The following is a 72089-nucleotide window of genomic DNA, read 5'->3' on the forward strand; positions in this document are numbered from 1 at the left end:
TCTTCCTGAATGTACACATCTGCAAATAGCTTGCCGCACAATACATACAATCATTGGTTTTCATCTGCTAAACTCATTAATGCAATTGACATCTATCTGTCATTTTGTCATGTACATCAACAGAGTAAGTAAGCTCAAACTAGATGTGTGTTATATCATGCCTGCACCAATCCAATCACCTGACTTGACATACCAACTTTTTAATGCCTTAATTAGATCATGTCACTCCAAGTATCTATTAAACTGTTATTGTTTAAGCCTAATACCACAAATTTTGCAATGATGAGGGAAATCATCCAATAATGCCAAGGCCCTTCTCTTTCTCTCAATTACTACCTTGTTTTATTTAGTTTATCTACCAGACCCGATTTCTGGAAGACATCGTAAACAATGCAGCCAATGAAAAACCCTAAATGATTCTTTAAACCACCCATCCCTACTGTTTCAATCACCTCCTTAGTCCTTATCCTCACATGCCTCCAGTGAAACTCCACTCTGCCTATTCTTCTACAATGAATCCCAAAAAGACCCACTAAGTTCTCTAACTTTCTTGCTCTCCAACATCAGGTTCTGAATGTAAAGGGTTTCTGTTAACAAACTAAGAGTAACAAGCCCTAACTCCAAGAATAATATTTCATTATTGTTGACACTACTTTTCCCCTTCAAACATTATATGTACGGAAGACACACTGCCTGACCCAAAAACAACCCAGGACAATAATATAAGACCAACAAAATTCATGGCCTAAGACAAAAAGCAAGAATCAGTTTGGCATTCCTTTTCAGATAAACTTCGGCAGACGTACTTACACCATAAGAAAAACATGAGATAAATTTCCCATAAATTAAAAATAACCTGTGTGTGAGTTAATTTGTAAAAGTTCATTCATGTCAGCTTTTCCAAAAGCTTATTGTTATAAAGCTAACTTTAAAACTTTTTCCCATAAATATTTGGGAAAAAAACTAACAAATAACCTAATAATTTTGGAATACATGGATACATACCACAGCAAAACGAAGTCCGCTGGTTCTGGTAACAGAACCTGCCAGATTCCGCACAGCATCTGTCCGCGTCAAAGATGACCCACCCTTGCTCTGAACAGCAACGCGTGGCTTAATTTCTGAAGCTAAACAAAGAAAGCAGAGAATTAAACAAAACCAGGAAAATCAGATTCTTCGTTGACCACGAATATGAGCAACAACCAAAATGATAGAAAGGATTAGGAATGCAACCTCGCAGAGAGAACGAAAAGGAGAGAGGGCATAGGGTTTTAGGAGCATTATGAAGATGTAAAATGCTGGTTGTAGCACAGGAACCCTCTTGGCCACGCACAAATCGAATGGGGAGGATACATTCAGTAGAAACAAATGAAGCCATTGCTTTGCTCTGAAAATGAGAGCTTCTGCAGAGAACGGAGGGCGATGACGGCGGTGACGACGGCGCAGAGCAAGATGCAAAACAAGTGTGTACTTGGTTTTGTTTTCAGCGGATTTTGACGTTACAGTGAAATAAGATTTATTGTAACCATTAAGATGTAAAAATTCTTACATACATTATAAAATCATAATCTATATGATACACCTCTTTCCAAGTGCTTTTGGTAATAAAATAACCTCACTCTTAAAATAGTTTTATCATATAAAAAAAATTAAAGATATATAAAAAGTAACCTCTAATTCTCATCTTATTTTGTAAATTTATTTATTTTTAAATTATATTATTTTAATTAATTCATAAATACAAAGAAGGAGGATTTATTAAAATGGTACAATTTTAGTTTGAATTTATACAAATAGACAGATTTTAAAAAAATAACATAAGCATATTATGATTAGAAATACAACTTTAAAATAAAAAATTGTTTTTCAGAATACGAATTTGGTTTTGGAATATTTTTATTCCTTTTAAAGTTGTCCTATAAAGTTTCATGGTTTTATTAAGTCGTGCTTCCTAGCATGTTTCATTTTTTTTATAAAATTTTGCTTACTAATATGTTTGTATTTTTTTAAAATAATTGTGTTTATTAGCATCTTTTTTGTTTTTTGTTTTTTTTTTATAAAATCATGTTCGTTAGGATGTTAGAATTATTTTTAGAAAACTTACACTTTTGGCCACGATTTTAGGAACTTAAGGATTTTTTATTTTTGCAATTTCGGAATAGTTATAAGTGGATCAAGCATAACATTAATGTTCATTTTGTGATATTTTATTATAATTAGGATTAATTTTTGAATTTTTAAAAATATTTGAATATAATGTTGTAATTAATATTTTTATAATTTTAAATAATTTAATTAATTAATCATACATATTAGTTATGTTAATAGAATGTAATTTGGGAAATTTTAAAATAATAGATTTAAAATATGTAACAACTAAGCAAATCCACTTAACTTGACTTTCTCTCTCTCCAATCCTCTCCCTTTCCTTCACATTTATCACTTTATACATCATCTATTTTAGAATCTGATCACACTTAAGTAAGATCTCTACGATCAGATTTTTAAACAAAGTAAGTTGCTCTAAAAATCTTTTATTTTCTATTTTTTTAAGATTTAGTTATCAATCTTGGTGGGATCAGTTGAGAAGAGTAATTTTCTCTACTTATTGAATTTTTGTTCTATTTGGATAACTTGCATTCCCTTAAATCTTGAAGCTTATCTACACTAAGGAGGATAAAATTCTAGAAGTTACTTGGAAAGCAAACAATTAAGGTAAGGAAAGTTAACTTTAATTTTTAATAATACCATAGACTAGAAGATCTGGATATGGAGAGGACGTGGTTTCAATATTTAATTTATTTTGCAGGGATGTTGTTTATTTATATATTGTGTTGTTTGTTTATATCTTGTTTAAACTTATAAAAATATTAGATTTTGATGGTTTAACATTTAAGTGTTATTTTTTTATGTTAAATAAGATTTTAAATATTGTGGATTGTGTTTTGAATGATATTGTATGATGAAAATTGTATGAAATTGAATTCATACATTTGGGATAATGTATGGACAGATATTTATTTGTGTATTGAGTATTGATGTCTATGTGGTAACAAGATCTTCGAGCTTCACTAATGATCTAAGTCACATAGACTAAGATATCATGTGGTGACAAGCTGATAGGAGAGTTCATGCACACCGTGACATATGAGATGCACGACTTGGATTGTATTGAACTTACCCTGATCCTTTTTGCTGAATTCGCTGATAATTTTTGGATCGGGTGTTAGTCTCTGGTAGAACTTACTTAATACGGGGTGTTGGATGTTCTGGAAGACGTTATTTGTAATTATGTTTGTTGAATATTATGGATGTGTAGATCCATGTGAGATATATGTGATCGTTTTATATTTGTTTTGAAGAAGATTAAATAATTGAGAAATTAATTAGTTTTATCTTTTGATTGAAATGTGTATATTATAAAAAAATATTTTCACTAGCTTACTCTTACTTTTCTTGTTGTGTTATAAACTGTACTATGTACATAAGCAAATAATCATACAAGTTTTGGAGATTTTGTCGCTTTAGAATTTCTTTTTGAATCTTATATTATAAATATTTGTATTTTTATAAGTCATAATCTTGTAATAAAAATATTTTGAAATACTCCAATTTTGTATAGAAACCAATACATGTATTAGAACATGTATGGTGTAACAGCGTGTTGTTTAAAAAAAAACAACAGAACCTGCACACCTTCTCTTCCTTATTTCCATTTCTCTCTCTCTCCAATTCTCTTCTCTCCCTCTCTCTTAATTTTCTCTCCCAATCTTCATCTATTTTAGAATATGATCGTACCACGTTGTAGTTGGCGAGTTAAGGAACATTTCTACCCGATCAGATTTTCAAACAGAGTAAGTTCATTTTTACTCTAAATATCCTATGTTCTCTGTTTTTCCCTAGGATTTAGTCATCAATCTTGGTGGGGTCAGTTGAGAAGTTTAATCCTCTCAACTTATTCTATTATATACTGAAATTTTGTTTTGTTTGAATAATTTGCATTAGGCCCGTAAATCTTGAAGCTTATCCAAACGGTGGGGAATAAAATTCTAAAAGTTGCTTGGAAAGCAAGCAATTGAGGTAAGGGAAGCTAAATTTAATTTTTAATAGCACCCTAGGATAGAAGATCTGAATGCGGAAGGGACGTGGTCCCAATATTCAATTTTTCTTGCAGGGATGTTGTGTGTTATATATATTGGGTTGCTTGTTTATATATTATTTAAATTTGTAAAAATATTATATTTTGATGGTTTAATATTTAAGTGTTGTTTTTTTTATTTTAATTACGTTTTTTAATGTTGTGGATCGTTTTTGGAATGATATTATATGACGGAATGGTATGGAATTGAATTCATACATTTGGGATAATGTATGGACTGATGTTTGCTGTGTATTAAGTATTGATGTCTATGTGGTAACAGAGATCTCCGAGCTTCACATAGACTAAGATATCAGGTGGTGAGAAGCTGATGGGGGAGTTCATGCACACCGTGACATATGAGATGCACGGCTTGGGTGTTAGAATATATGGCCTTAAACGAGAGGAGGGTGAATTGTTTAAGAAGGATTTTTGAAAACTTTTAAGCTTAGAATGAAAATACTTCAAAAGAATCTTGATTAAGGATTCAGTTTTTCCAAAACAATCAGCAAAAGCACAAAGCTGGAAAAACAATCGGTTGTTTTAACGAAACAATCGGTTGTTTATACCAGTTCCAAAATATCAAACTGAATTAAAGAGATAGGGATAGAGAAATTGTACACAGTTGTTTATACTGGTTCACTCCAAACAAGAGCTACGTCCAGTCTTCTCAGAAACCCTGAGGATATCCACTAAGCAATCACCACTTGATCACTTACACCACAACCAAGAGAATGACCTTGAACACCTCACACTCTCCTTGGCCAACACTAAGATTGCTGATCTTGAACACCTCAAGAACACACAGCCAATCTCAGCAACACACACAAAGATTACACTTGTTACAGATGGAAATCTGAAATCAATACAAGTAGAATCCCTATTTAGCACCTTGATCAATCTCTCAACTCTTTAGCAATCTCAGAATACTTTTAAAAACTCTTCTATAAAAACTTTGTTTCAAGATTCTTAATATATCAAAACTGTTTTTCAGAATATATCTAAGAATATAGTTTGTTATCAAATCTTAACAAACTCTTAATTGCATTTAAAATAGATTGGTCAAGACATTTAATGACTGGAGCGTATTCAGTTAAAGCATTTAAAGCTCAGTCAAAGAAAACAGTTTTTCTGTTATGGTTTTAAAACAAACAATCGATTGTTTCCTCGAATCAATTGGTTGTTTTGTTACTTAACAAAATACACCATTCAAAAACAGTTTTCAAACTTTCTCAAAACATCTAAGTGTAAACAATCGGTTGTTTCGACAAAACAATCGGTTATTTCAACTTAGTTTGAAAATCATTTTGCTTTGTTAAAATTGAGATGCTAATTGCTTTGAGATTTAATCTAAGTGTTGATTACAACATTGAACTACCCCAGAACAAGGCTGAAGCCAGCACAGCAGCAACAAGCAAAGCAGAGGCTTCATCATCCTTCAAAGGATTTGGATTCTTCAAAACATTGAACTCCACTTGGTTCAACATTGGGTTGTATTGAACTTACCTTGATTCTTTCTGTTGGATTCGCTGGTAATCTTTGGATCAGGTATTAGTCTCTGGTAGGACTTACTTAATACGGGTCTTCCGGAAGATGTTGTTTGTTGAATATTCTGGATGTGTAGATCCATGTGAGATTTATGTGATTGTTTTATTGTTGAGATTTGAAGAAGATTGAATAATTTGAGAAATTGATCATGTAACTTGGTTTTCTCTTTTGATTTAATTGTGTATATTATAAAATTATATTTTCACTAGCTTACCCTTGCTTTTCTTGTTGTGTTTGAACTGCGATGACTCTACTACGTACACGAGCAGATGATCTTACATGTGTCTGAGGATCAGAAGAGTTTTAGGGTGTTGATTATGAAACTTATATTGTAAATATTTGTATTTCTATATGTCTTAATCATATAGGAATGTTTTGAAAAACTTTATGCTTGTATAGAAATATGTAGAATAGTTAGATGTATTTTCCGGAGTGTTACATATGGTAATAATTAAATATTATTTGATCGGGTGTTACTATATTATCTCACACCTTTAATAAACTTCTTTTTATAAAACACCTTCAACGACTTAATTAACTACTTAACCTTAATTGTAACTATAATTTTATTTTGACACGCATTAGGAGGAAAAACTTAATTTAAAAAATTTGCTAAACTTAGCTAAAGTATCTAAACAATTTTAGAGAGAGGTTTGTTTTTGTTTTGTTTAAAGTATTGATTAAACAATGGAATTTGTGACTGTTGTTAAAGAAGAATCAGGTTTTGTGGAGACGTGGAATAAAGCTATCACACAAAACCCATTTGCTTCGCTTCTAAGTAACTTCCAATTCAAATATTTATTCCAACAATACACTTTAATTCATTTTAATTTCCGATTAACGTCCGTTTCATAATTAGATATTTAGTATTAATTATATAATTTATCATAGATAATATTGTAGAAATCGAAGGTACATGCATACTGTATTTTTTATTATGTTATTGATACAAAATATTCAATAGTTTTATTTTAATATTTTATTTAAAATTTTACCGATTAATTTTAATAAAATATGTTTAATTATAAATTTTAATTTAAGAAAATCGAATTCAGGATTAATCTAATTAAGGCGATGCCGTAAAAGGAAAATTGTTTTAACACATGTTATCTATTAAGATATTTTGTTAAGAACTCAGAATATTCTCCAACTAAAAGATTTTTTTTTCCAATGAATAAAGATCATTAAAGTGGGTTTATTTATTTATTTCATTTATGTGGTTAATTAATAATGGAACTCTATTTAATGTCTATTTTGAAAATATTAATCAATGAAAAATGAAATGGTTAAAGTGTATTGTTTTTATTTTTAATTATTTTTGAAAATATAAATTTAGTAAAAATGGAAACGATACAAATAAATAAATAAATGTGGAATTGTTTTCTTATTTTCGGATATAAATTTTTCTGAATGGTATTCCAATGAAATATATTAGTAAAAGTCGATTACATCAATTTTTATGACTTAATATTTTATCTCGTTCTCATAAAAACACGAAATATTTATCTCTCTTAAAAAGCATGCATATCCTAATTAGGCAAACATTTTGTTTAATTAGGCAAATCCTAAATCCTAAATTAAATAATAAAATATAATGTAATAAAAGTTATTGGGATTAAACTTCACCAATTCAATTCTTGAGATACTCTCCTGATAAAAGTCATTAATTTTGATTTTTCAACAATTAAATACTAACCAATCTTATAAATTATAATTTCTTAAAATATTTTAACAAAGAGTTATTTCGTTAAGAAAAGCAATATAAAATAATTCATTACTAAAACCTTATTCTTAAAGATAAAATCACTAAAAAGAATAAAGAAGATGAAATATATTTAGATTAGGAAAAGATAAACATAAAATTTGAGTGGATACAATCAATCCCAATAAAAAAATTTAGTTACACAATATTAAACAATAATACAAACTATTATGAAAGGTGTGAAGATTGAGTCTCCTAAAACTTTGGTGAATCCACATTTTTGTCCTTAGTCTTTAATTAACTCTCTCTCCAAAGGTTCTAAAAAAGAAAAACTAATCTTTCTAACTTATAGTATTTTTGAAAAAAAAAAACATTTGCCTCATTTCAAAGTCAATTTACATCTATTTACAATAGAAGCATAAGTTTGCGATCCTTTTCGTTTGATGAATTTAGTTCAAAACTTATGTTTTTGTCAAGTAGTTATTGTTTAAGCTAAAGTTTTGAACACAACAACTATATGCAATAATGTGTGTTGTTTCTATTGTTGGCAAAGCTACACAAGCTTGTTTCTTGTTATGCCAAGATACTAGACTCTTGTCCAACATGTGACATGTTTCACTTGTGTTCTTCTTATCAAGCTTACACCCTACAAAATCCCTGAAAATTTAACTATTGTTAAAGGAGCATCACTTGGATACCACAACCCAACATTGATTGTTTCTTTTAGGTACTTTAGGATTCTTTTAACACCACTATAGTGAGATTTCTTTAGATTAGACTGATCTTTAGCACATATACAAACATTGACATGATGTTAGGTTTACTTGTTGTTAGATAACACAATGATCCAATTAGACCTTTGTACTTGGTGGAGTTAACATCTACTCTTTTATCATCACAATCCAAGTAGCATTTTGTGAACATTGGTGTTGCATATTCCTTACACTTTTCAATCTCAAATTTCTTTAGTAAGTTCATGCAATATTTAGATTCATCTTCTTAACTCAAGCCCTAGAAAGTATGTCAAGTCTCCATCATAAATATATCAAACTCCATATGTATAGCTTGTGACTTTTATCACATAGTTGGCTAATGCTTAGTAAAGTGTATTTTAAATCTTCAACAAATAGTACATTTTGTATGAAAATGGAAGAACCATTGTCAATGTCACCACTTTCTAATGTTCTTCCTTTATTATTATCACCATATGTGACAAATCCATTTGTTTTGAGAACAAAATCAACAAAATTTTCTCTATCTTTAATCATGTGCCTTGAACAACCATTATTCAAATACTAAAGTAATTTTTTTAGCTTCAAGTGCACCTACAAAATTAGATTATGCAAAATAATAGGGTACCATTATTAATTTAGGTTCAACAATGTTCAGTTTATCTTTACTACATTCTAGTTTCTACTCTAACTTACCATTTGGCACATCGAATTTCATAATATTACAATTTTTATAAGTATGACCTTTCCTCATACAATAGAAATAAGTGATGAATGGAGATAATTGGATTTTTTTTGTATGAAAAGAAGTTTTTATGTGCTTTATTTTATTTTAAAAGTTAGAATTATAACCAATTCCATATGTATAAAAATCACATTTTTGAGAATTTAAGAGTGTTTCAAGTTTCTCTCTTCCCATTGTGAAATTTGCAAGAGTTTTAATAAAATAACATATTTTATTTTGCGAAGACTGACAATTTTTACATTATTTAATAAGTGGAAAAGTTGTTTCTCAACTCATAGATCCAAGTTCAATAGATATTATGTTTGATTTTGATCATGTGCTTAAATAACTAAGTGTAAAACTCAACTTTATGTATGCCATATCATGTTAGATGCAAAGTGTCCAATTTAACCCAAGAGACAAAAGTTGAGCGACTAGAAAATTACAAGTGTTTTTTAATATTTTCTTTGTCTGACAAACGTATGTTCTTTTCTTGATAAGCTTTTGCTTGAGCAAATGTAAATAAGTATACTTTGTTTAATAAGTTTTTGTTCGGACAATGAGTATACTTGTTTGGCAGACGCAAGCCTTAAGCATTTCATGACACACGCCAAACTAATAAATGATTATTTTATGCTTGCATAGAATGTACGCTCCTTTATTTTTTCAAAAGGATCTCACAACATTTTTTCAATATCAAGAACTTTTGAAGAACGTGCTTACAAATGTTCCTTGCAAGCAACTTTTTTCTAGAAAAGGTAGGATATCACTAATGTAAAGTTAGCTAGTTGTATCAAGTCCTTTATTTTGCTCAAAAGGTGGAAGGGAGCTACTGCTTAAGCATATGAAGCTTTGTCATGTCTAAAGGTGTTGTCAAAGAAGTCACACACATTTAGTGCTAAGTCAAGAGCATCTAATGAGTTCAAAGCATGCCTTGATGCCCAAAGAAGAAGTAGCAAAAGAAGACTCTCACAAAGGCTAGAAAGGTTTTTCAACGACTCTTTTCTTTTCAAGCTTTATATAAAGAATATCTTTGTGAAGAAGGAAAACTGACAAAACTTTTGCAACAACATGCATAAGCTCTAATTTTCTTAAGCAGTCCTTAGCCTTGTAGTTGTGAGCATGAACATTGTTTGTCTTTATAATTGTCTATAAAAGTGAGTTTTATCTTGTATCCAACATAAGACTTTAGCCTCTTTCTAGTGGACAAATCTTGTGATCTTTTATATCACTTTCTTTTTAAATCTTTCGATTTTAGTCAATATAAGTTTTTGTCCAAATAATACTCAGGTTTGGTCAGGCGTGGTTATCTTCCAAATAATACTTAATGGTTTAGTTAAGAGTGGTTGAGTTCCAAACAATACTCGGTGTTTGGCTAAGTTCCAAATAACACTAGTGTTTAGCCAATAGTGGTTGAGGTCCAAAGAACACTTAGTTGTATCTTGCAACATTAGTCTGCTTAGTGGAACTTGATTGTGTTGATAAAAAAACTAGACACAATCTTAGTTTAGACGAATCAATATTAAAATAGATTGTGTAAATCTCTCTTAACTCTTATCTTTTCATATTATATGTTATTAACTTGCAACTAACCACATAAGTAGAGTTTTTCGAAAAACAAGTTTTGAGAAACATTTTTGGCAGTGCGTCTGTCAAACTTGAAGTTGCGCCATACATTTTTTTATCATACACTACTCTTAAGAATACTTAACAAATCATGGGTCAAGTATAAACTTTGTCAATTAGCGCCTTTATGATGAAGCTTTCAATAAGTATTAAAAACAAATCGTAACGTCCTTATTTTTAAGTGTTAGAAAAATTATGCTTATATTCGTAATATTTTATTTTTTTTGTTAAATAGAGTTTGAACATTAGAAAATGGATCAATTTTTTAAAAAATATATAAAAATCATTTTAAGAAATTCAAAAATATTTTTTTTAAAATGATTAATTAAAAACATATAAAAATATTAGAAAAAGAGATAAGAAGGCTTAAAAAAATTAAAAAGGAGAAGAAGAAAAAGACATATAAATCCCCCATGTCTCTTCATTTCTTCAACACCTTTTTTCTCACTCTTCTTATCTCTATTTACATCTCTCTCTTTCCATATCTTTCTCTTCATTTTCTCTCTACATTCTTTTTTTACCATCTCTCATTCTCTACCATTTTTTCTTCATCTCCTTCTTTCTCATTTTACGCTACAACGTATATCATTTTCTTAGGAGTTTGACCACAAAAAGATAAGGGAGGAATGAGGTCAAACTTTTTTATATCAATCATAATAAATATGTTTTAGTAATCTTTTATTTTTTGGAGCTATATATTGTTTTACTTTCTTTATTTTTTATACTTCTATTATTTAATTTATTTCTATTCATATATTTACTATGCTTATTAATTTATAATTATGACATTTAATAACTAAAGGTTCATTTTAATTTGTTAAAATCACTTACAAATTATTTTAAGTTAAGTGATTTTAATCGATTAATTTTTTTATTCAATCGATTTAAACATGAAGATTCAAAGGAAAAATGAAACATTAAACATTAAGTTATTTTAATTGATTAACCACTCAATTTAATTTATTAAATAATATGATCAAAATAAATATTCATCATTAAATGATTTTAATTGATTAAAAGATTAATTTAATCGATTAAAATTAGTAAATCATGACTACTCAATATTTTAAGTGATTTTAATCAATTAATTTGTTACTTTAATTGATTAAAATGTTTCTTGTAACCTTATTGTTAGGGGAAAGTCCAACACTCATGATTTTGATTAAATGTTGAAGACAACAAGCATAAAACATGGTCATACTTCGTCTATAAGACACAAGTTTTGTTCAAGCAACAAATATTAAAAGAAATAAGTTTTTCGTCTATTAGATGATATAAAACTATGCAATCTTGCTTTTACATGTGTTAAACATTTATATGCTCGTACAATACATACATAGTCTTACGTTAACATCTTACTTCATAAATATCTATATGTTTATTTTGTATTGCAAGGAATGTTTGCTCCTTACATCTAACCAAGATGATCCACTTAACGTTCTTGTCTCATCAATGATCTCTTGAAACTCGAGCTAAAGTTGTTTTACCTCACCAACTCCTTAGTGCTTGATTTGTTAATTTTGGAAATGACTATTTACTTTGTATGGATCTGCACTTTACTTTGTTTCAAGTAAAGGCTCTTTGATCAAGATATGATAAATCCAACTAGTTATCAAGATGTTGTTTGAAGAGGATAAGTGCATTTAATGCATGCATGAAACATATTTAATGCATCTTCTACGTCAAAGCTCCTTATACATTAAGAAGATGTTCAAGTGAGTCTAAAGTTGGCTCAACGAACAAAAAAGGATTTGTAGCACTCCTTTTATTTCGCACCTATATAAAGTCATCCATTAAGAAGAAAAGTATATGAGTTTAATTTGCAAAGGTGCCAAAACGCTCCCAATATCTTTTTGTGCATTAAATAGCTTTGTAAGAATATTGTTGTCTTCATCTTACGAACCAATATAGATTTTTTAACCTTGTAAACATTGAAAGATGCAATTTCTCTCTAGTAAGCAACCTTTGTGATGTTTGTGATCACACCCTAAACATTTTATTTGTCTTAAGCTAATAGTGACTTTTTTTTAAAGAATACTCGTGCTAACGAAGGGTGACTTGTTGTGAAAGAATAATCGTACTAGCCAAAAGTGGCTACAAGAAAGAATATTAGTGTTTCTTGCAATGTTAGTTGCTAATAGAACTTAAATAGTTGTTTGAGGACTAGACGTAATTTTCTCTATCAAACAAACTAATGTAAAAATATCTTAAGTAATTTATTCCCCCTCTTATAATGTAATATTACATGTTATATTTGTTTCACTAACCTAAAGTAGGAGAAACATTTCAAACTCAGTTTGTGAAAACCTTTGTCAGTTTGTCAACACATCTTTAAACGATACTTGCGAAAAACTACTAAAAGTTTTTAAAATATAATTTAACCTTTATTTCTTGTGTTTTTCTTTATTTTTCACACTTACGAAGCTAACCAATATCATTTAATCGATTAAGATGATTTGAGGAAGAGCTCTAAATGTAATACTAGATCAAATCAATGTGCAAAAAACTTACAACAGTCATTTATACATTACATTACACATTATAAAAAAAACGCTTTACATCTTCACAAATCATAATAATTCTTAAAGTGTATTCGAGATATCTTCAATTATTTTTTATCATACATATAAAATGGTTGCATTCATCAAATAATGTGAATATAAATTCAACACTTTGTAAAGGAGTATTAAGACATTGGACATTGGAGAAAGAAAAAACCCTTACCGTAAGAAAAATAGTAAAGGTTTTGAAGTTGGAAGTCAGAAGAGAAAAAAAAAGAAGAGTTTGTGTTGAGGAAACGAAAATGAAATATTTGTAAAAAAGAAGAATAAACACTATGAGATTTAAGGAAAACCATTACATGTGTTTGTTTCTTCTACATATACCATATTTTTATAAGTTCACTTACCTCCATTACCTTTTTTTTTTCTTTCATTAGAATTGTTCCATTATCAAACAGCCCAAATAACAAGTCTAACCCTACTTACTACCTATACCCCTCTTACAATTACTCTCACTTTCTAATCAAGTCTACCATTACTCAAAATATATTCATATTTATAATACACACTTAAGTGAAGTGAATTAAAGTAGAGTATATACAATTTTTACTTATTATTACACACACAAGATGATAATTTCAACCCTAAATCACTTGATTAAACACAAAGTTCATTATCCTTTGTGTTAACCATTGTTGGTGTTTTGGCTCTAATTTATTAAAAAAAAAATATTTTAAATTTTATTATATGAAAATAAATTACTTATTTTTAAACAATAAAAAAATTATCTTCTCTTTTCAAAATCTCCCAAACAATTGTTTCAAACAAACACATCCTAATACCTTTTTCTTCTTCCTTTCTTCACCATGATTGGAATCTAAAGTTTACCTGACATGCACGCTGCAAATTAGCATATGCAAAACTTATGAGTAGATAAATAATAACTTAAAACATTAAGTGATTATGTTGATATGCTTTTCAAAAATTTTAAATAGTTGGAATTATTTTTCTTACAAAAACTTGTCATATGAGAAAACTGGCTTTTTAATTAAAGTTTTTTTACTGATTTTAGTAAAAGAGTTGAACACAACTTTGCTTCCATTAAAGGATGCCATAACTTTCCAAAAATAATTCGATTACTACTTTTTGCATTTCTTGTGTTATACGCATGCTTTATATTGCCAAAAACAATATTGAAAAATATTTTCAACGAATGCATAGGCTTATAAAAAACACGAATGCATAAAAGAAATTGTATTAACTATGTTGGTGAAAACACATACACGAAAAGCATATATATTCATATTTTTATTAAATTAAAAAATATGTTATTATTATTTTATAAGTAATAATTACAAATTTTGAAAATAATATAATTTAATTTATATATAATTTTACAGAAATAATATTAAAAAATTTACATAATCATTCAAATAAAAAAAATATTTAATTATTTATTTTATTAAATAAATAAATAAATTTTTATTATAAGATAAATTAAAAAATTAACGTAAAAGCACTTCTCTTTTCATAGAGAATTTAGAATGTTTTAAATCCGATATTAACTATTTATGTCTTGTACAAGGCATACAACTTCAAGTGAATGAAATTTCAAAAATTACTGAAAATTTGTTTCTTAAGTTAGTTTTGCATTAGTGAAAAATGTAATATCATGTTTTTTTAAAGTTTCTTTTGTCTCTCTATGCTCCTTTTCTTTTATTTTCTTTTCTGTCTACATTCTTTCTAAGTTTTTGAAAACTAGTGCTCATATTTTTTACAATCAAATCACACATTTGCATAGATGACAAATAATAAAGTCTTATAGACTGAACAAAAATTTTCGTTGAGCAAAATTTTGTATTTCCTCAAATATTTGGCTTTCTTTCTTTTAGCATTTTACTTGAATAGAATTGGGAATGCATGTAAAATCTAAACATAATAGATATATTTTGGTTAGTTTAGGTCTACAATGATGTGTTGCATTCTCTTTGTTTGTGAATAAGATTTCTTAGAGAGTAAGTTGGAACTTTTCTATTTTTTTTTAAGTTTGAACAAATCTTTGAAGAGCACGAGAATTAAGGTAATGAGGCTATTTTGAATTAGATTATAATTTATGAAGTAAATTATATTGATATGATAGATGTTATACTTTTAGATGTTTGATGTTTGTTGAGAACATGATAAGGGTTTGAAATTTTGAGACTTTATCATTGTATGTTTGATTTAAATGGGTGGAAATTGTACTTGGTTTTTGTTCTTGCCAATAAATCTGGGTCGAATTTTGGAGGTGGATTCTGGGTCAACTTTTCAAGAGTACCACTTTGAGATGCTTGAAATAATGAGAGAAACTTCACTGGTTGATAAGACTCTGACAATCAAGTTAGTGAGAGCATTAAAATATATGATGTGAGTGTAGTGTATATTGCATTGAATCATGTTTACCTTTTGTTTGGGGTCTCAAGGCCCTTTTATAACACTCCTTCAAGGATTAGTAATCACATAATAAATTGTTAATATATCCCCTTTACTTGGACTGAGCTTTGTCTATTGAGTCTGAGCTAAGTGGGTTGAATAAATGTGTTTTAAGTGACCGAGTCAAAGCTCGATCACGATCGAACAGTACACTTTTTAATATAATTTTAGCTGAGATAATTGAATTGAATCTACTAGTTTTAGTTTGCAAGCTATGTTTAAGATGGACTGAGATTACCCTTGAAATGTTTGAAAAGAATTGGTTGTTTATATGCTTTATTATGTTTTTTAATCTAGATATTGAAATTTTGAGTGAACAATTTGAGTGTTGAATTGTTATATTTTATTAGTATATATATATATATGTTTGATTTGTTATATATTTTTTAATATATATATTTGATTGGAAACACAATTATATATTTGATGTTTAAAAGTGTATAAAGGGTCATTTTAGATTTTAGATTAATTAGTTTTGTGAAATATGTTAAATTTCAAATTTTGAAATTTCTGCTAAAGTGAACATTTTTAGCTTAAGAAAAAAATATGTTAAGGTTATTATGTTCCTTTTAAGTTATTTTTCTGCTCAAGTGATGAGACAAATCTTAAAAAAAAAATCACTCAAGAAGAGATTTTCGCCCTAAAAAAAAAATGTTCTTATTGATTTGTGTAATATATATTTTATATACATCCTTTTAAAATGTTTTTGTTTTATAAACTATATGTTAGATATATTATATGTATATAGTTATTTATTTTTACTAGTGAAATAATACGAGATACGTGGATAAATATAGTATTTGGGATGTTTAAGAAAAAAAATATACTATTTTTAAAAGCATGTTTAATTTAATTTTAATTATTTGATAATATAGAAAAATTGACATCAATATCGTATCAAAGTTTAACTTCACATTAAGAATTTGATTGGTAGGATTTTCACTTTTAAAATTGTACCTTCTAGAAGTGTTTTTTTTTTTAAATTAAGTTTTGGATTTACCAAAACATGTTTTAAACCTAGAAGAGTCTTATAAAATATATTGACTTGTAATTGTTAATGGTCAACGTCTACGAGGCTTTGGATTACTTTTCTTAGGTAAACATGCTTATATTTTTACATTCCAATTCAATAGATTTTGTAAAAAAACTTTGGAAAAGAGTATACAACTCATAAATTTTACTCCTTTATGACTAGAAATCCTAAACTTTAATTTTATCCTATTTACAAATGTACCCCTTAAAGTTTAATTTTGTTTAAATTCATTTTTTTAAAATAAACACCTACAATTGTTATTTTGTTACAATTATTTCTTAAGACTTATTAATTTGTTATAAATAACTTTTTATAGCTTTAAGTTAAATAATAATAATAATAACGTTAAAATTTATTTGATGATTGATTATTATTTGCTATAGATTTGAATTCATAGATAATTAGGATTCATATATAGATATTTTATGTATATATTATTATATTATTATATGTAAGTAAAATTGAGTTATCTATGACTTTATTTGTACATAACAATGAAGTAGTTTAGCGACAATATATAATTCGCAGATAAAGTTTGTACATAATTTTTTGCACTTGAGACATAAAAAATTATAAAGGATAATATTCATAGGTAATGGGATCAATAGGTAAATAAAGTCATATGTTACCTACTGATTTTACATACTGATTATAATAAAATATATTATCCTTATATATCTTCCCAATACCTACTATTTGTCCTTTTTGGATTCCTCAGAAATTAATGCTTCTACCTTATCTTTTCTTTAGGTATATGAAAATATACTTTTTCATCCATCATATGTTGCAAACACCCATTGTCCAATTACCATGACATGAATTTTTTTCCTCCTACTAATCATGCATGCAACATGAGTTATATATTTTTTAGGTATTCAAATGTACTTGAATCCTCTATTCTAGTTTTGAAATGCTTAGACATATTTCCTGCAATATGATTGTGCAATACATGAGATTTATTATTTTCCTCCTCAAATTCTAATCTTCTTTTGTTAGAAGATTTTCAAGAATATCCTATTAATAGGTTTAATATTTTATTTATTTTTTCATTGGAGGATATGACTTCCTAAGAGTCTTTTTATCAAATAATAAGTCATGCATTATTTGAGGGTGGTTTTCTTCAAACAATCTTTTTTCAAGAGATTTTATTTTGGAAATGAGAGATATATTTTCCTTTTCTTTTTCATCAATGTCTCAGTGAACCCTTTAATATGTCCCATTTAATCTATTAAGATCATTGTCTAGGTTTTTATTTGTACATGCAAGATTGGTTTGCGAAAAATATATTTTAAGATAGTAGACTTAAGTTTTAGACATTCAACTATCTTTGACAAAAAAAAATGTCTCTCTTTTTAATGTTTTTTAAACCTTGAGAGATACGAGAAGAGAAAGGAAAAAGCTCATGGTATGATTTAATAATAGAGTGAAGGTTAAATAATTCTAGATCTTCTTCACCATCATTTGATGAGATGTCATATGATGTGCCAACCATTAGATATAGGTTGGTCGTTTCTTCTATTTTCTCTTCTTCACTTTTTGAGTCATCTTGATCTTCCTAGGTTCCTATAAAAAAACTTCTTGACATCTTTCTTGACTTTTCTTGGCTTTTGTTAACCTGAAGGCATTTTCATGTGAAATGCCTTAGCTTTTTGCACTCACAACATACCATTTGACTTTTTTTCTCTTTAGGTTCCCACCCCTGTTAGGATTGGATTCTTTTTCCTCTAAAGCCTATTTTCTTCTTTCATACTTCGTAGATTTTTTTTGGAAATGAAGAATCTTTCGTCCTCAACTTTAAAGCTTTCTTTATTTAAAGGTCATTCTTTAGGTTCCTCCACCTGAGCTTTGGTGGTTGTGTACTTGAAATTACATGCTTTGAGTGCCACTGATTTTTCTTTCTTGAGTGTTCCATCTTATTGTAACCATGCACCTTCAATATTTTAATAAGCTCATCTATGGACATTTAGTTTGTATGTTTAAAGAAAATGATTTTCAATCGAAAATATAATTCCAAAATGATTTCAAAGAATAAAATAACTCAAACAAAACATCTTCTAACATAGTTTCATATTTGTTGTTAACCATTTTAAGAATTCAATCAATTTTCTAATGTAATTTGTAGAAGGGAAATTATAAAGGAACATAAAACGTAGAGACTAAAAGAGAAATAATGAGAGAAAAGAAAGAACTTTAATAGACAAAAGTGAAAATTGAAAACAAAGTACAAACGAAAACTATAAAAACTGAAATGTAAAGATGAGTTATCTAACTACTAAAACTACTCATAAGGTATGTTTCTATTTGTCTATTCCCTATTCATAGAGATCTCAATTATTATAAATGGATGAGTCTTAGTTAAAACAAAATTTGGGTTTGTCGAAAATTTAATTGAACATTATGATGTCTTTAACTCTTACACCGTCTAATGCTTCTATCAGGAGATTCAACACAAGCTCAACTCTTTCTGGTCTTCATGATCCAAATATCTTCATCAAAGTTCCACTTATTTGAAAAATATTTCTACAAAAATCATAACTAATGATTTAGAGAGTATATGCAATTTTTTGTTGTTGAAAAATACACGTTTTTATAGTAGATTTATTACAACTCTAATTTTATAAAAAAATGAAAATCTATGTTAAAAAAAAATGAGAATAAAATAAACCTTTAAGAGATACAATTAGTCTATAAAAACATGTTGGATAAGGATAAACGAGAATGAAGGGGAAAACAAAACGAAAACCTAAATACAGTGTTGGAAGATTGCGAAACAAAGGTGAGATTAAAGTTGTGCGTGAAGGTTGTGGATGATCGAAATTTACAATCAACTTGCCGATTGGATGTCTCACAAATAAGCCTCTTATTGGATATCCTTCACTACCACGCACAACTCCAACTCCTCCACGTTTGTTTTGCTTTTTAAGCCCATACTTTTTCATAGTCTCGTGAAACTGTATTTAGGTTTTTGTTTATATTTACCCTCATCCAATAATAAAATCAGATATTATGTCAACAAAAAAACTATGTTATTTAATATTAACATAAAATAACATGTAGAGACAACTAAATAAGATGACAAGACAAAAAACAACCCCGTCGCTCACTTAATATAAAATTAAATAACATAAATTCAATTGAAAATATCCGTATTTATTAAGATTTTTATTTGTTTTAGAATTGAACAAAACTAGCTACTTTCTATGTCATATTAGAAATGTCTTATTTGAAGGACATAATTCAGAAATTGATTCCATTAAACATCAATGGTTATTATTGATGCAAAATTTAAATTCTAATGGAAGAGCAATACAAGTAATACGTACGTCACTACATAAAGTTTTGTTCTAAAATTGCAAATTTTGAAATACTATCATAAAATGTTATTTTGTTGTTTTTTTAGTTGACATAACACATGTTAGAACTAACCAATGTTACCATTTTCTTTCTACCATTACTTTGTGTCTTACTTCATTATTCGACCTTACAAATCAAATATGTTATTTTTTCTCTTCATTTTCTTATTCTTCCTAAGTTTGTTATATATATATATATATTTTATTTATTTATTTTTGTTCTAAAATTGCAAATTTTGGAATACTATCATATAATGTTATTTTTTTAGTTGACATAACACAGGTTATAACTAACCAATGTTACCATTCTCTTTCTACCATTAGTTTGTGTCTTACTTCATTATTCGACCTTCCAAATCAAATATATTATTTTTTGTCTTCATTTTCTATTCTTCCTAAGTTTAAGTTTGTTATATATATATATATATATATATATTTGGATTGTTCATGAACTTTATAACAGTTTTCAAACAATTATAATATTGACATTTTTTACCACAATTAGTACTAATCAGAATGAATGAAGTTTTGAAAGAAAAAGAAGAAGAGAAAAGACTAATGTAAATGTGAAGATAGAAAATATATTATTATTTGAATATATCATTTTGTAATATTTTTAAAGCCTTTTTTAAGTTGGTTATTTTGTTTTTAGTTTAAGAAAATATGTCACTTGATAACATCACATCAATATGATGTTATCACTATCAACATTTTGTAAGAGAAATTAATACTATGCCTAAAATCAATATTTTAAAATGTAAGAAAAAATAATTTTTAGAACAAAAAAAAAACACTAATATCACAAAACATATATTTAACCCTACGAATACACAGAAAATTTATGCATCTCAAATGAAAGAAGTAATCTTTATAATTTTTGTTAACAAATTTAAAAGACTTCACTATTTAATATTTCACTTAATAAAATAATACAGTAAAGGTTTATAATAAACCGTGTTTTTTATATTTTGAATTTCACAAGTTCATAGTTTTTTGATATTTTTTGATTCTATTAACATGACCCATCAAATTGCTTACAATATTTATTCAGAAAAAGATTTCACAATGAAAAGTATTTATAAAAACCGAAAAGTCAGTGTTTCACCATGAAAAGCTCTGCAAATGCCAAATAATATTGCTGATTTTTGTTCTGGTTTGCAACATAGCTGAAAACTTGGAATCTTAAAAATCAAATTCACGATTTGATAGGAAAAATTAAAAAATAAAATAGCCAAATAAAAGGATAACCAACACTTTGATAATTGAAATTTATAATATTGCTTTTACATAAGAAAAAAAAAACCTTATGCAGTTCTGTTTTTTCTTCAAGGATATATTCCATTTCTGGAAGATTAAAAAAAGTACAATTTTTTAATATCCAGAGTGTTCAAGATATTAAAGAAGAAAGGAGAAAGGAATCCACCAAAAAAGAAAAAAAAAATTAGTGATGGAACATATTTTTAACAAAATTATTTAATCAGCAAATGTGTGCCCTTTTTGCCTTTTTAGTGTTCATCTAATAATAATAATATGTAGTAATATAATAATTGTTAATTTTTGATTTATAATAATAAGGTGGTGCTATTTATTATATTTAATTAAATTTATGATAGTTTTTTTGTTGTGAATATATAGAAGGGTATTGGAATTGAAAACCACGTTATTGTGTGCAGCTTCTTCTCTCAGTTGGGTTTCTCGCTTCCTCTAATCTTCTCCTTCTCTCTCTCTCTCCTCACTTTCACTTCAATTTTCTCATTCCTTTCCAGAATTGGGATCAATTCTCGATTGTTGGTCGGGGATTGATCAACTCGCAAAATCTTATTTTATTTTCTTCCCTTCGATGCTCTTAGTTCCAAGATGAAGTTGAAGAGGAAAAGGGCACTTGAAGTGGTTAGTTTTTGGTTTCCTTTTTATTTTCCTTTCTTTTCTGATTCTTCATTTATACGCCGATTCTTCTGTTTAATCATCAATTTTACGATTATTCGTTTCTTCTCCTTAATTCAGTCTTTTTGTTGTTGGGGTTTATGGTGTTTTTTTAATTAATTAATTTATTTTTCTGGGTTGTCCTTTTTAATTTCTGGGTTGCAACTTTTTTTTATATTATTTCCATTTTCCCCTTTTCAGTTTTTGATGAGTTTTCACTGATTCGTGTGCAAATTGTTATATGCGATTTTGTTCGGTTTATTGACGAGGGACTTTTGATGCTTACTGTTGGTGTTGGCAAGCTGGGATTTTTTTAGATGAATTTTACCCTTTTTAAGTTCCGTTGTCTGTCGTATTGTTGAGTAGTTATTGGAACCTTAATGACTTTTGCTTTAACGTTATGTATGATCTAGCTTTAGTTGATCAAGTTTTGCGGAAGATTTTTTCTTCTCATAGAAGAGATACTATGATTTTTATTCTTGAAATTCTTAAATGCAGGAAAAGAGTGATTGATACTGTTACAATGCAAATATGGTGACGCTTTCTTTTGTCTGAATTGCATGTTTCGTATTTTGCATGGATTCATTAAAAATTTGCTATTGTTGTATTTTGCATTGAAATTAAAGGGACAATTGACTTGAAAATTAGGGAATAGTATAGCATGAAATATGTTTGTTGTCATTTGCATATTAGCTATCCTCGTTAAAATGCAACCTTTCATCTTTAGTTGTTTTTTAATATGTACTATGCTGTGTCAGCTGATGGCTTTAACGTAAGCTAAGGTTATGGTTGTAACAATTGATGAACCAACAAAGGGACCAATCAGTGTTAGAATGTTGCATTTGTAACATGCACTACGATTTGCAAAGATTAATAAATGTTTTAGTTTCTGATTTTGACTTGGTTGTAGTTTGATTAATTCCTGATTCTAATGTCCTAATATGGGATGTGTATTTTCTTATCTTTTGCTTCTTCCATATATATCAAGTCCCTGTTTCACAATTCTAAAGCATCACACTTTTTGATTTCCTTATTGCAACTTTTATACATAGCACAACATGTAAACCTTTTAATAGATTGATACTTTATTTTTTCTTAACAAAAACCCGTATAATGTGTTATACACATTTTTTTCTCTGAATATTAAACCAAAATGTCTTCGGAAGGAAAGTAACCCTGTTATGCTGGAAACAAGCTATATATAGATGTATTGTTCTCCATACTTCTATGGACATGGAAATCCTAATTTGCTTAAATTGGATTGGAGATGGCAATTTTGAAGATGCAAGATGTGATGTTATTACTTTTAAAACTTCTGATTATATTTTCTCAACTTGATAGATGCCAATGCCTTTGTTCAATTGATTCAGCTACCCATACTAATGGGTTATTAGTTGTTATTTATGTGTTTTATTTTAGTTCATTTTGCCTAAATCATATTGTCAATGCAATACTAGTGAATTCTGTCTAATATTTTGAGTAGAGGTTTGCTTTAAGAACTAGAATATTGCCTTCCACAAGTTTTCTTTTAGTAACTTTGCATTTTTCGCAATTGGTAAAGTATTTTGTATGTTGTGTCTTGTTGCAATTTCTATTTATCAGCTGGAAATCAGTTTCTGTGTTTAATATATAAAGTTACGTGTTTAATTAATTGGCCTACTCTTTGATCTTTTACATGGTTATGACTTTAGTTATGTAGTGTGCTCTTTTATTATCTTAGTTATATATTTTTTGTAGTTGATTATTTTAATTTCAGTGTGAGATGAACATGTTGATAGATCAATTAAAATATTGTATGAATTACCTTTTTGTTGACTGGTTGCAGCCTCCCAAAATTCGATGTTTTATTGATCGTGTTACTTCAGTTCCACTTGAGAAGATAGAAGAACCTTTGAAGGGTTTTGTTTGGGAGTTTGATAAGGTAACTTTATGGCCTTGTCTTAGATACAAACACACATTTGTTTTGATGTGCTTGATTCATTGCTATTTTTATTTTCTTGTACAGGGAGATTTTCATCACTGGGTTGATCTCTTTAACCATTTTGATTCATACTTTGAGAAGTACATAAAACCAAGGAAGGATCTGCTGATTGATGATGATTTTCTTGATTTGGACCCTCCATTCCCTAGAATAGCCATTCTTCAAATTCTTCGTGTCATTAGAACAATTTTGGATAATTGCACAAATAAGCATTTCTACAGTTCATATGAGGTATGTCATCTTCCCTTAAGTAATGCTTTTCCACCTTAGTTTTCATAATAAGGAGAGCTAAGATAAGTTTATTGCTTTTTGTGTGTTCCCTTTTTTATTGGTGACCTGTTTTATGTATTTTATTTTTAAATATGTTACACTTTCATACCTCTAGCATTGATGCTGCATGTGTTTCTGTGTGTCTGCAGCAGCATCTCTCTGCATTGCTTGCTTCTACTGATCCAGATGTGGTTGAGGCTAGCTTAGACACCTTGGCTACCTTTTTGAAGAAAACAGTTGGAAAGTACTCCATAAGAGATACTTCGTTGAATTCAAAATTGTATGCTCTTGCCCAAGGATGGGGTGGAAAGGAGGAAGGACTTGGACTGATTGCATCTTGCGTACCTGATGGTTGTGATCGTATTGCTTGTGAATTGGGTTGTACGCTTCATTTCGAATTTTATGCTTTAAATGAGTCAGAAAGGGACATAAAAGTGGCTGAACCCTTGGTCCAAGGCTTGCAAATTATACACTTATGTGATATTGACAAACGTGTGGAAACTGATCTCGAGCTTTTGCACAAGTTAGTTACAGAATATAAGGTGCCTGCCAGTTTAAGATTTTCTTTATTGTCTAGACTACGGTATGCTAGGGCTTTTGGTTCTTTGGCTTCTAGACAGCAATATACATGCATTCGTTTGTATGCCTTCATAGTATTAATTCAGGCTTGTGCTGATGCCGATGACCTGGTTTCGTTCTTCAATGCTGAGCCTGGATTTATCAATGAATTAGTGTCCTTACTAAGTTATGAAGATGCAGTTCTGGAAAGAATTCGGATTTTATGTTTGCATGCATTAGCTGCTCTTTGCCAAGATCGTTCCCGTCAACAGTCAGTACAAACTGCAGTTACATCTGGTGGGCACCGTGGCATCTTATCTAGCCTGATGCAAAAAGCCATTGACTCTGTTATTAGTGATACCTCAAAATGGTCAGTTTATTTTGCAGAAGCTCTTTTGTCTCTTGTCAGTGTGTTGGTTTCGACATCATCAGGATGCTCTGCCATGCGTGAAGCAGGATTTATTCCTACTCTGCTACCCCTCCTTAAAGATACAAATCCACAGCATTTGCATTTGGTTGAAAAGTCTGTGCGCATTTTAGAGGCTTTTATGGATTACAGTAATCCGGCTGCTGCTCTGTTCAGAGATTTGGGAGGTTTGGATGATACCATCTCTCGCCTAAAGATTGAAGTGTCCCATGTAGAAAATGGGGGAAAACAGCCAGATGAAAAATCTGAGTTTAGTTCAAGAAGTGTCAATATGGTTAGAAGTTCTTCAAGATTGGATGATGTGCAACAACCATTGTATTCTGAACCATTAATTTCATATCACCGTCGGTTGCTAATGAAAGCTTTATTGCGTGCTATATCCCTGGGAACTTATGCCCCTGGAAATACTGCTCGTATCTATGGATCTGAAGAGAATGTTCTACCTCATTGCTTATGCATAATTTTTAGAAGAGCGAAAGATTTTGGTGGTGGAGTTTTTTCTCTTGCAGCTACTGTCATGAGTGACTTAATACAAAAGGATCCTACATGTTTTCCTGTTTTGGATGCAGCTGGTCTTCCGTCTGCCTTCTTGGATGCTATAATGGATGATGTTCTCAACTCTTCAGAAGCCATTACATGCATCCCCCAGTGTTTGGATGCCTTGTGCTTAAATAGTAATGGCCTGCAGGCTGTAAAAGATAGGAACTCTTTGAGGTGTTTTGTGAAAGTGTTTACTTCTAAAACATATTTGCGTGCTCTGGCAGGGGACACACCTGCATCTTTGTCTAGTGGATTGGATGAATTAATGCGCCATGCTGCTTCATTGCGTGGTCCTGGAGTGGAAATGTTAGTCGAGATTTTGGAAAGTATCTCAAAAATTGGTTCTGCAGTGGAATCCTCATCCTTGAGTTCTGATCCAAGCTCTTCAACATCGGTTCCAATGGAAATGGATGGTGAGGAAAAGAATTTGATCTTGCCTAATAATGAGTCTTCTAAGGCTGATGATGCAGGGCATATTTCTGAGCCATCTCCGGATATGTCAATAATGAATGTTGAGTCGTTTCTACCAGATTGTGTTAACAATATTGCTCGTCTACTTGAGACAATTCTTCAGAATGCTGATACATGTCGTATATTTGTTGAGAAAAAGGGAATTGAAGCTATTCTCCAGTTAGTTACATTACCTTTGATGCCAGCTTCTGTTTCTGTTGGGCACAGCATATCTGTTGCCTTCAAGAATTTCTCACCACAACACTATGTTTCTCTTGCTCGGGCTGTATGCTCGTTCTTAAGGGAGCATCTAAGATCTACTAATGAGCTTTTAGATTTGGTGGGAGGGACCCAACTTGCTCTAGTGGAATCTGCAAAGCAGACAAAGGTGTTGAAATATCTTTCTAGTCTTGAAGCTGTCTTAACTCTTTCTGTATTTTTGTTGAAGGGAACAAGCACTGTTGTCTCTGAACTAAGCACTTCAGATGCTGATGTGTTGAAAGATCTTGGGAAAACTTACAAGGAAATAATTTGGCAAATATCATTGTGCAATGATTCTAAGGCCGAGGAAAAGAAGAATGCTGATCAAGAGCCTGAGGTTTCACAGGTACCTCCATCTACTGCTGTTGAAAGAGAGAGTGATGATGATTCAAATATTCAAACAGTAAGATACACAAACCCAGTTTTTGGTAGGAATGGTTCACATTCCCTGTGGAGTGGGGAACGAGAATTCCTTTCTGTAGTTCGTGCTGGAGAAAGTTTGCATCGTCGAAGTCGGCATGGAATATCTCGCATACGAGGTGGCAGGACTGGTCGTCACTTGGAAGCTTTAAACATTGATTCAGAAGCACCTCCTAGTGGCCTGGAAGCACCTTCATCCCAAGATATGAAAAAGAAAAGCCCCGATGTTCTTGTTTCAGAGATTCTTAACAAATTGGCCTCAACTTTGCGCTCTTTCTTCACAGCCCTTGTGAAGGGATTCACTTCGCCAAATCGTCGCAGAGCTGATTCTGGGTCACTCAGTTCAGCTTCAAAGACTCTTGGAGCTGTTTTAGCTACAAATTTTCTTGAAGCCCTTAGTTTCTCTGGGCATTCTACTTATGCTTCTGGACTTGAACTGTCACTTTCTGTAAAATGTAGATATCTTGGGAAGGTTGTGGATGATATGGCTGCTCTCACATTTGACAGTAGGCGTCGGAGTTGTTATACTGCAATGGTTAATAATTTTTATGTCCATGGGACATTTAAAGAGCTCCTCACAACATTTGAAGCTACTAGTCAGTTGCTATGGACCCTTCCGTGTTCTCTTCCATCACCTGACAATGATGTTGGTAAAAAAGGGGAAGGAGGTAAACTGTCCCATAATACATGGCTACTTGATACATTGCAAAGCTACTGTCGTTTGCTTGAGTATTTTGTAAATTCTTCTCATCTTTTGTCCCCAACCTCGGCATCTCAGGCAGAGCTTCTTGTTCAGCCAGTTGCAGTTGGTCTCTCAATTGGACTCTTTCCAGTTCCTAGAGACCCTGAAGTTTTTGTCCGTATGTTACAATCTCAGGTTTTGGATGTAATCCTACCAGTCTGGAATCATCCCATGTTTAGTAGTTGTAGTCCTGGTTTCATTGCATCTATTATTTCACTTGTTACACATGTATATTCTGGTGTCGGAGATGTCAAGCGAAGTCGTAGTAACATTGTGGGAAGCACAAACCAACGATTCATGCCCCCTCCACCTGATGAGACAACCATTGCCACTATTGTTGAGATGGGTTTTTCAAGGGCAAGGGCTGAGGAAGCATTGAGAAGAGTTGAAACAAATAGTGTTGAAATGGCCATGGAGTGGCTGTTTAGTCATACTGACGATCCTGTCCAGGAGGATGATGAACTTGCTCGGGCACTTGCTTTATCCCTAGGAAGCAGTTCTGAATCTACTAAAGCTGAGACTGCCGAGAAGACTATAGATGTGCTAACTGAAGAGGGACATGTAAAGAAACCTCCTGTTGATGATATACTTGCTGCATCTGTGAAGTTGTTTCAGACTAGTGATTCAGTGTCATTTCAGTTGACAGATTTGCTTGTGACACTTTGCAGTCAGAGCAAAGGTGATGATCGTCCAAAGGTAATATCTTATCTTCTGCAGCAGCTAAAACTTTGTCCATTGGATTTTTCCCAGGATAATTGTGCATTGAGTGTGTTAGCACATATCTTAGCACTTCTTCTTTTTGAGGATGTAAGCACACGGGAAATTGCTGCTCAGAATGGCATTATATCTTCCATTATAGATATCTTGACAAACTTCAAAGGCAGACAGGAGCTGGGGAAAGAACTACCTGTTCCTAAATGCATTAGTGCTTTGCTACTTACATTGGATCAAATGGTGCAGTCAAGACCAAAAGTTGAAAATGTGGAAGGAACTCAAACTGGTTCCCTGCCTGATTCTTCAGGGGAGCATGGTTCCTTGCAAATTTCTGATACAGTTGTACCAAAGGAAAAAAATTCAAATGGGAACGAGAAAGAGCCTGCAGTGGCTTTTGAGAGTATACTGGGGAAATCTACGGGATTTGCAACTGTTGAAGAGAGTCATAAATTGCTGGATGTTGCTTGTGATTTGATAAAACAACATGTTCCTGCGGTAGTCATGCAGGCAGTTTTGCAATTATGTGCTAGGTTAACAAAAACACATGCTCTAGCTTTGCAGTTCCTTGAAAATGGAGGTCTGGCTGCTCTTTTTAATCTTCCAAGGATTTGCTTTTTCCCTGGGTATGACTCTGTTGTATCAGCTATAGTCCGGCACCTCCTTGAAGATCCTCAAACACTACAGACAGCCATGGAGTTGGAGATACGACAAACTTTAAGCGGAAATCGCCATTCAGGGCGTGTCTCTCCTCGATCTTTTTTGACATCATTGGCACCTGTTATCTCCAGGGATCCTAACGTTTTCATGAAAGCTGCAGCAGCAGTTTGTCAGTTAGAAACATCAGGTGGAAGAACTGTTGTTGTTTTGTCAAAGGAGAAAGAAAAAGAAAAGTCAAAGTCATCCAGTATCGAGGCTGGGTTATCTTCCAATGAATGTGTCCGGATACCTGAAAGCAAGTCTCATGATGGACAGGGGAAATGTTTGAAAAGCCACAAGAAGGTTCCTGTTAATCTCACTCAAGTAATTGATCAGCTTCTTGAGATTGTGCTAAAGTACCCACCTATGAAAGGTATGGAAGAATCTGAGCGTGACTCAACATTCATGGAAATTGATGAACCTACCATGAAAGTGAAGGGTAAATCTAAGGTTGACGAGGCTGCGTCAATAGAGCCTGAGTCTGAAAAGTCTACAGGACTAGTGAAGGTGACTTTTGTTCTCAAATTACTGAGTGACATTCTTCTGATGTATGGGCATGCAGTTGGTGTTATACTTAGACGTGATTCTGAAATGTGTCAATTCCGTGGATCTAATCAACCATCTGGACATAGTGGTATTATCCATCATGTATTACATCGACTGTTACCACTCTCTGTTGATAAATCTGCAGGACCTGATGATTGGAGAGGTAAGTTGTCTGAAAAGGCTTCATGGTTCCTGGTAGTTTTGTGTGGTCGATCTGGTGAAGGGCGTAAACGAGTGACAAATGAACTTGTTAAAGAATTGATGTCCTTTTCTAATTTTGAGAGTAATTCCATGAGAAACAGCTTATTGCCAGATAAGAGGCTGTTCACTTTTGTTGATCTAGTGTATTCTATTTTGTCGAAAAATTCGTCATCTGGTAGCTTACCTGGTTCTGGATATTCACCTGATATTGCAAAGAGCATGATAGATGGGGGAATCATTCAGTGTCTAACTAGTATTTTGCAAGTAGTTGATTTGGATCATCCTGATGCACCAAAAATTGTGAATCTTATACTCAAAGGTTTAGAAGGTCTTACAAGAGCTGCTAATGCAAGTGAGCAAATCTTTAAATCTGATGGGACAGAAAAGAAAAGATCTACTGGTTTAAATGATAGATCTGATGATCAAATAACAGCACCATCTGCAACTGAAGCAGTGGCCCATGATCAGAATGTGGGCAGCCAAGAAGCAATCATAGATACAATGGATAATGCACATGATCAAGGAACTTCTCAAGGTGATAATTGTGTTGATAATCCAAATCAATCAGTAGAGCAGGATATGAGAGTAGATGAAGGTGGGACATTGGCTCAAGACCCACCAATGGAACTTGGAATGGACTTCATGCGTGAAGAGATGGGAGAGGGCGGTGTCTTGCACAACCCAGATCAAATTGAGATGACTTTTCATGTTGAAAATAGGGCTGATGATGACATGGGTGATGAAGATGATGATATGGGTGATGATGGTGATGAGGATGAGGATGATGATGATGGAGAGGATGAAGACGAGGATATAGCTGAAGATGGTGGGGGCATGATGTCCTTGGCAGATACTGATGTGGAGGATCATGATGATGTTGGCTTTGGAGATGAATACAATGATGAGATGATTGATGAAGATGATGATGATTTTCATGAGAATCGTGTCATAGAGGTAAGGTGGAGGGAAGCTCTTGATGGCTTGGATCACTTGCAGATTCTTGGACAACCTGGATTTATAGATGTGGCTGCTGAACCTTTTGAAGGTGTTAATGTAGATGACCTATTTCGTCTTCAGAGTTTTGAGCGTCGTCGTCAGACTGGTAGGTCTTCCTTTGAGAGATCTGCTACTGAAGTTAATGGTTTTCAGCATCCTCTTCTTGTTAGACCACCTCCATCTGGCGATTTTGTCTCAATGTGGTCGTCTAGTGGTAATTCTACATCTCGAGATTCAGACACCTTGTCATCCGGGAATCTTGATGTGGCTCATTTCTACATGTTTGATGCACCTATTCTTCCATATGATCATGTGCCAAGTAGTCTGTTTGGCGACCGTCTGGGTGGTGCTGCACCTCCTCCCTTGACAGACTATTCTGTCGGCATGGGCTCATTGCACCTACCTGGAAGAAGAGTGTTGGGTAATGGTAGATGGACTGATGATGGTCAGCCACAAGGAAGTGCACAAGCGGCATCCATTGCTCAAGCAGTAGAGGAACAATTCCTAGCTCAATTGAACAGTGTAGCTCCTGCAAGCAGTCCTGTTGAGCGACAGTTACAGAATTCTGGAGAACAAGAGAATAAGTCTGATGCTCTTGCTTCTCATGATGGTCCAATATTAACTGCAGGAACTGACTCCACGTGTCAGCAGATTGAAAGTCCGGAGCAAGAAAATGGTAATGGTGAAGAGATTAACGTTGATTCAGTTGCTCGAGATACTGGTGAAGACCTGCCAGCTAATGAGCCTATGTCAGTTCAACCAGTTTCATTGAACATCATGCCAAATGGTATTGATTGCACAGTAATTGAAGGAAATGTTACTCCTGATGAGAATGTGGAAATATTTGTTAACTCGTCTAATGCTGCTGCTATACAATGTGAAAGGGCTGCTGATGTACTGACTAGCATCCATGATGTACCAGTTGAATCCATGGAATGTAATGGATCATCAACTGCTGATGGGCAGCATACTAATCTTGAGTTAGGGGGCTCTGGTTTTGAAACTCCTAATTCAGGTGATTGCCATATCCCATCAATTTATGCTAGTGCTGATGTTGATATGGCTGGTACTGGTGCTGAAGGAAATCAATCAGAGCAACCAACTGTTTCTGAAGACAGGAGGGATGAGTTGTTATCAGCTCAGAACACAGAGGTTGCTCCAGATGCTTCTCAGGCTGACCAAGTTAGTGCAAATAATGAAGCTTCTGGAGCTAATACAATTGATCCTACCTTTTTGGAGGCTCTGCCTGATGATCTAAGAGCAGAAGTTCTAGCATCCCAACAAGCTCAGTCTGTTCAACCACCAGCCTATGCGCCACCTTCTGCAGAAGATATTGATCCCGAGTTTTTGGCTGCTCTTCCTCCAGATATCCAAGCGGAGGTGTTGGCCCAACAAAGAGCTCAAAGGGTAGCCCAGCAGGCCGAAGGACAGCCAGTGGACATGGATAATGCCTCTATAATTGCCACATTTCCTGCTGATTTGCGTGAAGAGGTTTAAATCTTAATTTGCAATGTATTTATTGAGGAAATTCCATTTTGTGAAATATGACATGATGATTACTATCCTTTGTATTTTATCTGTTGTAGGTTCTTTTGACTTCTTCGGAAGCTGTTTTGTCAGCACTGCCATCTCCATTGCTTGCAGAAGCTCAAATTTTGAGGGATCGAGCAATGAGTCATTATCAAGCTCGCAGCCTTTTTGGGAGCAGCCACAGGCTTAACAATCGAAGGAATGGTCTTGGATTTGACAGGCGGCCTGTGATGGATCGGGGTGTTGGAGTTACAATAGGGAGGAGATCTGCTCTTACAGATAGCTTGAAGGTGAAGGAGATTGAGGGTGAGCCACTACTTGATGCAACTGCACTAAAAGCTTTGATCCGGCTTCTACGATTATCACAGGTAACTTGAATCTCTTCCTGGTGGTAGTCTTAATTACCTCATCATTTTGAATGTGAAAATGCATTCCTTTTGTTCCTAATTCTGTGCCTACTGTTTATTCTGTAGATGTTTATTATAAGATTCAGTGTGTGTGGTGAGGCATATATGCTGTAGTTTGGATGTTTGTCTCTATGATTTCAATAATTCGCTAATATTTTTCTGTCTTCTTTTCAGCCCCTTGGAAAGGGCCTTCTGCAAAGGCTCTTGTTAAACTTATGTGCGCATACTGTTACAATGGCAACACTTATTTATCTTTTGCTTGACATGATTGAACCTGAAGCTGAAGGCTCTGTAAGTAGATCAGCAACACTAAATTCCCAGAGGCTTTTTGGTTGTCACTCAAACACAGTTTATGGTCAATCTCAATTGTTGGATGGTAACATTTGTACTTTGTCTGGGATAGAATCTTTTTAGGTGCTTATTTCAATATTATAGTTTATTGTTCACTGAATCGCTGATCACTCCCATCATGTTTTCATTCTAGGTCTTCCTCCCCTTGTGTTCCGCCGAATTCTTGAAATTCTGACTTATTTGGCCACAAATCATTCTGCTGTTGCAAAATTGTTGTTTCATTTTGATCAATCTATTATTTCTGATTCTTCACGTCCAGTTAATGTGCATACAAATGAGAAAGGGAAAGAGAAGGTTACTGAAGAGGGACCTACACTAAATCCCTCTAAAGCTGAGACAGGGGTTGTTCCTCTAGTCCTCTTTCTGAAGCTCTTGAGTCGACCCCTGTTTTTACGCAGCAATGCTCATCTTGAGCAGGTAATGGGTCTGATTCAAGTTATAGTTGATACAGCAGCTTCAAAATTAGAAAGTCAATCACAGTCTGAAAAAGAAATGGCAGATACCCAAAATTTGTCAGCCAGTGAAGCCCCAAGTAATACTGAGAAGGATGCTCCTTTGGTGGAGTCGGACTCTAATCAACAAGATAAGCGTGCAGATATGCGTGTATGCCATTCTGAAGGGAAGAAGAATGTAGATATGTACATTATCTTCTTGCAGTTGCCACAATCTGATTTGCGGAATTTGTGCAGTCTTCTTGGTCGTGAAGGGTGCTACTCTTAACCTTTTCATATTTATACTTTCCTTTTTTTTAAGTACGGTATTTAGAATAGATGTCATTTTAAAAAATTGTTATACTGTCTCGCCTGTTAATTCTCATTTCCATCTCCATATTTTTCTAAAGTTGTGATGAACAATAGTGACCAATTTGACATTATTTTAGGCTCTCGGATAAAATGTATATGCTTGCTGGTGAAGTGCTGAAGAAATTGGCTTTCATTGTTCCATCCCATAGGAAGTTTTTTACTGTAGAGCTTTCCGAATCAGCTCATGCTTTGACTGGTTCAGCCATAAGTGAGCTTGTCACACTACAAAAAACAAATATGCTTGGTTTAAGTGCTGGTTCTATGGCTGGTGCAGCCATTCTACGTGTGCTGCAAGCTCTTAGTTCACTCACTTCACTTAATACTGTGGGTGAGATGGATATGGATAATGGTGTGGATCAGCATGATGATCAAGCAACTATTTGGAATTTAAATACTGCGCTTGAGCCATTGTGGCAAGAACTGAGTAATTGTATAAGTGCTGCTGAGATGCAGCTTGGACAGAGCTCTTTCTCTCCTAACATGTCAAACATAAATGTTGCTGAAAATCTGCAAGGTTCTTCTACATCACCACCTCTTCCTCCAGGAACACAGAGATTATTGCCTTTTATTGAGGCTTTCTTTGTTTTGTGTGAAAAGCTACAAGCAAATGAATCCTTCATGCAGCAAGACCATGGAAATGCGACTGCTAGAGAAGTCAAGGAGTCTGCTGGTTGTTCAGCTTCAACGAGTGTAAAAGGTGGTGGAGACTCACTGCGAAAACTTGATGGGGCTATCACTTTCACAAGATTTGCTGAAAAGCATCGCCGACTTTCAAATGCTTTCATTAGGCAGAACCCAGGTTTGTTGGAGAAATCACTTTCCATGATGCTCAAGGCGCCAAGGTTGATTGACTTTGATAACAAGAGAGCCTATTTCCGCTCAAGAATAAGACAACAACATGACCAACACTTGTCTGGGCCATTGCGTATAAGTGTAAGGAGGGCTTATATTTTGGAGGACTCTTATAATCAGTTAAGGATGCGTCCTACTCAGGATCTAAAGGGGCGGTTAAATGTTCAATTTCAAGGTGAAGAGGGTATTGATGCAGGTGGTCTCACCAGAGAATGGTATCAGCTGCTATCAAGGGTCATATTTGACAAAGGTGCTTTACTTTTCACAACAGTGGGTAACAATGCAACTTTCCAACCAAACCCTAACTCAGTCTATCAGACTGAACATCTCTCATACTTCAAGTTTGTGGGCCGAGTGGTATGTTTTCAAAGACTTTTTATCTGTGGTATCATGATAATATAAACCCCCCCTCCCCCTGATTTCTTTTATTTTGCTGGGTGATATATAGTTAAAGCTGTCTATGACACCAATATTAAACTTTGGTTAACTGTTGAGTGGTTTTGAATCTTTGACAGTTGTCTGATTTTACATGCAGGTGGGGAAGGCTTTGTTTGATGGGCAACTGCTGGATGTTTACTTTACCCGATCTTTCTACAAGCATATACTGGGTGTTAAGGTTACATACCATGATATTGAAGCGGTTGATCCTGATTACTATAAGAATTTGAAATGGATGTTGGAGGTGAGTTTCAATTTACAATCTTTAACACTTTATTGGCTATTTTTCATAGGCAACATGCACACACTTAAGGGTCAGGCCATATAGGAGTGTCATGATTGTGGGTGGTGAGGGAGAGAAGTGTCAGCCTCATCATAGAGGTGAGCGACATGGGGGAGGTGCGTGTGTTTTGGGAAGTCATGTATAAAATTGTGATTTCAGAAATTGTTAATTTACCTATGTTCGAGGCTAATTATATAGTTGGATAAAATACAAACTTAAGTGACTGGGTATTATAAGCCACCATATCGATTTTTCTAACAAGCTTTGTTGAATATGCCTATATCAGTCCATTTGTATTCATGATATACTTGTTTTCTGTATGCATTTTATTTAATTTTATTTTTGTATCTACATAACAGAATGATGTGAGTGATGTTCCTGATCTGACATTTAGCATGGATGCTGACGAGGAAAAGCATATTCTTTATGAGAAGAATGAGGTAAATGAGCATTTTATTTTGGCTTATCATGTCTTGCCTGTGTACTAGGTTAAAAGTAAAAATAGATATCCATAAATCTTTAACCTTTAATCTGACTTTATTTTTAATTTCAATATATTAACTCTAGAAAAATTCTCCTTACCATTTTGCTTTTGGTGTCTCCCGAAATTCTGAAATAGGTCACTGATTATGAGCTTAAACCTGGAGGAAGGAACATAAGGGTTACAGAAGAAACAAAGCACGAGTATGTTGACCTTGTTGCTGAACATCTTTTGACAAATGCCATCCGTCCTCAAATCAATTCCTTCCTAGAAGGTTTTAATGAATTGGTTCCACGAGAACTCATATCCATATTTAATGACAAAGAGCTTGAGCTTCTCATAAGTGGTCTTCCAGAAATTGATTGTGAGTTGGTATTATCATTTGTTAAATTATGTATTATATTTTTAATCACCAATGAAGCACCTGAATGGTGTTATTCTCCCTACAGTGGATGACTTGAAGGCCAACACTGAGTATACTGGCTATACAGTGGCATCAAATGTTGTTCAATGGTTCTGGGAAGTGGTCAAAACTTTCAACAAAGAAGACATGGCAAGATTACTGCAATTTGTGACTGGAACATCAAAGGTGATCTGATGGAAACATAAAATTGTCATCTTATAAATAAATATTTCAATCACATGCTACCCTAAACATATAGGGCATATCAAGAAAACTGTTTTTGTAAGAATAAAAAATGTATGGTCGAAGATTAGTTGTTACTGAATAGTTCTATGCATTTATAAGTTGTCATTTTGTTATCTGTGATGAATTTTATAAGTTCAACAGTTCTTTTAAACTTTTCCTAATTTGAGTATAACAAAAGTTACTTGTAGTTTCATATTCGTTCCATTCTTATCTGGTTAAGTCTAGCAGATCTCACAGCTTCATTTATATTTGTTCCTCCCTACAATATAAATATGGCTCAATGAATGATATAAATGCATTTCCCTTGTCAGAGATTTACATGACCTCATTTATGATATAGTTCTTGAAGTATTGGAGAATATTAGCCTTCTGCCAGATGTGTTGTGACTGTTGTTCGTTACTGATATATGTTCAAGTATGCAACACAAATACATGAATTTTACCATGTAGTATGCTGTAAACGGTTGTGATGTATTATTCTCAAGGGTTTTTTGGGGGTAGTGGGGTGGTGAGGTTAATCTTGTTGGGGTGCTTCTCATATTGTTTGTCATCTTAGGGTAAAAGTACTTAACTTTGTTAGGGGTATTTAATTTCCTTTAAAATACACTTAGTAACATATGTAGCCTTTGTTGTAACCTGTTTTTCAGGTTCCGTTGGAGGGCTTTAAGGCCTTGCAGGGCATCTCTGGTCCGCAAAGGTTTCAGATTCACAAGGCATATGGAGCACCTGATCGTCTGCCATCAGCTCATACTTGGTAAGTAGATATTATTATATATATAGTCTGTCCTCATCCATGCGTTTAGTACAAATACAATGTCTGCATGATGAGTTTCAGCCATCCTAATTGCTTATCACTTTCAACTTCAGCTTCAATCAACTTGACCTTCCTGAGTATACCTCTAAGGAACAGCTTCAAGAACGTTTGTTACTTGCAATCCATGAGGCTAGTGAAGGGTTTGGTTTTGGTTGATCAGTATTTTGGTGAGATATTTTTGCACAGCGATCACACCATTGGTGTCTCCAACCTGTCGTTCGGAGGTCAGACATCTATTTCCTTGTATATATATTTATGTACGTGTGTCTTTCATTTGATCAGGGAAAATATTATTGTGCTCAGTTGGTCCAACTGATTCTCTAATAAATCTCCGAACTCCACATTCTTTTGTTCAAATATCATTGTGATCCTATCGGAGAGTTAATATTTTTCACCCTTTCCTCTAAAAAAAATAAAAATGAAAGAGGGACATCTAGTTGCGGTTGTATTTGTTGCAGATTTAATTAATTTTTTGAATTTTGAAAGAATGATGACTCATGGTTCGCTTCTGTTTTTGATCAGAAGAAGTTTGCTCTGTTGATCTGTTGTGGTCTCTATTGCATCACAATGAGGCATTTTGGTGTTGGTGATGAGTTTATTATGATGCTCTCCAAGCAAAAGTGGTAGAATGTTTTTTTCCCTTGTGTAATTCTGCCATGCCTAGTTTGGGAGCTTTCTGACGCGCCTTTATACTGTGTCTAGCTTTTGCAATCTGATCATATCTTATTTTTTATGTAGTTTCTATGGCCAAACAGCCTTTTATAGCTCTAGAATTTACCAATAAGATTGAGTATGTACATACTCTGGAATACATAATTCATGCTTTTGCTCCACAAAGAAATTGTTCCTTCGTTAGACACAACTCTCAAACATGAAATATAGATAAAAAAAACTACATTATCCGGTTCCCAGTTCCTTTTTAACTTGCAATTCTTTTCTTAAACAAAATGAAGAATACATAAATAAATCTAGCTTATGAATACTCGCAATCGCGATTTAATTCAGTAATTAATTTGTTTATCAACCCCGAATTTTGGAAATATTTTTTAAAATGTTGTCACGGTGCGATATCTATTAAGACAATATTATGTGGTACCATTTAAGTTACTAACATGTTTTTCGGTAAATGGTATATCTACATGTTACCTCTTTTTATCAAAATTTATGAAAATTGAATTTGTAGAAGAAAATTTGATATTTTAAAAAATTAATCATAGTTATCAAGTTTAGAACACACTGTTCTTAACATTGAATTAACAAACATGGTAAATAATAATTTTTTAGTAAATTTAACTAAAATTAAGAAATAAATAATAAGAACTAATTGATAAATAAGTTTAGAAAGTTAATGAAGTCATACGAAATAGGAAAACTTAAATACAATCTTTTTTTACTCCATCTTATGCAAGCATTTCTTTCGGGTTCTTCATGCATTCATATTAAAAGTTAAAAATACCTTTCTCTTGAGAAATTTGGGAGGTGTAGGAAGAAAATATGAGTTATAGGAAATAAAACCCCCCTTTCGATTCTTCCTTCAGCTCTATTTTCCGAGACATATGTAAGCTTGCTGCAATCACACAACATATACAAGTAAAACTCAGTGAACATAAAACTAGATTTGATAAATTAAGTATAAATTTTTTATACTATATTACTAATGATAAGGTAACATGGTCGTGCATCATGTCAACAAAATTAGACGATTATAGCTTGTTCGTTATACGATATGTTTGTGATAACATTAGGTGTGAGTAATAATACCTTTTGTTTTCCCTTCTCTCTTCTAATCTTTCTTCTTGTTCCAATTTTTATGTTCTTTCTTGTATTAATGGGCTTTGTTTTTGTTGCTTTGGCAAGTGTTATCTTCACCTTCTTTTTTTTGTTTCTTTATAGTTTTTTCTTGCTTTGGAGCGACAATCTTTATATTCTGGTATTAGATCTCTTCTTTTGAAGAACTTTGTTGCACTTTCTCCTTTTCTTGATTTTTTTATATCATATACGTTTTCTCTTATAAATATGGCTGAAAAACATTTGACACAAACTTTTCTTTATCTCCATCTTAACGAGAATCCTGTTGCTTCTCTTGTTTCACTTATTCTTGATGTGATGAATTATCACTCATGAAATAGATTGATCATTACAATCCTGAGCGCTAAAAACAAGGTGGAACTTGTTCTTGGTAACACACCTAGATTAGAAAAGTCACTCTAATTCTTTGCTTGGATCTGCTGTAACAACATGGTGGTTTCGTGGTTGGTTCACTTTGTCTCCCTACCTTATAAGACAAAACATAATATGAAAATGTATGGCGTCTGACATGAATGACCTAAAAATGAGATATTCCCAACAGAATCTTTTTCGAATTTGAGATTTACAAATGGAAATGTCTTCACCTATGTTCTTAACTGTAAAATAAATTTTCTCTTCCATTTTATATGATGTCAAAACCAATAAGAAGATTGGTTTAATTGATGTTAGATTGTATGTTTTAATTCTTTTACTAATTGATAATCTCTTGCTCAAATTAATGTATCAACTTACAATTGTAATATTAAAAACACTAGCTTGTGGCATCATAGACTAGGAAATCCTTCCAATAATAGACTAGATTTTTTGAGATCTCAATATTCTTATATTCCTATTGAAAAAATTTATATTCCTATTGAAAAATCTTATATTTAATACTTGTCATAAAGTTAAATAGAGAAAACTTCATTTTTGAATTATTAAACATGAATATTTTGAGTCCTGCCTATGGTTTTCATGTATGATTATAGATATTTTTTAACTATTGCTGATAATTACTCGCGTTATACTTGGAATTTTTCTATGATTACAAAATATGAAGTTATAAATAACATGACTAGTTTTGTTGCATTTTTTGAATTTTTTTTTCAGTACTAATGTTCAAACCATATGAATTATAATGGTTTAGAGTTTGTTACAAATAATTTTTTCTCATTAAAATGCATAATATACCAAAAATACTTGTGTTGAAACTTATAAACAAAATGACACAGTTGAAAGAAAATATCAATTTTAAAAGTGAAATGTGTCTTACTTTTTCAAGCTAATTTACCTTATTTATTTTGGAATTTTACTATTTAACATGTTACTTTTCTCATTAATTGCATCCCACACCATTTTTAAAGAACGCATCTCTCTATGACAAGTTTTATGGAAGTTGACATTTTTATTTTACATGTTTTTGGTTGTTTGTTACTTCACCACTTTTAATGCCAATAGAAAGAAGCTTGATAGTAAGCTATTTCTAGAGTTTTTCCTGGTTTTCAATCTCACACAAAAGGATACATTTTTCTTAATTTTAAAAGTTACCAAATTGAGATCTCAAGACATATAATTTTTAATGAAAATAACTTTTCGTATAAATTAAATACTAATATTTAGGAGAGTACCAACAACTTATCTATCCAATCCGCAAAATTATGAAAGAAATTATGATATTCTAGGCTCTAAAACTGAGCAATGCAGTGTTGATACTTATAATATTACATATGTTTGCTCCTTGATGAAAACAATATCACTCCCTTATGGCGATTTACATGTATTACATGCCTACTAGCTTATCTACAAGACTACCAAACTTCAAGTCTATAGAGTAATAATGTAAGTACTAAATATCCTATACAATCTTTTGTTTCTTATCATGCTTTATCTGTTGACTTTAAAAATGCTATATTTTCTATCTCTGCACATGTTGAACCCAAAAATGATGAGGAAGTTTCTAAACAATCATGTTGGGTACAAGCAATGAAAGATAAACTAGAGACACTTGAACAAAATAAAACTTGGGCCATTACTTCTCTACCACCTGGAAAGACAACTATTGGCTGCAGATCAAACACATATTGATGACTCAATCAAAAGATACAAGGTGAGATTTGTTGCTAAGTGTACCTTTCTTATGTGGCAAAAATTACAACCCTACGTCTCCTTTTAGCCTTTATAACTGTCAACAATTAGTTACTTAAGTAATTAGATGTTAACAATGTTTTCATGCATGAAGATCTCAATGAAGGAGTCTACATGCACTTCCACTCGGATTTCCTTGGACAAACAAACACAATGTTTGCAAATTTCAAAGGTCTTTTACGATTGGAGACAAGTTGGATGACAATGGTATCTCAAATTATCCAACTTTTTATCTTCTCAAAACTATATTCTGTCTACTGCTGATCACTCATTCTTTTTAAAACATACTAATAATTATTACTGCCTTGTTTCTTTATGTAGAGGATATTGTCCTCACTGAAAATGACTTTGAGGAAATCAATCGAATCGCCACTTTTTTGGATAAACACTTCAAGATAAAGAGCTTAGGTTATCTAACCTATTTCTTAGGTCTAGAAGTTGCTCGCAATAATTATGGTATTCATCTTTGTCAACGCAAGTATGCTCGCTTGTGGTCATGTGCCCACTCCAATTGTTCACCCTGTTTGTCTTTCTGCTACTACTGGCACTCAACTAAGTGAAGAAGATGAATATTCATCCTATCAAAAACTCATTGGATGTCTTCTATATTTAACTAATACCAGACTTGATATTGTTTTCTCAATCAACAATCTTATTTAGTTTGTTTGTGCCCCTATTTCACATCATCAACGTGCTGCTTTCCAAATTCTTCGGTACTTAAAGAATTCCACTGGATCGGGTATATTCTTCTCCCACAACAATTTTATCCAGCTTAAAGCTTATAATGACTCAAATTGGGCATCTTGTTCAAAAACTCATAAGTCAGTGACATGATTCTTTGTTTATTTGGGAGATTCTCCCATATTTTGGAAATCAAAGAAATAACAAATTATCTTTAGAGACTCCTTAGAGGTTGAATATAGAGCTTTTTTCGCCACCACCTGGGAGATTCAATGGATAACTTATCTCCCCCAAGATCTATGTGTTCTTTACACTCAACCTGTTATTCTATACCATGACAACAACTCTGACATCCAGATTGCTTCTAACCAAGTTTTTCATGAAAGGACGTAGCACATCAAAATTGTTTGTCATATTCTTCGAGAAAAACTCAATGTTGGTCTCCTAAAATTGCTTCCCATTTCATCTTCCATGCAAGTTGCTGATATCTTCACCAAACCCTTAACTCATGTTAATTTTCGGAGTCTACATTGCAAGTTGGGAATGTAGAATATATATTCCCAACTTGAGGGGGCTGATAAAGTAGCATGTTCGTGCATAAGATGATGGTCGACAATATTAGACAATCCTAGCTTGCTCGTGTATCAGGCAATAGTTGATCAAACGATATATTTGTGCTAACATTAGATGATCTTTCAGTTTGTAAGTGTGAAAGCAATAATACTTTTTGTTTTCTCTCTTCTAATATTTTCTTATTGCTCCAATTTTTCTATTCTTTCTTGCCCTAGGGTATTTGTTTTCGTTGCTTTTGTAGGTGTTATCTTCACCTTCTTTCTTTGGTTTCTTTGTGGTTCTTTCTTGCTTTGGAGGGACAACCTTCGTAATAACCAATAAATTAAAAATCTTTATGTTTTAAAATTAATCATTTAAAATTTATCAAAATTATTGTTTATAATATAATGGGAGGGATATATAAATTGTGAAAGAAAATTAAGTTTTCTCTTATGAGAACTTTATGGAGTTATAAGAATCCAAATTTGATCTTATCATAGTAACATTTGGTGATCAACCCTTCCCCTAAATATCAAAACATACCCCCTTTTGTTTTCTCATCATTTGGTATCAGAGGAAGTGATGTGAAAACATAATGAGACTGTTTTGATATTCAATTTGGGGAACAATATGGATGTCACACTCAAAAAAATGAGAATATGAGTGATAATTCATGGTGTCAAATGACTTCCTTACTAGTTAAGTAAATGAAGCAAAACATGTGTTAGTTGCTTTAGATTAGTACAAAGGGGTGATTGTTATATTTGAATGACATGTTGGACTTGGACAGTCTACTTTCAAGAGTTCAATCTTAATAGTTTAGTCTGAACCTTTTGGTACATTTTTGACAAAACATGTTTACCTCATGAGTTTTTATATAATCATTATTTAGTTTTGATGCAATGTTGATTTCATGTGAGTGTTTTAACATAACAAAAAGAAAATTTACCCACAAGTTATTAGACTATCAACATCAAAACATATGTTCTAGAAAAGAGTTTCAGAAGGTGTAACATAAGAAAACTCAACTAAAACAAGTTATAATATATAAGATATAGATTTAATTATGAACTCCTTATATCATCTATGACTTACATTATAATTTAACTTTTCCAAAGTAATTAAAAATACTCACTTACACATAGATATGTAAAGCACCACTAATAAATGCTTCATCAACATTTATGGCATTGTCGTTACAACTTACCAATCACTATGGTTATTTGTGTTGTGGGTTTGGTTCTTTTTTTACTACAAATACATGTGAACCAAACATAAAAATTATATATAGTTCGATTTACAATAAAAACAAACCAAATGATTTTTTGCGGTTTGATTTAGATCAATTTGTAGTTTATTGAATAATTTTCTATTAATACATGTATTTGGTTCTATCTATATTTTTTAATTTGATAACATAATGTTATATCATGATAAATAATTTCATTCTTTACTTTAGAGCAATAAATTATTTATTATTTTTAACACTGTGTATAGCATTAAATAATTTATTTACATATATTAACAACATTCTTTCTTTCTTATAAAAAAAACTAAAATAGTATATATAAACACAATGAATGTCTATACTTAAAAGGAAAACAAATGATTATATTATATTTATACATTAAGACATATATACTATACCTTATGATATACTTTTCTCACCACACACTTTACCACTTTCATATATTATATATTGCTCAAAATTCAAAGCATAAACATCAACACTAGTTCCTAAGTATATATATTATTTCCTTCTATTAACCTTTTCTTTCATTTAAATACTTTTCTACTTTAAGGCTAATATTTAACTTTTAGGTCACCATGATAACTCTTTCTCTATCTTGCTCATATGTTAAAAAGTGTTGTTACTCATTTGTCATAAATTTACAGGCATAAACCAATATGTCAAACTAAAAATCAAACCAAATTATTCAACCAATATGTCAAACTAAAAATCAAACCAAATTATTCAACGGTTGTGGAAAAAATATCCAAATTAATAAAAAATATTATTTTAATTAGTTCTCACTTTTTAGACAAGTTTTTAATTGATTGAATTCTAAAACCCCTACCAACACGAATAAGAGCACTAGGATAAATCTAACATGGTGTTTTACAAAGAAATTTTGGGTTCTTAAATTTCGAAAGGGTTCCAAAACCCACTCAAAATTCTTTGCAATTTTCTTCTTACGCTCAGTGCATCTTCTCTGCGCCATGACTACCCTCTTGCAAGCAAAATTGTTGTTGAAAGTAATATTCGTTTCTCTCTTTCTTAATCCTTCAATTCCATTTAGTTTAAGCATGTATTTGTGTGTTTGGTTCATGCCCATCTCATTACCAATTGTTCTCTTGTTGTTTGAGCCCTACGGACACATACTCGATTCAGAATTAGCTCTTTTTATCCCTTATGTCCTTGTAAAGTAGCGATTTTTATGCCACCCAATTTGGTGATGTGGGTAATGCGAAGGGGAAAATATAAGGACATTTGTTTATTTGTCGGACTCGTAAGGCTTGCCAGATATCATCCCTTTAGGATGCTTGTTTTAGTTATGGTGTAGCACTCTGTTTAGATGTAATTGTCAACGGTTATCTACCATTTCTAGCTCTATCTAGTTTATGCTCCAAAAAAGGTGTAGGCAGCTTAATGTTAGTTACTTGGTGGGGATATCCAGGGTTAAAGGTATGAGAAAAATTAAGTGCTGACTAAAACACCATTTCGGCCTCTGCAGATTTTAGGTTGTGGGTTAGTCCAAAAAGATGAAAAATCATCCTTTTTATTCATGAAAGATGGCTTGTACATTGTTTTTTTGTTGGTGGGCATGATATGTTTGTGATTATTTGTTAATTCTGGATCATTCTTGAGGCAAATAGACGAAGCGTGCTATTTAAATTGTTTGATCAATGCTTGTAGTTGTTTTCTGTTTGTTATGCATTGTACACAGTTTTACCAGTAATCTGCAGTGAATGATGCATTATAATGTGAACTAAATTGGAACAATGAGGAGTATCAAATCAAGTTTCAAAGATAACTTTACAAATGAAGTTTGCGTGCATCATGGAATTGAAGTTTGAACATGATCGTATGAATCTATGATTTCTACGAACATGGTCCGAATTGGGTCACGTGAATGTTGAGTCTGGCTTGCGTTTGCTTCACTATGTTCATTGTTTTTCTTGCATACCAGAATTAAAAGTGTTAGAAAATCAGTATTCCCTATTATTTTCCTCTTAACCGCTGTGATGGAAAAGAATAATTATGCAATTAGTACGTATTACGTGATGATACTTTCAGTAGCCGTAGCAAAGCAGTGTTATGATGTTAATAGTACTGAATATCCCTATATTGTTCCTTAGTCTCTTTTTTGGGGATGTTTTATCAAAATGGGAAAAATACATTAGTTTCTCGCATAAAAGGAGTACAGTGCTGGTTGCAAGACATCTGGGCGCTTCTCCTTACAAGTTAATTTTGGGATGTTCAGGGAAAGGTTTTAGGTGTAATTTTTTTTTTTTCAGGATTATGGTGTGGCATCATTGATGGTGCAAAATGTTATATGTTTCAGCATAGATTTATGCTCTTCTTCTTAGCCTCTCCCCGTGAACCTATGATGGTTCTTTAGTTGTTATGCCAAGGGAGTTGTGCGAAGTAAGTTCGTATTTTACATATTGGAGGAGAGTGGTTGTTTCAGGGTGATATGTGCTTTGTGCAGAATAACTGAATTCCCTATTCAAGAGGGGATCTACTCCAAAGAGAAAAAAAAATCTGTTTTCCAAAATAATTCTTTTCTGTGATTCTCGTTATGTTCCTCCAATGATATCACAATGAAGGTAGTAATCTAAAATTTGGATCACTATCCACTTGGCAATTTAAGATTATTTGCATAATAAAAGTGAGGCTAAAATTCTAATTTTGTATCCCCATTTCAAAATAGAGACATTTAGTCACCTAGTTTTTCAAAATTAGTGATTTTAAATATTTCTATTTTTAAATAAGAGGATCAGAATTGTGGATTAAAAACATAGGGGAAACAAAATTCTTCTTTGGCCTAAATAATTAAGAAAAGTGGGAGTCTACAGACGAAACATATTTTGCTTGAAAGTTCTGCATCCGATTTGGTTTCAGACTTTCAGCATGAGCTTTTTGGGCCTTCTGCTGCATTGTGGTGGGATTCCTGGCAAAGTTTGGGTCAAATGACAGGGGGTTAGACGAGTGTACTAGAGATTGTTTTCTGCTCTGATTATATTTTCTTTCTTCTACTTTTTAATCTTCCTCTTCCCCTGTAGTGGAGGTTTCCTCCTCAAGTACAATTTTACAGTTGTTATAATTATAGGAATAAGGAGTTGATTCTATATAGTCTAGAATATCTAGCTTACATATGTATCATTAGGAATGTTTTTATTTATTCCTGTTTCATATCTTTGTTATTAGAAGATATCAAATCCCCTCTATCTATTGTATTGGTTATTTTTTTTGAATTAAATAAACCATCCATTGGAAAAAAAACTTCCATTGGAGATGTCTTATAATTTAAAAAAACCTTAAAAATCTCAATTACTAATTTTATAGTTATTGAAAGGAATTTGTTGGTATGCCATCTTGTGTATATTTTTTTAAAATTTATAATATTGAAGATTGAATTTTAGTGAACTTAACTAACTAAAATGGTACAATAAGTGCAGGCTTTTAACTTTTTTCCATAACCAAGAAAAGAGTCAAATTCGCATATGGGAAATTGAAGTTAAGCTGATATTTGGTAAAAATAACAGACGGGTACTGAAATCTTGCACACCACACCAATCCCTAAGAAAATGTGCAAATGGCAACTTGACTTCATGCCATGACATTAGGGAATCCGCTCTCATTTCCAATCCACAACCTTGAGCTGCAAACATTTGAACTTTGTGCAAGTGGGAAAACAAACTAAATATTGTGTTTTGAAAGTGAAAAGGTTTGATTGAGAGACATGGGAGGGAGCAAGAAGAGGAAGAGAAATGAACAACAACAAGGAAGCAATGGAATTGTATATTCAGAAAGCCCACCGGACTTTGCTCTTTTGGCATCTCTCTACCCTTCCTTCCACGCATTCGTCCAATCCTCGCCTCCTCACATGCGCCCCACCATCGATTGGACCGACTTCAATGCCACACGTGAACTCACACGCGTCTTGCTCCATCATCGTCACAATTTGACTTGGTTTGCCTCTCTCTCTCTCTCACTGTCAACTCAATTATTGACATTGTTGCTGATGAATCTATTTGGTAGGTGGATTCCTGATGGGCAACTCTGCCCCACTGTGCCCAACCGCTGCAATTACATTCACTGGCTTCAACATCTTCTTTCATCGGACATCATTCCTGGCACCATTTCAAGGGATGCCAAGGTTAGGGGATTTGACATAGGAACTGGAACTAGTTGCATTTACCCTCTTCTTGGTGCTTCCCTCCATGGGTGGAGTTTTGTAGGATCAGGTATATCCTTTTTCAACAAAATTATATAAGTTAGATGTAGCTCTTTAATTGATTTTGGTGTTATTTTTCAATTTAAATTTAAATTTTACTTTGGCAATGAGCGCAATGAAGGATTGTTTAGATTTTCACATGAAATTTTAATTGTGATTAGAAAAGATCATCAAAAGCACACTAGGAACACCAGTTTGGTGTGACATGGTTAGCAGATAAAATCTGTCTGTTAGGCGCGGGCCAGAGATTCAATCTGTAGTTTATTTGTATGAAAATATATCTATTGGGAGAGGTCAATCTCTTGGATGAATTTTAGTACCTCGAAGGATTCCTTGACCTTCAGCTGTGGATACCCTGGGTATTGAAAGACATCGCCAAAGGCATGTAAGGAACACCAACATGGTGTGACATGCCCCTTAAGAATGTGGTCAGAGGTTTAATTCCCAAGTTTGTGTAAAACATTAGGATTAGGAGAGGTTAGTCTAATAAATGGATTTTAGTATCTGAAGGGATTAGTTCCAGCCTCTCGTCTTGGGATACCTTGTGTTCACAAAAATAAAATAATAAACTTTGTTCATGTTTTATTCATTGCTTTTGGCGGTCTTCTTTCTGTAACTATTATCAAAATTGATATTTAAATTTGCTTACAATGACTGTGTGCAGATGTGACTGATGTTGCAATTGAGTGGGCAGAGAAAAATGTTAGTAGCAATTCACATATTTCTCATCTGATTGAAATCAGAAAGGTTAAAGACAATGGAAATGCTCCCTGTGTGGAAGTTGAAGAGTCGGTGAACAGTGACCAGACAAATTCGTGCAAGAAAACTGACGTGGAGGTAGCTCCTTTGCCTCTTGATTTGCATGTCTGTGAGAATAAGAATTATCATGGACCTCCCATACTTGTTGGTGTGGTCAGGGATGATGAGAAGTTTGATTTCTGTATGTGCAATCCACCATTTTTTGAAAGCTTGAAGGAAGCTGGACTCAATCCCAAAACTTCTTGTGGTGGGACTTCTCATGAAATGGTTTGCCCTGGTGGTGAGAGGGCCTTCATTATTCGTATTATTGAAGATAGTACACAATTGAAGCAGCATTTTCGGTATTACTATTTGTTTATCAAAATAATTTCTGTTTTCTCATATTTGTGCAATTACACCCCTGTATGCTTGTAATAAATTTGGGCTTTCATTTTAATTGTTCATAGGTGGTTCACTTCAATGGTTGGTAAAAAATCAAATCTTAAGTATCTTGTATCAACACTTTGGGGGCTTGGTGTTTCCATAGTGAAGACAACTGAATTTGTTCAAGGCAGGACATTCCGGTGGGGGCTTGCTTGGTCTTTCTTGCCTCCTGTTCATAAGCCATCAATTTCTTTATCCAAGAAGATAAACACATCCTTCACGCTTGAGGTATAGTATACTAGTATCTACAATGAAGTTTGTAATAATTGCATTGTTTTATCTAGACACAAACTCACATATGTATGTACATGGATAATGCAATTTGGTGTGGTTAAAAACCAAAGCTATAGGAATCACCATTCAAAACGTGACTTGCTGTGTCAATTTTTGAACTGTGAATCATAATTTGTATTGAATAGTAAGATTTAGAAGGCAATGAAAAATTACTTAAAATATCATATAGATATGTAGTGTTCATTGTAAATTGTTTGATCTAGATAAAACAACTTAACTCTGAAGTCTCATTAAAAAATTATAAGTTTTTATGAGTTTGCGAATCCTTTACTTTAGAAGAGTGGAAATGAAGACAAATAAAGTTGTGCAATAATAAAATAGGATTAGTTCAAAAGTGTTCCTTCAATTTATTTTAGTTAACCAATTAAACTTTATATGAATTTAATTTTTTTCATTAGAATTGATGAAAGAGAAGTAAAAAATAACGTATCATTGAATCATGCCATTTGTATTGATAATATGATGTTGCGCAGATCCATTTATCTATTGTCAAATTGAGTCATTTAAGATTCATTATAGAATATGTATTGGTAGGTGTCAATTGTATCAAATTGTAAGATTTAATTCAGAAAGTGGTTTTAACAGCAATCTGTCTGTGTACTAGAAGGCTCGGGATTAATTTCATCAACTTAAGGGTGTGCCTATTGTAAGATAATATGTATGGTATCTAACTCAAAGAGGCTTCCTGCTAGATGGAAGGAAGTACATGTACAGCTAGTTAAGTTCAAACTTCAGAAGCCTGGTCAACTATTGGAACATGAAAACAATTTTTCGTGCGTATTATGGTTGGGCTTGGTGATGTGTGGCACCTTGTAATGGGAATACTTCCCCCAAATGAATGAATGTTATGGTTATCCTTCCATTCTTTTAAGCACACAAGAAATATCTTATTTGATGCGTAACTCTAGTTGGTTTGAGCATTCAGTTCTTGCTAGTGCATTTATCCTTTGCGTACAAGGTTGTCTGGTAGGAACCCAGTGTTTCCTGTAGGGGAAAAAGTTTGTTTTGATTTCCAGTATGAAAGAGATCTTTAATTATATTAAGTACATGTTAAATTGGCTTGAGATAGTGATTAATTGCACCTATAACATTTTCATGTGTCTCGTCACTTTTGGTATCCTCGGATGTGATGAAACAGATTTATTTTTCAGGGTCTTCAACGCCAACATAGTGCCATTAATGTGTTGGAAACTGTTAAGTCTCACTTTTCTTCACATGGCCTGTCCTGTTCATTGAATACCTCCTCTTTCACAGTGGATGTAAGATCAGTCATTCTTAAGACTTTGATTCTGATTTAATTTCCTTATGATGGCTATTAATCACGATCTCATTATGATAGGTTGCAATATCAAAAGATGACTGTGATTCAATCTCGAGGAATGATTTAACAATTGTCAATAATTCCACTGATTGCCAACCTAAAAGAGAGACATCTAATGAATCGAGTTTGAATATTTCTCTTGAGAAATTATGCTTTCGTATATCGGTATGCTTGCTATCTTTTTTTTACCTGGCTTTCAAAATTGACTTTGGTTGGCAGAATTGACGTTGATATTAAGTTATGTATCTTATCCTACAGGTTTTTCAGCAAATCCCTGGGACACTGTTGGTAAAAGGTTCATTACAAGACAAGAATAGCCCGTTATCAGGTTTTTCTCTAACCTGATTTTCCAATTTCAATTTTTCTAAATGTCTTTTCCATTATTTTAGTGTAGCACTTTGCCTAGAAACTAGAAATAGCTTTGGTGGAATAAGTTCTTTTTCTAGGCTTCAGAGATATCCTTTTTGGCTTAGTGAAATGATTAACATTATGTGCATCATAAAATAAATACAATCAGTCTGATAATTTGTCACCACATTACTGAAAATTTCTGTTTTTTACTGGTGAACATTGACTTCCCACATGCCACATGTTTGTACCTTAGACATTGGTTCCTACATTTCATATGTTGCTAATTGCTATGATGGTCAAGTGGCAGCACCTCTGCTATCTGGTGGATAACTGTCTAGTTTTGGGTTGTTCTTATGCAGGAGCATTCTCGGTGATTTTCCAACAATTAGAGGAAGCTTTGCGGAGTAAATTTTGTACTAAATCACTGTAGGGTTTTTATTATTTGATTTATTTTGGCAAAGTGAATATATATGATATGGGATGTTGAGATTATACAAAGCAATTACTGATGGTTTTGTTTAGTTAACCAAATCAACAGTTGAAGTTGAAATTTGTTCCTCGTGGGATCCGAATTTAAAATTGCCAAGGTTTTTCCCATATATATTACTTTATAATTAACAGATTTTACTTGACTACTTTGTCACAATCTTTAATCTATCTAAATGGAATTCATAATATTGTGATAAGGGAATCAAAAGACTAGTTTAATGACCATCATAACCAATGCTTTTGTAGAATTGTCATATGGATTATCCGACAGCACAGTAACACTTCTCTTTAACTTGATTTGTGATAGATTTTAGTTTCCTCAATGTTTTAAAACTGATTTTTTTTTTCTATTTTTAAAGTAGCTTTGATCCTTCTTTAGATTTTCTTTTATAAGTTCTTAAATTTTTTATGCAACTCTTTGAAGGCTGATGATAGATTCGAAATGTGAATAATTTAAAACTTTAGAACTTGACAGTTCAAAAAATTTGAAGGTTTTGTAAGGGTAGAGTAAGATTTATTTTCTTCTCAGCTGAGACAGAGTAGTTAGGAACAAAACTTTAGAATATTGGAGGATCTTCCTGGAAAAGAAAAAGAGCTGAGTATGATTTGAAGAGGAAAAAACTTGAGATTTTCAAAGAACGTTGGATGATAAGTTAATATTTTTGGTAGCATTTATATGCATCAAGATTTAAAATAATTTAGACTTATGAAAATTTCAAAATTAATCTAAATTACAGCATGAATTTATTGAAAGAAAATTCAAAATAAGAGTTAAAAAATTTAAACTAAAGGAGTCAAAGAATAACTAAAAATAAGTAATTATGATAATTTTTTTATTAGGTTTTTCCCATTAAACGGTAGGATGTGTCTTTTGTCCTTAATTCTACTTTGAACATGAGGTTAAAAATGGAGCAATCTAAAGTTTTTTATTACACGAGTAATTTTTTTTTATGTAATTGGGTTAAGTTTGTTTCTCGTATATAACTTTAATTTTATTATTTTATACTAAATTCTTACTCGTATACAATTTTAATTAATTAACATAATTAAATAAAAATTAATTAACATAATTAAATAAAGTTAAGCAATGAGATATAGAGTTCTAATTTAAAATAATTCACCACAATTTAATCTAATTTCATAAATTTTGATCTTTTCCCATACTAATAATAAAAAATTAAAATTAGCCCATTTTAGCCTAAACATGAAGCACGGATTCATACCGTTGCGTATGCTTTGAAATATTTAGGTACTTATTTTTACACTTATTTAGTGTTATTATAATACACACATTACTTAAACCGATACAAATAAAATAAAATAAAATAAAGTAAATACTTAAAACTAACTCATAAAAGATTAATAGTTGAAATTGTTAAAAAATATTATGAAATTTAAAATTATAAATAAAACTGGTTTAGTTGAGACCAGCCAAATTAGCCGTATTTATAAAAGAGTCTTTTTCCTTATAAAAATCAAAGGCAGTGTTTGGTTTCAGATGATGGAGATGAGTATGTTGGCTCCTTCTTTCCCTGGCTTCGCAAAACCCTCTGCAAGTCTAAAACTTTCTCTTCTTACTCTCAGGGCATCTTCTCTGCGCCATGACTACCCTCTTGCGAGCAAAGTTGTTGTGAAAAGTATTTTTCGTTCTCACCCTCTTACCTTTCAATTCCATTTAGTTGAAACTTGTATGTGTGTGTTTCATTCATGCCCATCTCATTTTCAATTGTTCTTGTGTTGTTTGAGCCCTATGGTTACATACTCGATTTAGAATTAGCTCCTTTTATCCCTTTTTCCTTGCAAAGCAGCAATTTTTATGCCTCCCAATTTGGTGATGTGGGTATTGCGAAGGAGAAAATATAAGGACATTTGTTTATTTGTTGGAGTTGCAAGCCTTGTCAGATATCATCCCTTTAGGATGCTTTTTTACTTATGGTGTAGCACTCTGTTTAAATGTCATCGATCAACTGTTATCTACCACTGCCAACACTAGGTAATTTATGCTTCAAAAAGGTTTAGGCAGCTTAATATTAGTTCCTTGGTGGGGATATCTAAGGTTAAGGGTATGGAAAAATTGAGTGCTGAGTAAAATACCATCAATGCTGGAAATTTTATTTTCTAGAAAAATTTATTTGAACATCTTTGGAAAGACAAATGATGGTAAAGTGACCCATAAGAGTGATACCAGGGAGCCCAATAGATTGAAAGACTGCATGAGATATTAAAGGGGACACATCAGGATTTTGTTGCCACTGCCTTATTATATTTCTTTATATTTTATTCCATATTAACGCATTGTGCAGATAGCCAATGATTGGATCAATGTATTGCTTTATATTGTAAAGTTTATGAAGGAAAAAAGGGAATGATGAATTGTTAGCTATAGTTAGTGTAGATGTGTACCTTGTCAACTCGCTTTTCTAGACTCTATCTAGGTCTTATAGGTTTTTAACCCCTCAAGAGATGAGTTTTCTTTTAAGAATATTTTTTGCCTCTTGTTTGTTTTATTTGTGATTGTTTCTCTATTTAGGAGGATTCTTGATCTTTCGTCCTTGTTATAGTGACAATAAAAATGTTCTTGTACACTGATAACAGAATCACTTTTGTCATTGTATCTACTTGATAAATAGAAGTACAAAGGTGTCTGTCATCTGGTTGACAACATTTGACATAGCCTTTAGCTAGTGTGAGAAGCATTTAGCTTCAAAGCACTAAGCATCTATCCAAATTTATGCAAAATTAAACTTGTCTTTTAAAGTAACTGATTGACCTAATGTACATAGCCAAACTACTGAAAGCATCTTGCGTCCAATCTCCAGGAGGATAATTTGTGCAGCTGCACTGCTATAACTTTTTCCTCTTTATAATATCTATCCGTATTACTGTTACATTCCCTGTGTGCCCTTCTCTTATTTTTTTCTCTTCTGTTGTCTCCATGCCATGGTGGCAAATTTATATTAATTTCAGATATTCCATCTTATAATTTACTTTTTTATATCAATTTCTACTTGTTTTTATCTGGAAGCAGATTTACCATATTCTACTGGTGAGACTACTTTGCGAAAGGAATTTTCTAATTTTGGCAAGATAGCTGAAGGTAAATGCACAAGTTTTCTCATTATTCATAATGGTATGGGCCTTGGGTGGTTTACATCTTGACTTAGTACTCTAACTCACACCTCTTGGTCATGCATTTTATGTGTGATGCAGTTAAAATGGTTAAAGATATGAACACAAAAAGATCTAAGGGTATTGCTTTCATTCAATATACATGCCAAGATGATGCCATGCTTGCACTAGAAACCATGGATCAGAAGGTTCAAATTTTCATAATATGCCTCATCCTTCTACTGCCACCATCCATGAGATTGGCAATTGAGTGCTCCCTTTTGATTTGTTTCTTGTCCATTGTCTACAGGATTTTTATGGTCGAACAATCTATGTGGAAATTGCTAGACTGGGTTGGGATTATTTTGGTGCAACCCCAAAGGCCTCAGGACCCCCAACCCCAAAGAAGTGGGATTCGCCAGAGCAAGAAGAAGTGGTAGATTGTTGGTACTGATCAAAATTCATAATTGAGTAAAGCTGTAGAAGAGAAAATGGTGAAACAACAAATATCAAGTTATATATATAAATATATGGCTATACAAGTTAGGGCTGGATGAAACATTATGTTTTAGTAATTATATTGATGCAATACTGTAGTTGATGTAATCTTTCATGGCATTCTTGATTTTGGCACAATAAAATGTAGTCCTTCCTGAAATCAACTTTGATCTATGTGTAGGGCTCCAACAGTTATAAATTTACTAGAAAGATTAAGGTTGTTTTCATTCATGAGTTTGAGGTACTGTTCTACATTTGATGTATCCTTAGTCCAGAACCTTAAACTAGATTTGCTTCTTAAATATATAAAAATATCATGTGTGATGGACTTAAATATAGGTAAAATTTAATAAATTCAATCTTAATTAGTGCTATTATTTTAAATATTTACTTATATATTATAATGAGGATAATTTAAAAATATTTTTTATAAAATCAAGAATGTTAAATAAGTTTAACTTGGCTCATAAATATGTTATTTAAGGAAATATTTATATTTCTACTCATTTGCACAAACTTTTACAAGTTGAATAAAAATAAGGGTGTTTTTGTAGTTAAAGATGATTGAGAACACAAATAAGAGCTTTCCTAAGATGTGGATGAGTACTCTCCTTAAAGATTTATCTACAGTATGTCGTGCAAATTTTGTAGGATACAACAAGAACTTTTCGGATGGTATCGAAGATCATAGAATTAGCAATCACTCAGAAGAGAGAGAGTCCAAAATAGGAGAATGTGTGAAAATGTGATTTAGAGGAGAGGAGTCACCTATTTATAAGGAGAGGAGACTTGACCTACATGGTCATATGCTCCCATGATCTTGTTAGGTTATGAAAGAAATGGTGAATGTTTTGAAAAAAAGAGAGACATGTTATGGTGAAAGGGGCATCAATATAGAACTTGGAAACAAGGCTCCAACGTTCACAAGGTCAAAAAAATAAGGAAATATGGACAAACTAACATTTATATTAACCAAACATAAAAATAAAATAAATAAATCAACCAAGTGGTAAAAAGAACCAAAACCTCCTTAATGCATGCACAAGGGAGAAATCGACAGAATTTGAATTGAACAATGCACAAGAAAGCCCAAATGAAACCCATAATTTCATGCACTTGAAGTCCACCTCCTTTGCTATCCACTTTGAAGGTACATGGATAATTATTGTATATAAAGTCTTTGAGAGTGTGTAATCTAGGCAATGGGAGATTATATGCCTTTCATAATACTCACCATTCACAACAATTCCCCACATACTACAAAAGACAAAAAGAAGAAGAAGAAAATTATGGGTTTCAGATAAGATGTAATGTATCATAGCTAGTATAACAAGTCATATGAATCAATCCTATATTTAGAAACTTAACGCACAGTGTAGCTGGTATAGCAAACTATATGAACTAAAAACACTTAATATGTGTTACCGTTAATCAATCACAATATACCCACAATTCTTGTGTTTTATCGTTGTGTTGTGCTTACTAGATCATGTACATGCTTGATATTCATGTGTGTTCTAGAGATTTTGCCAAGATCTCATACAAGTGGCCCCACTCGACACTCATATATAGGTGATTTCATCAAATGTATGTTGCATACCCATAAGTGATATGAAAATCATTAAAGAATTTGTTTGAACTTAAAATTTCTTATATCACATAGAATTTAATTACAAAATTTATCCTCTCAATGATGCATTATCTAGAACTTTACCACACCATAGGAATGAACAAAGTTGATTTTAAATCAATTTTAATGTTAGCATAACTAACAAGTGACTTGTTTTTACCCATATGAACCTTATTCATGGGAACTCCAATCACAAAGGTTAAGTTTCTATTAGTTGTTTGTTTGAATTGGCTTTAGTCTCATTCTTCTTTATGGTTTTGTCCTTAGTGGTTTTGTCAAAGAATCTATTAGATTTTGTTTTGAATTAGCATAATCAATGGAAATTGTTCTACTCTTTAGCACATACTTTATCAAATTATGTCTCAATTGTATATGTTAATTATTTCCATGGCAAGTTTTGTTTTTAGTTATAGTTGTTGTCTATTGGTAATGTCAATGCATTAATACAAATGGTGTTGGTTTCATTCCCAAGTATAACATAACTAATTAATGTATAAGCAATTGTATAAGTGTTAACAATGTCTAGTATATAAAAACTCCCTACTCAATTTACCTATTGTATAAGCAGTGTCTAATATATAAAAGCTCATTAAATGCAATAAGCTCCCAATTATTTATGCATACTAGGTCAAGAAATAGATTCTCCTCTATTTTTATTTAATTTAAAGTTAATATCATAAAGGGTGTTTACTAGTTTAAAGTCAAATAGCCAAACTTCTTAAGAAGTTTGTCACTATATTGTTCTTGGTTATTAATATACTATCTCACTTCCTTGTGACTCTAACTCCTAAAATTAAATTTACTTTACCCATGTCTTTCATTTCAAACTTAGATCCAAAAATAATTTTGTTCTATAAACTATATCATTGCATGTACCAAAAATTAGCATGGCAGCAACAAATAAGCATATATTGACATTGATAAGTGTCATATTTCAGTAATATTTTATATTAAAAGGTAGACACTTATGGATTTTTATTGATAAAATAGCTATAATTCAACCCCTAATTTAGGAATTTAAGCCTTTTTACATATTTTGTAATTATAATATGAATAAGAACGATTCATTCCCAAATTTTTATTAATTTCAGGATTCTAGGGAAAAATGAAGATGAAAGGGCTAAAGGATAATATACAAGATGAAAAGGGGAATTTGGAACATTGGAAACTCACCCAAGCCATATCACTCTAGAGGAACTTGTCAAAGACTCGCCCAAGGCTCGTTCAGGCAAGTTCACTCAAGTCAAGTTGGACTTTTTCTTGTCAAACTCGCCTAAACAAGTAATAACTCACTTAACCCAAGCCCAACTAGGTTAAATATGAGGCGTGATGCATAACCCTAAACATCATTGGAAAAATGAAAAGAGATAGAAAATCATAGAGGAGGTAGCTGTAAAGGAGAAACATCCTGGATCTTCTTTTCTTGCTTTCTATGTTTGTACTGGCCAACATGAGTGACTAATTCTTCCCTAGTAATCTGTTCAAACTCTTATGTATTGAGGTGATATTTATATATAATATTTTAGTTCTTGATTGATGATTGATATTATTATTTTATTCTCAAAGATTGAATTATTCATGATTTTGATCCTTATATTTGATTGAAAAATATTTCTAAGAATCTGACCTAAATGATAATACTTAACATATTTGAATGCTAGGAATAAATTTGAAATGTTAATGGCTTTATAACATCTGTTTGTAATGATAAGAAGCTTTATAAATATGTGAGAAATCAATATTTAGGAGACTCTCTTAATAATTTTGTATATGAGAAATCGATATGAATGATTTTTATATGTGCATCAATATCAATCAAGGTTTAATATTATAATCTTTTGTAAAAATAAAGACGAATGAGAAAGATGAATTTCAATCCCAATTTTTCCAATTGAATCACACAAATATTTTACTTTGCTTTATTTACATTCTTGCAAATTCATCATACACAACAAACTTCCTAACAAACTTTTACATATTTTTTACTATTTAGTGTATATTATACTTGAGAATTTAACTATTCCTTGTGGGTTCGATATCTTTCCTTAGAGACAAATTTATTACTTCTGACACGATACACTTGCCATAAAATAGTCCTCATACACATTCTCCCTTTTTTAGATTTAGTGTATATACATTTATCAATATCGTTAGTAGAATAACCACCATAAAGTAAAACATTGTCTAATTTTTCATACCATTATTTTGGTGTCTTTTTCAGCCCACATAGCAATTTTAAAAGTTGCATGTTCTCTTGACTAAGAACTACTCACCCTTCAGGTTGAGTCATATAAATTTCTTCCTCTAGTTCACCATTCAAAAAATTTGTCTTAACATCCATTTGGTGAATAACTACTTATAGATAAATGCTAGAACTAACAACACTTAAATAGATAAAATCCTAGTAATTAGGAAAAATGTATCAAAGTAGTCTATGTTGAGTTTTTGAGTAAAACTTTTCAGTACTAATCTCGCCTTATACTTTTTTATGAATTCATCTGAATGGTACTTTTTTTAAAAGATTCACCTACAACCAATGAATTTTGCTCCTTTAGGAAAATATTTACCACCTCTATCTCATTTAATCTTTTTAATTTTTCTATTTAATTGATTCTTTAAGTTAAAAACATATCAAACGCTTCATTTTTATATTTGATTAAGTACACTCTGGTGTATGCAAAATAATTATCTATAAAGGTTACAAAATAATTTTAACCACCTCTAGACATAGTTTGTTTTAAGTTGGCAAGATCAATATAAATTAAACCTAGAAGCTCAATTTAATGTTTTATAAAATGACATGTTTTTTTCGTTATTTTAGATTCTACACATATAATACATTTCCTACTTTGTTTGTCATACATGTTAATTAATTTTTAATAACATGCGAAGAATTTACATGTACTTATCTAGCATGCCACACATAATAAGAATCAAGAATATAAACAGAACACCAAAATGTAGATTCATTAGCAACTTCAGTAATGTTATGTACAAAAAGACCTTGATCCAATATTCATTCCCCACAAACATATTATTCTTTGTCATAACAATCTTTTCAGACTCAAATGACACTTTAACCCTGACCTTTTCCAAGAAAGCTACAAAGATTAAATTAACTCTAATAGATGACACAAGTATCACATCGTTTAAAGCTAGAGTATTTTCATAAGTGAGCTTTAGAAGAACTTTTCTTTTTCCTAAAACTAAACTTTTCCTGGAATCACCAAGCTATACTTGTTCTTTTTCATACCCACACTAGTATAGGAGGTAAACACATTTTTGTTTGCACATGTGTCTAGTAGCCCTTTAGTCTACCACTCATTTGCTCACATTGGTGACAATGTTCACTCGCTAAATAACTACAACAATTATATCTTGACCTTTGACTATATTTACCTTGGGAGGATTGTCATTCTTGAATCTATATTTGCAATAAGGTGCATGATGACTTAACCTTCCATGGAAAAAATAAGTTTCCTTCTTATTGAAGGTAAGGTTAGATCCATTGGGACAAAAAATTTAATTTATTTTCTTGTGATCAAGTTTTTTTTACCTTTTTGAGTTAGTTTGTCCTATACCGTATTTTTCTTATTAGATAATGCCTTAGTCCTTACATCAACACATTCCTTTCTTTTGGTATCTTCGATGATGATATGAGTAACGAGATTTGACAATGACATTTGTTTGTGTTTATGCTTCAATTGTTGTTTATAGTTGGATTACATTTTTTTATAAGTAATTCTAAAATGAATTCATAAAGCAAAGTTATGTTATATAATTTAATATCTTCAAGTAGCTTATGGTATTTCGTTTATCTATATCGTGATGTTCTTATCTTCAATCATCTCCCAACAATTGTAGTTTTCGATAGCAAATATTTGTCTAACATCATCTTTAGTAGTGTATTTGAGGATAAAAGAATCTCAAATATCTTTGGTTGTCTTGTAGGAGCAATACACATTGAACAAATTGTTAGATAATGTGCTAAGCGAAGTGTGGCGAAATACCTTATTTGCACATGTCCACTCTTCGATGTGTTTTATACATGTACTGGTGTCTTGTTTAAAAGTCGTAAGATCTTTGAAACGTTCGAGAGTGGTTTCACAAAGATGGTCCATGTCCCGAAATCATTGTTTAACTTTTTCGATGTAAAGTTGGTGTCAATACCCATGTCGACAACCATAAGTTCTTAAGATTGTAGTAAAAGATGATTACGAAATCGAACAATATTATTATTTTAGGCATGGATGAGCATTTCCCTTAAGGAGTTATCTGTGGTATGTCACCATATTACAACCATTTAATCTCCTTCAAATACCAACATACAACAATAACATAGATCTAAATCAAGGATTCCAACAAATAGAATATCGACTAATGCCTTCTAGAAGACTCGTATTAAGTATGTCTTACTAAAGACTAACATTTGATCAAATACACAAGATTTAAATTTACAAGTGAACTTGAGGATGGATAAGGGTAAGTTCATTATAACTTAAGTTGTGTATCTATGTATGTCATGGTGCAAGAATTGTCAGAGTAAGTTCAATACAACTTAAGTCGTGCATCCAAATATGTCACAGTGTGCAAGAATTTTCAGGGTAAGTTCAATGAAACTCAAGTTGTGCATCCACTTATCTAACAATGTGCAATCTTAGTCTATGTAACTTAGATCATCAATGAAGCAAAAGGTTATCTGTTACAACACAAGTGTTAATACTTAATACACAAATTAAATAATAGTTCACATATTATCTCAGGCATGTGACAACAAATTCATACACATTCCATCAATCTCAGTAAGTATCACTATACAATATAACTTATTTAAACAAAAATTAATTAAATTTACTACTTAACATTCATTTCTCATTTTAAAAAAAATCATATATAATCCAAACCATTGAAAATATAGGAAGATAAGAAAAGAAAGAAAAAAAAATATTTTTTTAGTTTGAGTGATAATATTTTAGCTTGAGCATAAATGAATCCACTTGAGCGAAAATCTAGTAGGGAGAGTTGATTTTTAATGTTATTTTCGCTAGAGCAAAAACTTATTCGTTTAAGTGAAAACATGACTGAAAGCAAGATTGAGTTGTAGGATTGTTTTCATTTAAGCAAGAATTCATGACTTAATTCAGCAGAAATATCATAAAATCAATCTCATGTAGTAGAACAACCATATTTTTAAAGTTTTATCCAAATTTATTAACAAATACTACTCTTAAATATAGTAGTCTAATACAATGAGAACACACAACAAATTTCATTCAATTAAACAATATCAACCTCAAATATTGGAAACATGCTAAACAACACACAACTCTACATAAAACTCAAAATACAATTACCACATCATCTTCACATCCAAATAATCTATCTTATGTTTCTATAAAAAAACATAAATAGCTCGTTTATCTTAAATTTCTTATAATTCCAAGAAAAATTCCAGATCAAATAAGATAATTTATCAAAATCTAGAGACTATATTTAAAAATTTAATATTATAGAAATGATCCTTAACTTATCTGTTGCAAGGTGTAATCACATTTTAAAAGAACTGAAATATGAAGAAATGAACTTATATATAGAATACAAAGAAGAAAGAAATGATAGTGAGATAAAAAAAAAACACCAAGTTTGAACTCTTAATAGACAAGAAAGTAAATCAGGAGAAGTGAAATTTGAAAAAGAAATTAAAGTAGTAAAATTGTGAAGTGTTAGATTTAGTTTGTGATTGGAATAGGTGGGAGTGAAGGTGGAACAGCTAGCAACTTTCCTTAAACTGGTCTGAGGCAAATCCGGTTGAATGGCAATGTTGGATTAAGACAAATGCAGAAAAATAATGAAATGAAGTTAAAATAATGGGTTATGAAGAAGGTGACGAAACCTTGCATGTGTTTTATTCCTCATCATTCAATTCATACATCACTGTCTCACTCCAATGGAAAACAAATCTATTCAAAACCCAATCAACATTTTTTTATTCCTCTCCACACCGTCCGTGACACTCACAAGAACAAAACACACCAACACGTGAAAAGCCTCAAAGACACTTTCACCTTCATTTTCCGTTCCCATTACCCTAATTTAATTAAATCAATTCTAAATATTTAATTAAATCAATTTTAACCTCAGTGTAGATGTAAGTATTTTTAATAAGATATCTATAGAGACATTTTTGAATTAAATATATTTTTCGATTAAATATATTTTTCATTTTGACTTAAACTTTAAATTTAGAGTACTTGTAATAAGATTCTTAACTTAAATTTTAAATTTATTGAGTACTTGTAATAAGAAATTATAAAAATGGATCCTTAACAGTTTTTTTTTTTTTTTTTACGTAACAATGTGAACTAGAATATTAAACTATTTTATGTTGATATTATAATACTGTCATACAATCCACGTTAAAAAATTGTTTATTATTTAAAAATATTGATAAAGACTTATTTCAATACATTACAAAAAAAAAATCATTAAACAGAAACCAAATTTTAGAAAAAAAAATAATTAGTTATTATAGTAACTAAATTGAAAACTGTTTTAGAGACTAAAAATTTTTGGTTTATAAATGAGTTTCTATTATCCTTTCTAAATTGGTGTCTAATTAGCAACCAAAGATTTTGCTACCAAATTTAGAATCTAAATAATTAGTAGCAAAAACCTTGGTCGTTAATTAGATACTAATTTAGAAGAAACCATTTAACGATAATAGAAATTAATTTATAAACCAAAATTTTTTTAGTCTTTAAAATGCTTCCTAATTTAGTCACTATAACAACTAATTATTATTGGTTTCTATTTCATGATTTTCTTGTAGTGATAATTTTCTTAGTTAGTAGAAAATATTGATAAAATCTAAAGTTTGAATTATGAAAAAAATCAATCTCGCATGAACTCTTTCTTGAAACTATTTATCTTTTATAACATTATATATTTCTTGAAACTACATTATTTTTATATAATAAAAATACTTATACTTAGATGATATATGTGTTATATCTATATAATGTATCTAGAGTTAATTTTATATAAAAGCACTACAAACCACTAGTGTAAAAAAAAAAAAAAAAACTCACTATAAATATTACGAATATTACTTATCTAAAACATCTTTATATACAAGTACTTTTAGATTTTACCTATAATTATATATATATATATATTATATTTGTAATTAAATTATGTAATAATGTAAATTTTAAAAAAAAATTGTAAACTTATTTCTGTATGATCTCTTGCAATTCTTTAAAATCGAACTCATCATTAACTAGTCAAGATATTTTATCAGAATTTGATGTTTTAATTTGGATTAAATTGCCACAAATGAAATTATTTTAATAATTAAAAATGTACAAAAATAATATTAAAAATATTTATAAGTTTATGATATTAAAAAATAAAACATAAATTTATCATTTTTTTAACCTTTAAAATACATATACAAGTCTAAATAAAATATATATAAATAAACTTAAATTAAAATTTCAATAATATGCATCAATAATTATTAATAATAACGTTCTGATATGTAGAATAAAAAATAATTAACATTTTGCGTTAATTTATATTAATAAAATTTAAAATGTGATTTATTTACTTAATATTTTACCCATTTCACACCGTGTGCTTCACTGGTTTTGCAACACTCGATTATGTCACTAAATTTGTTTGTTTTGGGTGGCATGTGTGAATCAATAATACGTTAAATGAAGAATACAACACACATTAATAGAAACCTACCACTTCAAGAAGATTCTTGGCTACACAGTCTTTACCCCATCTTTAGACAATCTTTTTGTATAATAATTTTCAATAAGTAAAGAACAAATTAAATTTTACATGATTTTTATATAATATATAAAAAAAGAAATTACATTTTTATAAGTTAAAATTAATTTATTTATAAACCAATTTATATAAACTATTTTATATCATTTCTTCAATTTCGTAATGATAAATTAATTTTAATTTATTGAGAAGTTATTTTTTTTTCTTTTTGCGGTGAAAATATTTGTTGAAATATACCTTGTATGATAAAATATAAATAGTTAAATACATGTACATCCTTTTAAATAATCATAACATAGTTTGTTTGTTGATTATATAAAAGCAATAGGAATTCTATACTTGTTTTTATTTTCGAAATAAAAATTTATACACATCCTATATTGTGTATGAAATTTATATTTTATTCTTATCGAAATGTTGAGAGAGAAAGAAATTTTTTGTAACGAAATTTCTTTTTTAAATGAAAACATTCTAATGTGAAAAAAATACAAAAAACATTATGTGTGTAGAAACAATTAAATTCTATAAAACATTGAGGTTTGTAGTATAATACAATATATCTTTTCAATGAAACTGTACAAATGAAAAATATTTAATCAAGGTTGTAATGAAAAAGAATGTCTTTAAAATTAGAGTGAACTTGTTAGTATTAAGAAATAGAAAAATATATTTATTCAAGTAAATTGAAATTAAAAAAAGAAAACAATTAATTTTTTTGTTTTTACCAAAAACGAATATTAAGACAAAAACTATTTGTCCAATTAATATAAAAATATTCTGCATACGTGCATATAATTTTTATCTGTCGTGCTTATTTTTATAATCTCTCTGTTAACTCTTCATTTATTTTATTGCACTGTTTTTTCTTATACTTCAAACAAGGCAGGGACTAATATTTTAGTTAAGACTTTAACTTTGCTAAATCTTCTTTTTCTTAAGTTGAGTCATTGTGATATTGGATTTTAGAATCCTCCCTTTTCTCCTTTTCTAACCCGTGAGACTCACACGTGACAGGTTATCAGAAACATGTAGTAATGCATGCATGCTAAACAATTCCACTCTCTCTGCAAAACCTTACCCCTCTATAAAACCCTCTTCAAACTCAACTTTAACTTATCTAACTCTTTCTTTTACATGCACCACTCACATTTTGCAAGTCAACTCCATTGCCTTTGCATGGTTTCAGAAAACTTCCTCAACCAAGAAAGTTTAGAGCAAAAAATCACTCATGTTCAGGTTAAGTCACAAACTCCATTGCTCTTTCATTCTCAATTTTTCTTAATATATAGAACCATATATAGAATTGAGTGATCATAGTTTCAAAAGGGTCACTCTCCAACTGATATATAGATCATGGAATCTTTTAAACTCTCATTGCAGTAAAAACATTACATACATACAAATGAGACTAATGTTTTGGTTGCAATTTTTAACCTTTAAACCTTGATATTAACTAGGACTATGTAGTTACATGGCACTACTTTGTATCATTCTTTTCTTTTTACTTTTTTCTTTTGATGAGATTTAATCATGCATGAGTTGATGCTACCCGTGAATGGGTGAAGTTAAATCGATGGTCACCCACCTAATATATGCTGCCTACAATTTCTTGGCCACAAGGAGCTAAACAACAACAAAGAGTCACGGGATGGATTGCTTTTACATCAATACCATTTTCATACTTATTTTAAATTATTTTCTGTGCCCAACTGTTCATGAATTATCGTTCTATCAAAGCCTTCTACGTGTTCTCTTGTGGGTGGAAGTTGGTCATGTCAGAACAGAACAAGCAAATATTATTTAGTATGACAATGTGAATGAGAGTGCAATAGGATAATTAATTCAACGTGACGTCTGTGATGCTTCAATTGCCTTACCATTTCAAAAATTGCCCTGAAGAAAGGTCATCTGTCATGTCTTAATTGCAGATTCTTATACATCACATTAGTTTTTCGGGGATGAAAATCAAATAGACCAAATCATAATTGAATAGTAAATGTAGACGATTAGGTTTTAATTGGTAAGATTTGTATATAAGGTTTAAATTTTCAACATATCTTTTTATATTGAGATGTAGTGGGTGACTTGAAAATTTTGTAAGAATAAATTTTGAATCAGTCTAAGTAAAATTTTAAGTAATTTAACCTTATAAAATCATCTTAGAGTTTCCATCAACTTATATAATATATTATACAATGTTTAAGAAGATAATGTGTATGTTCAAATTAAAATAGAGATTTTGTGGAACATCATAAAAGTTTAGTTGTATCATTTCTCCATGATGCTTTGTTTTCTTAAACTGCAAGTGTGTACGTAATTTACAGTTCTATTAAGTTTTAGCCAGAATAAATGTGCAATGTTGTAGGGTTTTCATGATCAGAATCAGAAGCTATGCATTGCAAGCATTGATTTGGCCTCTTCTCAGGGAAAACACAGAAAAACATGTTACATATGATTGGACATGTAGATTGAAGACACTGGGTGTTTAGAATGGTTTTGCATATTTTCTTGGAAAATACACACACATGGCTTGTTGATTCTTTTCAACTAAAAAATTCACCGTCTTTCAAAGGTCAATTGTACTTGCTGTCTCTTTATTACAAAAGGAACTATTTTTCTTTTAGTTTCTCCTGTTCATTCTATTACAGACTAAATATATATAGCATCAGTTATATACTGACACAAATAAACCAAAAAACTATGTTAAGAATTCAAAATGGATTCCACTATTAGAGATGGCTATAAGTAAAAGAAAATTTGCTTCGCAATAGCCGAGTAACTGAAAATTGTTCAATGTACAATTTTTTTTATTGCTAATTTTCAGTGTATCCTTCCACTCATTTATTTGTGTGCTATTAAGTCTAATAATTTCACAGTCTCACATTTGTTTAGTAGTGAAAATTAAAAATAGTTTATATACATATTTTTATCTTATTTAAGATGTTTTTTAGTACAAAATTGAGAAGAAATTTTGAATTTGAAATTAAATATGTGAAATACAGTGAGTGATTGATTATAGTGATATTATCTCAATGGAAACAAATTCTCTTTACAAATAAAGAGTGGGAAAGAAAACATAAATTTTTTATAGAGACTAATGCTAAGTGAATTAAAGTGTAAAAGTAGCTCCAATGCATTATATATAAAGTGTTTTCCCTAAACTTTATCAAACAGTAATGTGGGAGATTCAATTTTTGTGACTATAGTTAAAAGAAGGCTTACCTCTAAAAGTACCTTAAAGTTTCCTTGACACTCTGGCATTTTTAACCAACATGAACTCTACACGTGGCATCCTTGTGCTTTGAGCATTCTTTGTGTTCAATATCATACAAGTTTTCCAATATAAATAAGAGCTGCTCTTTGCTAAGCTTCCTCTGGATATGCATGATCCCTTTTCCATTCTTCCTTCTATTTCATTCTCATCCATTTATCTCTAGAACTACAAATTCTGAATTTGAAGTTTTTGTCTATTTACAGAAACAACTTAGCAGCATTTTGTGGTCCTTCCCACATTGACACATACATTCAGAGTGAAAATATTCAGACTAAAACCCCTCATGGATCTCACAGTTCGTGTGTTTTTTACACTATGGACCATTGTCACACTTTTGAACAATAATTTTGGAAATGTGGAGGGAAGATACCACCATCACACCAAGCAGAGGAAAGTTTCTTCTGTTCCTACTGCTCCCTCTGATTCTTCCACTGAGCCAGAGAACCCTTCAGTTCCACCCCCTGCTGATTCTCCCACTGTTCCTTCTGACCCTTATCCAAATGATAACCAAACCTCCTCTTCTGAGTGTGTTTTTGATGTGAGATCCTTTGGGGCAGTTGGAGATGGTTGTGCTGATGACACACCTGCATTCAGGGCAGCATGGAAAGCAGCATGTGCTGTGGAGTCTGGGATTCTTCTTGCTCCAGAAAACTACAGCTTTAAAATCACTTCAACTATTTTTTCAGGTCCATGCAAGCCAGGATTGGTATTCCAAGTAAGAAAATGCTTGTTTAATGCTCACATCACATAGTATTTTGTTAGAGACCTTTTATGTGTGAGACAAGAAAGAAGCTAATATTAGCCGTTCAATTCAACCTTGTACATAAGGTTAAGATTAGTTTAACTTTGTCTGCCTATGTATGATTGAATGGTCAAGATTTACTCCTCTCAGTTGTGGCATGGTCCCTTGTATAGGTATAGATAAAATAGTATTTCAGTTTGCTAACAAGGTAGACAAATAACCAGGTGGATGGAACACTAATGGCACCAGATGGACCGAATTCATGGCCAGAAAAGGATAGCCGAAACCAATGGCTTGTATTTTACCGACTTGACCAAATGACTCTTAATGGTACAGGAACAATAGAAGGGAATGGAGACAAATGGTGGGATCTCCCTTGCAAACCTCACAGGGTAACCATTTTGTCTTGTCACTAACACAATCACTGTGTGCATTCTCCTCTCAATTTTTGTTGTTGTGGTTATTTAAAGTTGAATGAAATATATACTAAATGCTACTTAAACAATGGCACTTTCAGGGCCCCAATGGAAAAACTTTGTCAGGACCATGTGGTAGTCCTGCTGTAAGTAAACTAAGCCAAACTATTCTTGAGAACTCAGCTCATGCATTTACTAACTGTTGAAATATTTATAAATTTGGACTTACCCTTCTTTTGTTTGTAGATGATACGGTTCTTCATGAGCTCCAATTTGAAGGTGAATGGGCTTAAAATTGAAAACAGTCCTCAGTTTCACATGAAATTTGATGGTTGCCAAGGAGTGCTGATTGATAAGCTCTCCATCTCTTCACCAAAACTGAGCCCCAACACCGATGGAATCCATGTAGAAAACACCAAAGATGTTGGGATATATAACTCCTTCATAAGCAATGGTAATGACTATATTACAATGTTAACTCACCCTGTTTGATATTGTGGTTCTACATTTCACTATTCTTACTTATGTCAACTATAATCACACGGTTTCAACAGGTGACGATTGCATTTCAGTTGGACCCGGTTCTTCAAACGTGGACATAGCAGGTTTAACTTGTGGTCCTAGCCACGGGATTAGGTACAATGCAGAACCATATCCTTTAATGATGATCAATTAAAAATAAGCACCAAGTGATACTTGTTAATTAGTAACACTGTATGAGTTTAAAATGTATGCACAGTGAACACGTAAAAAGTTTTATCATATCATTAAACTAAAACAATTTGAGAAAGCTAGTGAATAAGGAGTGAGTTTAGACTAGCAATAACTAAAAAACCATTACAAATGTTATCTTGAATTTGTTAAACATCAGCAATTTTGAAACAAAACTACATGATTAAAACAAGTATAGTTTTGGAAGGAGTATAACACAACAAATATATAATTATTTGTAACACTAACTTTTCTGTGATGCTAATTTGAGCATGTTCACTAAGCATAGAGCCTTGTTTTGTTTCTGCAGCATTGGAAGCCTTGGAGTGCACAACTCCCAGGCATGTGTGTCAAACCTAACAGTCCGTGACAGCATCATAAGAGAATCAGACAACGGACTTAGAATCAAAACATGGCAAGGGGGAATGGGATCAGTGACAGGTCTGAGATTTGATAACATCCAAATGGAGAACGTTGGGAACTGCATCATTATAGACCAATACTACTGTTTGTCAAAGGAATGTCTAAACCAGACTTCTGCTGTGCACGTGAATGATGTGTCCTACAGCAACATAAAGGGCACCTATGATGTTAGAACAACTCCTATTCACTTTGCTTGCAGTGACACTGTTGCTTGCACAAACATCACTCTCTCTGAGGTTGAGCTTTTGCCATTTGAAGGAGCATTGCTGGATGACCCTTTTTGCTGGAATGCTTATGGGACACAGGAGACCTTGACTATACCTCCAATCAATTGCTTAAGGGAAGGTTACCCTGAGACAGTGGGCGATCTTTCTGAATATCAATGCAGTTAAAGTGAACATGTTACTTCTATAATATATATATATATATTTATATATATATAAGGTGGCCTATAGATATAAGATATTAGATGAAATATATATCATACACTATACATATAGAGAGTGTAGATATCCATTATTACTATGTTGATGATGGCCCTCTGTTATAATCTTTTAGGATTCGTCCCTATCTGGGTGCATTATTCCCATTTTGTGCGATGAGATGCAGAAATAGGTCCCTTCTTGGGCCCACACTGTAATACTTTCATTCAACATTTATATATGACTAGAACTTCCACTGTGCCATACACAGGTAAACAGTAGAGTAATCTTTTGTAAGTGTAAAACCATACTGAAGTTTTATACACTGTTAAGAAATATTTTAAATTAATTCAAAATTCATTAAATAAATCCATTTGCTATAAGAATAAGATATTAATTACACACGAATTAGTTACTAAGAAATAAAAGTGGAAGATAATTGAACGCGTGTATTTTTTTAATATTTCTGTAAATTTCAATTTCAACATGTTCTTTTCCTAAGGTAAATAGATTAATTACATTATATAATAAAGATAAAATATAAAAAATAAGAAAATTCTTTTTATTGAAAAATTGACAAATTTTAGTTTGTTAATTTAATATTTTATTAATATATTAGAAATAAAATTAGTGAATTAACGAAACAAAATACATTTAAGAACAAATATTTAAACAAGTGAACGTGATTACAATTTATACTAGATATCGATTTAATTTGTGTTAAATATATCTCAAAAATAAAAATTAAGAGAAACATTTTCATAATGAGTAAATTATTGTCTTTTATATATTAAATAAAATATCTAAATTGTCGAATGAGTATTTATTTTACTTTTAAAGGTACATGTATATAGTTGCTGGTGTTATTCCTAACTATTTATACTTTCAAGAAAGCATTATTTAAAACTATTTGTACTTTCAAGAAAGCATTTATAATTTTCTACTATCGATGATCTATAGTAATAGTAATTACTAATGTTGCTCTGAGTATTTATAACTTTTTTTTCTACCATCAATGATACTGTATAGTATTAATACTACGTCTAATCGTGTGCCAAACTTTTTCTACTTTCAAGATAACATTTATAACTTTTCTACCATCAATGATACTGTATATTGCTACCAATAATTGACCAACCTATTTCTACTTTCAAGAAAACATTTATAACTTTTTTTAATAATTCCTTTCATTTTTCTTGTTCATGTTTTAAGATTATTTTGTATGATATCATAAATGCAACTTTTTTAGTTTTAATAAATTATTTATCTAATTTCCTATTTTATTCAATTCTCTCTCCCTCTAACGCAATAGAGAAATGTCTAAATTATTTAGAAATTGGAAGACATATATAAATATAATAATAAAAATAATAAATATATTCTCAAAATTCTAAAAAACATAAAAAATAACCAATTTTTTTTCTCGGATTTAGAGAAAAAAAAATTAATAATTACCTCATTTATTTATACATTCAAAAAGTATTTATATTTTTTTAAATGCTTATTTTTGAAGTATTATTAAATTTTTAAATAATAATAAATACTAGTTTGGTTTTAACTATTTTATGTCTTGATAACATTATAAAAAAATTTAATTTAAAATTTATAAAAAAGTAAATTGTACTCTATGTATTCCTTT

General features: G+C 31.6%; 5 protein-coding genes across 12 annotated transcripts in view; 4 read left to right on the forward strand and 1 right to left on the reverse strand.

Moving 5' to 3' along the window:
- COS1 (6,7-dimethyl-8-ribityllumazine synthase / DMRL synthase / lumazine synthase / riboflavin synthase) overlaps positions 1–1549 on the reverse strand; it is a 12065-nt gene extending 10516 nt beyond the window's left edge. The window contains exons 1-2 of one of the 2 annotated variants that reach the window (XM_068613534.2): positions 1234–1549; positions 1006–1127 (exon numbers count right to left, since the gene is read on the reverse strand). In XM_068613534.2, the coding sequence (XP_068469635.1) occupies positions 1006–1127; positions 1234–1378 (267 nt within the window). In that variant the 5' untranslated portion in view covers positions 1379–1549. The remainder of the gene's footprint in view (positions 1–1005; positions 1128–1233) is intronic. The other variant, XM_068613535.2, reaches the window with a different exon arrangement.
- Positions 1550–21441: 19892 nt separating this feature from the next.
- On the forward strand, positions 21442–38002 carry LOC137811697 (E3 ubiquitin-protein ligase UPL1). 3 transcript variants are annotated; one of them, XM_068613525.1, is made up of 15 exons: positions 21442–21718; positions 23577–23672; positions 23757–23963; positions 24152–32044; positions 32140–32451; positions 32665–32866; positions 32975–33548; positions 33722–34853; positions 35032–35178; positions 35577–35657; positions 35837–36062; positions 36148–36287; positions 36995–37101; positions 37215–37385; positions 37684–38002. In XM_068613525.1, exons 1-14 carry the CDS (start codon positions 21686–21688, stop codon positions 37315–37317), a joined length of 11253 nt encoding a protein of 3750 aa, XP_068469626.1. In that variant the 5' UTR covers positions 21442–21685; the 3' UTR covers positions 37318–37385; positions 37684–38002. The 3 variants fall into 3 exon arrangements, with proteins under 3 accessions (XP_068469626.1, XP_068469627.1, XP_068469628.1); XM_068613526.1 differs by having other exon boundaries at positions 37687–38002; XM_068613527.1 differs by having other exon boundaries at positions 21452–21718; positions 24155–32044.
- Positions 38003–44371: 6369 nt separating this feature from the next.
- Positions 44372–51487, forward strand: FIO1 (methyltransferase). Of its 3 annotated transcripts, XM_068613524.2 has the most exons (9): positions 44372–44583; positions 47011–47524; positions 47594–47799; positions 48454–48889; positions 48995–49199; positions 50417–50524; positions 50605–50751; positions 50845–50914; positions 51297–51487. In XM_068613524.2, the coding sequence occupies exons 2-9, from the start codon at positions 47295–47297 to the stop codon at positions 51365–51367; spliced, it is 1473 nt and encodes a 490-aa protein (XP_068469625.1). In that variant the 5' UTR covers positions 44372–44583; positions 47011–47294; the 3' UTR covers positions 51368–51487. The 3 variants fall into 3 exon arrangements, with proteins under 3 accessions (XP_068469625.1, XP_090154824.1, XP_090154825.1); XM_090298698.1 differs by lacking the exon at positions 44372–44583 and having other exon boundaries at positions 47145–47799; XM_090298699.1 differs by lacking the exons at positions 44372–44583; positions 47011–47524; positions 47594–47799 and having other exon boundaries at positions 48498–48626; positions 48707–48889.
- Positions 51488–52889: 1402 nt separating this feature from the next.
- Positions 52890–55263, forward strand: LOC137811695 (RNA-binding (RRM/RBD/RNP motifs) family protein). Its single transcript, XM_068613523.2, has 4 exons — positions 52890–53063; positions 54455–54523; positions 54637–54743; positions 54845–55263. The coding sequence occupies exons 1-4, from the start codon at positions 52925–52927 to the stop codon at positions 54986–54988; spliced, it is 459 nt and encodes a 152-aa protein (XP_068469624.1). The 5' UTR covers positions 52890–52924; the 3' UTR covers positions 54989–55263.
- A 10316-nt stretch (positions 55264–65579) lies between these two features.
- Positions 65580–70714, forward strand: LOC137811694 (polygalacturonase At1g48100). Of its 3 annotated transcripts, none has more exons than XM_090298700.1 (7): positions 65580–65698; positions 67940–68451; positions 68703–68870; positions 68996–69040; positions 69141–69348; positions 69449–69530; positions 69916–70714. In XM_090298700.1, exons 2-7 carry the CDS (start codon positions 68020–68022, stop codon positions 70418–70420), a joined length of 1440 nt encoding a protein of 479 aa, XP_090154826.1. In that variant the 5' UTR covers positions 65580–65698; positions 67940–68019; the 3' UTR covers positions 70421–70714. The 3 variants fall into 3 exon arrangements, with proteins under 3 accessions (XP_090154826.1, XP_068469623.1, XP_068469622.1); XM_068613522.2 differs by having other exon boundaries at positions 65581–67034; XM_068613521.2 differs by lacking the exon at positions 65580–65698 and having other exon boundaries at positions 67835–68451.
- Positions 70715–72089: the final 1375 nt, after the last annotated feature.

The sequence above is a fragment of the Phaseolus vulgaris genome, chromosome 2 (genome assembly GCF_051622355.1).
Source record: "Phaseolus vulgaris cultivar YP4 chromosome 2, ASM5162235v1, whole genome shotgun sequence".
NCBI classification, from domain to species: Eukaryota; Viridiplantae; Streptophyta; class Magnoliopsida; order Fabales; family Fabaceae; genus Phaseolus; species Phaseolus vulgaris.

Coding starts and splice junctions, on each gene's coding strand:
- LOC137811697 (XM_068613525.1), top strand. CDS start 21,686: ATGAAGTTGAAGAGGAAAAGGGCACTTGAAGTG. Junction 34,854..35,031: donor TCAAGTTTGTGGGCCGAGTG/GTATGTTTTCAA, acceptor TTTTACATGCAG/GTGGGGAAGGCTTTGTTTGA. Junction 36,288..36,994: donor TTGTGACTGGAACATCAAAG/GTGATCTGATGG, acceptor CCTGTTTTTCAG/GTTCCGTTGGAGGGCTTTAA.
- LOC137811694 (XM_090298700.1), top strand. CDS start 68,020: ATGGATCTCACAGTTCGTGTGTTTTTTACACTATGGACCATTGTCACA. Junction 68,452..68,702: donor AGCCAGGATTGGTATTCCAA/GTAAGAAAATGC, acceptor ACAAATAACCAG/GTGGATGGAACACTAATGGC. Junction 69,041..69,140: donor GACCATGTGGTAGTCCTGCT/GTAAGTAAACTA, acceptor TTTTGTTTGTAG/ATGATACGGTTCTTCATGAG.
- FIO1 (XM_090298698.1), top strand. CDS start 47,295: ATGGGAGGGAGCAAGAAGAGGAAGAGAAATGAACAACAACAAGGAAGC. Junction 50,752..50,844: donor AATTATGCTTTCGTATATCG/GTATGCTTGCTA, acceptor CTTATCCTACAG/GTTTTTCAGCAAATCCCTGG. Junction 50,915..51,296: donor CAAGAATAGCCCGTTATCAG/GTTTTTCTCTAA, acceptor GTTCTTATGCAG/GAGCATTCTCGGTGATTTTC.
- LOC137811695 (XM_068613523.2), top strand. CDS start 52,925: ATGATGGAGATGAGTATGTTGGCTCCTTCTTTCCCTGGCTTCGCAAAA. Junction 53,064..54,454: donor GAGCAAAGTTGTTGTGAAAA/GTATTTTTCGTT, acceptor ATCTGGAAGCAG/ATTTACCATATTCTACTGGT. Junction 54,524..54,636: donor TTTTGGCAAGATAGCTGAAG/GTAAATGCACAA, acceptor TGTGTGATGCAG/TTAAAATGGTTAAAGATATG.